The sequence below is a fragment of the Corythoichthys intestinalis genome, chromosome 19 (assembly GCF_030265065.1).
Source record: "Corythoichthys intestinalis isolate RoL2023-P3 chromosome 19, ASM3026506v1, whole genome shotgun sequence".
Classification (NCBI taxonomy): Eukaryota; Metazoa; Chordata; class Actinopteri; order Syngnathiformes; family Syngnathidae; genus Corythoichthys; species Corythoichthys intestinalis.
In genome coordinates this window covers 31,128,685-31,200,773 of record NC_080413.1, presented here as the reverse complement: position 1 = coordinate 31,200,773, position 72,089 = coordinate 31,128,685, and positions in this window count along the sequence as shown.

The window sequence follows — 72,089 nt, the reverse complement described above, 5'->3', positions numbered from 1 at the left end:
GCGCTCTAGAAGTACAATGTATTATTATTATTAATTATTATTATTATTATTATTATCTGAAATTGAGGCTTATAAGTCCCACAGCATGGCAAGTGGGCATTTGTATATTGTTTCAGCACCATTTCTGCTTATATTCTGGGACCTGTGTCTGTCTCATCATCACTCCACTGTCATATGTACTTTGCGTTCCGGCACCTTATGATTTACAAATTAAGCACTGGTCGTAGCCGCAATATTGCAAGGAAAACGGGTAATCATTTCTGCCATTCAGGCAATGGGAGCTCATTTTAGTTCTAAAGTTATGTTGACAAGAGAAGCCTAGTGGGCGAGAGGTGCTTGTCAGAGGAGAGGTGAAGTTGGAAAATGTTTATGTTGGGCTTTTCAAAAGTGGACAAATGTTATACCCAGGGAAAGAGGTAAGTTGTGACTATTTTCACCATGGGACTCACGGTTCTTATTCTAAATAACATCCAGCCATTCATCTTCTGCCACTTATTGGAGGTCAGTTTGTGAGGCCAGCAGCCTTGGAAAGGATGACCAGACTTCCCTTTACCCAGCCTTTTTTGTTCACCTCTTCCGGAGTATCACAAGGTGTTCCCAGGTCTGAAAGCATGTCCTGGGTCATATATAGGACCTTGTCCTGCCGGGACAAGCTCGAAATACCTCACTTGGGAGGCATGCAAAAGACATCCTAATAAGATGCCTGAATCAACTCATCTGGCTCCTCTTGAGTTAAAGGAGCTGCGGCTCTTCTATGATACCCTGCCAGTTCCTCGTTATTGTACTTGAGTATCTGTACTTGAGTACAAATATGAAGTGGTACTTTTTACTTTTAACTTCACCACATTTCAAAGCAGGTATCTGTACTTTTTACTCCACTACTTTTCAGATTGTCGCCTGCGTTACACGTTACATTTTTTTTTTTTTTTTTTTTTCTTATAGTGAATTGATAATTTGATTTCAATGCGTCCGGGGCAATCAATAAGCCCCGTGCAACCATATTATAACTGAGTAAAGCGAGTAGAAGCAAGATTATGGCAGGTGAACAAGATATTTACGAATAAAAAGCACCACACTCTTAAACTGTAGGTGGCGGTATGAACCTGATAGTTGCTTGCAATCCGCCATTAAGCAAAGTTTTGGAGTTTTGAGCTGTTAAGCTTTTGTTTACTGTGCAGTCAATGCTATGTTTTGTTTTTTCCATTCTGCAGTTTTAAACAAAACGAAGCAGTTAATGAATTTTCCGCTTCTTTCGCTGAACATTTACTCAGATCTCTGTATGTACGTACGTATATGACGGAAAACACTCAGGTGACTTGAAGTTCCGCTCTGAGACCCCCAATTTGGCCAAATTTCAAAATTGTCCTATATGCATGGGTGATACATCATTGGAAAGCTTAAAATCTCAATTTTCTGGGGGAGGCAAAACTTTGAACAGGAGGGCATTTTTTTAAAAATATAAAAAATTTTAAACAGCAAAAACCCAACTGGAGGTGAGAGCATGTGAGAGCATAATCAAGGACACCATGATTTTAACGAGATATTATCGCGTACTTACCTCTTTTCGATCAAAAACTCCATAGAGCATGTATCACCCAGAGTCAAGACACAGCTGTGAATGGCCACAGCCGGATTTTTTGGGGATTTTATGGGTGAGACATGGTTATACAACAAGGGTCGTGATGCAGAAATCGCAGACATCAAGGAGTGGTAGAGATTTTCATTTTCGTATATTTACCCTTTTAAACATTTTTTCTTACAACTTTTCTTTGTTTGGATTGATTATTTATCATCTAAAATATTAGGAAAAATGTGACAGTAACAAAAAAAAAAAAAAAAAAAAAAAATACAATTAAGCGATAGTTATGAAGTAGATTATGAAGTAGATATCCGTGACTTATTTACAGACATAATTTTTTTCATTGTGACGTAATTTGTTTTTTTTTAAATATGAGTGAATAATTTTTTACAGTCGTTTTTTTTTTTTTTTTCAACTAAATTTTAGTCATCAATTAATGATTCTAAGCTAAAAATGACAGACTTTTCGAATAATAAATACGATTACTTACCTTTTTTATGGCTAGGTTCGAACAAAAGCGGTTGCGCGACGTCTGTAAATGGGGCTTTCCAGGGTAAAACGGACAAATTAAAAATAGTTTGGGGGCTTAATGCATCTTGAATCTGCTATAATATATAATATAATATAATATAATATAATATAATATAATATAATATAATATAATATAATATAATATAATATAATATAATATAATATAATATAATATAATATGTAATATAATTATATATAATATATAAACATTATGTTCTATCAAACACAACAGTTCTTTTGGCTTAAAATACAGCAGTTTATTTTAAAGAGGGGTAGATGGAAAAGCAGAAACTGCTTTTTCAGTTTTGTCTGTGTTTTTCACCATATATATGTAATATATATACGTATATTACATTTTTGCAACGTGAGAAAGTAATTATCACTTTTTACTTGTAAAGTAAATTTCAAAGCCAGTACTTTTGTACTTTTACCTGAGTAATTGTTTTCTTAAATACTTGTTCTTTTACATAGGTAATTGTTTGCACCTGTATCTGTACTTTTAAGTGAAAAAAAATAAGTAACGTATTTTTCAGACTATACTGTAAGTCGAAGTTTTTTTCATAGTTTGGCTGGGGGTGCGACTTATACTCAGGAGCGACTTAAGTGTGAAATTATTAACACATTATGATATCATTTCACATGTTATTTTGGTGTTTTGGAGTGACACTGAAGGTTTGGTAAACTTGTTAGCATGTTCTTTATGCTATAGTTATCTGAATAACTTAATAGCTATAGCCACGTTCGCGTTCTGCCTTTGGCAATATGTGTTCAATTGTATTATTGACTTTTTTATATTGAAATGCATGTTTTTAGTTTGTGGCGCTTCCACGCCCACGTGCGGGCGCACTTGCACTTGTTTACGTAAAGAAGAGCACTCACACGCCAGAAGAAGACCTACAGCTACGTAGCTCTGACTGAGTGGACGAGTTAGCGAGAGAGAAACACGGCTGCTAACCTACATTCATTGTTTATGCTTGTAAAATATCTCTACAGAGGCAACGCCTGTGTGTATCATCTTTTCTGTTGTTGTTGTGTGTTTTCCACCCGTGATCAGACACTTAGCGCCAGTTGTGTGGTTGTTTGAGCGAAGCGCTAATGCTAGCGAACGCATGCTAACCGTTTGTGTCATGTCATTGCTGTAGAAGCACCTAATTATCATTTATTTACTTCGATGCGAACCTGTTTGGTATCGAGGACGAAATTCATTCAGCACATTATACGGACGTGCAGCATCGTCATTTGGGAGTTTAGCCCACTGAATAGCCAGGACCGAGCCGTAGCGTCCTGGTGAGGACAGTATATTCACATTTCGTTGTTCATGCACTGTACACTGTACACTTATTCAGCATGTTGTTCTCTATTGTATTTTTATATTAAATTGCCTTTCAAGATGACATGTCTGTTCTATGTGTTGGATTTTATCAAGTAAATTTCCCCCCAAAATACGGCTTTTTTATATGTTTTTTTTCTCTTCGTTGGGCATTTTATGGCTGGTGCGACTTATACTCAGGTGCGACTTGTAGTCCGAAAAATACGGTACTTCATCCACCACTGGTCCCTGCTGGATGACCGAGCTTCTTATCCTATTGCTAAAGGTCTGAACACACCAAGCCATCATTGAGCAGTCGATTTCGCATCGGCGAGCGCCATTGTTCAAGTGTATTCAAGCAATTCAGCGTTGAGTTGGCCTTTGGTGAAAACTGATCACACTGATTGTTTGCTAAGTACTGGAGCTCAGAAGTGCAAAAAGATAAGAAATAGAAAGATTAAAACAGAAAAGCTCCACTGACAAAACAAACCTCAAATGATGAACACCCACCTTTTTTTTTTTTTTCAACATAAACAGAGCCTCATATTTTGGTGTTCATTCATTTTCCGAGTCGCTTATCCTCAGAAGGATATATGGAGCTTTCAATTCAAATCTAACTTGTCTGTTTTGTTGCAAAAGGAAAGATTCAAAGAAACACTTGTTTTACTGACATTAAACATATTTATCATGAACCATGTTGGTCTTTGTTGTAGAGCACTTTGAAGACCTTTTGGGCTTTTGTAAAGGGCTATAGAAATAAATTTGTTTGATCGATAGATTGAAAACTTCAGATTTGTCTTTCATAGGAAGAAAATACCATGTCAGTGTAAGCAGTGTAAATTTGGTCAAGTACAAAAATGAAATAATGTTACTTTATGGCAATAAAATTATTATTATTATTTAAAGAGAGATAAATCCAGTATATTTAACCTTAATGGGATGACACCAATATTGTGCTTGCTGGTGGGTAAACAAATAAAGGTTCGTGCAAAGAGAATTGTTGTGTCCCCTGACACCAAAACATCTAATATCCTGGTAGATCTCTGTTGACATCTGGGGATAACTTAATTGACACTTGTTGGAAGGCAGTTATAGGACTTGTAGCAATAAGAAGTTGTTATCTCGTTTCTCTTCACTTCACCTTCACGCGCATCCGTACACATCTACAGAGCACACCAATTTTATTTTCATTCCTTTGGCCTCAAGGCAGTGATAAAGGAAGAATGACACTGATAGTCTATACTTTCTTACTTTGTAGTATAAATGACAGTGATTTGAACATAAGCAAAGACTATGGCTGTGAGGTAACAATCAAATACCCGTTTAGACGAAAGAGGAAATAAAATAAAAAAAATGCTCCCTGACTACTGCATTTTGCCAAAATTCCACTTTTTTAAACTTAAAAACTATCTCATCATATTATGGCAAAAGACAGACTTGCTCCTTAACTGGTTACCAGTCAGTTATAGAAGGTTAGCTAGTTGGGCCTGCATAACGTATGTTTGACACCCCTGATTTAGCTTGCTGAAAAGTAGCTGTGTAATGTTAACTCCTGCTTGCACTATTTTTTTCAAGGTACCCTGGTTTCCTCCCACACCAACAAAACACCTTTCTTAAGTTAACTGAAGCTCCAAATCACCATTTAATGTGAATTTGAGAGTGAATAGTTGTTTAGTCTAATGAGCCCTTTGATTAACGAATCCACAATCTCATGCTCCAAGTCAGCTGGGATAAGCTCTAGTTATCCGTGACCTAAATGAGAGCACGTGGAAATGAATGGAGGGATGTTATCTGTTGCACTATCAATTGTACGATTCAGAACCGCAATTCTAGTTATACCTAAATTGTTTCTGTTCATGCAAAACCACAACATAATCGTGTTTGTTTTTGTGGCACAAGCTACCAACTACCTTTTAGCGTACATCAGGAACCCTGTGATGCACACATAAGCTCACATATATACGGATACGTTGTTGTAATAAATATGCCTCATCTTACATTTCCACTCAGACTAGACAGACTGAATGGCTTGTGGGCCTGTGGCAGAGCAATGCCAGGTGTCAGAAATGAAATTAGGACTATATTCCTGGCAACACAGGCAGTGTTGACTGGCAGTGAGGAAACATCAGTAGGTCAGACTATAACCCTAAACCCTTAGGGATTGTAGGGGTCAAAGACAACAACCTGTCTGGCTCCAGTGAACATCGATGAATGATAAACTCCAAGCCTTCACAAGCCCTTGTTGCAGCTGCACTATTTCAGTAGTTGGTAGAGAACGACACTGCTCATATCAGTGATCTTTATCTTTACTAACAGTCAATTTAGAGCAATCAGCTGATAGTAAAATGGAATGTGATAAAGAGAAAAGCATGTTTTCTGAATGGCCACTACAAATATAGAATTCATAGCAATCTATGACATTGTTATGAAATCTCGACACATATGGTAGATGCATATACTGTAGATATGCATACATATAATAACACAAAACAATATATTTGGCGGGAAACGCACATAAGGCTGAAAAAGCAGTACTGCTCTTCCACCAACCCCTCTTTAAAATAAACTGCTGTTTTTTAAGCCAAAAGAACTGTTGTGTTTGATAGAACAATATGCCTATATGCTGCCATAGCAGATTCATTGCGCATTCAGCCCCCAACCTTTCTAAAAATGTGTCCGTTTTACCCTGGAGAGCCCCGTTTACGGACACTGCTTTTGTTTCAACCCAGCTATAAAAAGAAGGTAACTAACTATGTATTTTGAAATATCTATCATTTTTAGCTTAGAATCATTAATTTATGTCTAATATTTGGTTAAAAAAAAACTTTAAAAATATGCGAGTGAATAATTCTATAAACTTTTAAACAAATTAGGTCCCAATGAAAAAAATACTCACGAAATTGGTCAGGGATATCTACTTCATACGTAACTGTCGCTTAATTGTATTTTTTTTGTTACCGTCACATTTTCCCCGATATTTTAGATGATGATCGGTCCACACAAAGAAAAATTGGAAAAAAAAACATTACAAAGGGTAAATATTTGAAAAAGAAAATCTTAACCACTATCATTCTGCATTACGACCCTTGCTATATTACCGTATTTCACCCATAAAATCCCCCCAAAGTCTGGCTATGGCCATGCGCAGCTGTGTCTTGACACCCGGTGATACATGCTACACGGGTTTTTGGATCGAAACAAAGTAAGTACGCGATAATATCTCGTTAATATCATGTTGTCTTTATTTATGCTCTCTCAAGCTCTCACCTGGAGTCAAGGTTTAGGGGTTTAGATTTTTTTTTTTTCAAATGCCCCCCCTGTTCAATTTTTTTTTCTTCCACCAGAAAATTGAGATTTAAAGCTTTCCAATGATTTATCACCAATGCATATAGGACAATTTTGAAATTTGGCCAAATTGAGGGTTTCAGAGCGGAACTTAAAGTCACCTGAGTGTTTTCCGCCATATGCAAAAGAAACAAAAGATAACTCATATAAACAGTCAGTCAAATTTTTGGGATCTTCACATATCCAGTTTGGAAACAAAATGTTCAAATTTCATTTTCACCCACAAGAAAAACGTGTCACTAGTTGTCAGCATAAGGTGCTATCTGAAGCCAAGTGCGTAGGTTTGGTCCTAATATTGGTAGGGATGATATAACAGAATAACGTGCATGTACACTTTTTGCTGGGGACGGGACATTAATAAGACCAAACATATTTGGTGAATGGGTGTCAGGGCTACATTTCTCACCAATATGAACCTAATTAATATATAGGCTAAATGATTAATGCAAAATAAATCTTGACCTATACGAACTTTCACGCTGCTAATTTATGATATCTTAATCTGATATTTTTTGTTAAATCTAGTCAAATAATTTTCTCCATCTTTTTTTTAGTGTTAAAGGCTAATCACCAGATTAATGCTTGGGCAACTTCCACTTACTTTAAGTAAATATATTAATATTTGTTCGTATTGAGCCCATACATCTAAAATGTGTTCATTTATCACTTAAATCAAGAAAAAAATTCTTTCAAATAATGTTTTGAACAATATTCTTGAATTAAGAACATTTTGACAAACAAGTTTTTTCTTTTAAGATTAACTATTTGCTTAAAATAAGTCTGTAAAGCTTATTTTCAGCTAGCTGTTTTTCTTATTTCAAGATATCTCAGTGAGTGAAATCGACTTGAAGTGCTGTAGCAATAGCGAAATTAGTAGGGTGTTCCCCACCTCCACAACATTGACGTCTTTTTACATTACTTACAGTGGCTGCCGCTGGCAGAAAAAAAAATCTAATACCCCTCGTCTTTGAAGGGGACGGGGGAGGCGGCATGTTGTTTTTCTGTCGGGGTGTAAGTGGGTGTGTGTGTGTGTGTGTGGGGGGGGGGGGGGGGTTCAATTCATCAGCCAATGAAACGTGTGTTTCATGGGAAAAAATGGACTGGCACATTCAGCGAGTGAAAAGTAGTCAGTGTAAGTCTGAACATAATAAAAGTAGTTATTCACTTAATTATGGTAGGATCAATTATATCCTTACAACATATAGGAAGATAGGAGAAAAATGACCTACTATATAACTGAAGTCATTATATAATGCAAATAAGGTTGCTTAAAAGTTGGTGGGGATATTGTGAGCATCGCGAAAAGTTGGTAGTGTTATGTCCCTACCGTTCCTATGCAAACCTACGCCCTTGTCTGAAGCCCACATCAATTTGTCCCAAGGCCAGAAAGTTTGCAGTGTTTCCCTCAATGGTGTCAAAAGACAAAGCACGACAAAGGTAAAGGAGGACAAATAAGCAGGAGGTTAGCTACCTGCTCATTTGTGCTAGAGCTTTTCAAACTGACTTCCAGCTGGTCATTTGGGAGAAATATTCTGTCCAAACTGGCAAAAAAAAAAGAAAAAAATAACAAGAGGAGCCTGAGCTCAATGTTGGTTATTCCAAATAAGGTTCCACTGAAGGTGACAATGATGAACTACAGTAGCGGTGCCCACTACGTCAATTGCATTGCTAGTGTGTGTAGCCCCCCTCCCCGAATATAATTATGTTGTGTGGGCAACATACAACATACGTACATTATAAAAAAAAAAAATTACCCCTCCTCGCAGGATGTTGTCTCCTTGAGAACTAGATCTTAGTGCAAAAAAACAATGAGCACCTCTGAACTACAGAAATGGAAAATTGACAAAAGGGAATGCGGTTGCATAGTAAAATATGAGCAGGCTTTCGAAGGATCACAACACAATATAAAGAATGCCAAAAAGTGAGCCGCACAGACTTATCTGTCAGATCGTTCCTTATACCCAAACAGAAGAGTGAAAGTGAGTCCCTTTGCGACTTTTATCATTAAAGTAGGCTCCTCCTCCTGAAAAAACTTTGCCATCCTGTTTGTTTGTATCATAATGTAATTGGGTCTTGTAATATAGTTGAGAACAGGGATTGAAACGGGATCAGACAACATATTTTGCTCCAGCCATGTGCTAAGCCCCTAAATCCAGAGAAAACAATATTTGTACCATAAGTGTTTATATGAACCTTGCATAGTTAACTATGACACAAAGCCTATTTTTCTCCAATGAAATCCTTAAGTAAGGAAAAACATGGCCCTAGTTGAATGATATACCAAACTTGTGTAAATACACATTAAATACATACAATATTAACATGTTTTTAAGTATAAGCAGGGATGAAAGTGAACCAGAATGGTCAGGAACGCAGTTCCGGTATAAGATTCAGGGCCAGAACGCAGTTCCGGTAAAAGATTCAGGGCCGAATTGCAGTTCCGGTAAAAGATTCAGGGCCGGAATGCAGTTCCGGTAAAAGATTCAGGGCCGGAATGCAGTTCCGGTAAAAGATTCAGGGCCGGAATGCAGTTCCGGTAAAAGATTCAGGGCCGGAACGCAGTTCCGGTAAAAGATTCAGGGCCGAAATGCAGTTCCGGTAAAAGATTCAGGGCCGGAACGCAGTTCCGGTAAAAGACTCAGGGCCGAAATGCAGTTCCGGTAAAAGATTAAGGGCCGGAATGCAGTTCCGGTAAAAAATTCAGGGCCGGAATGCAGTTCCGGTAAAAGATTCAGGGCCGGAATGCAGTTCCGGTAAAAGATTCAGGGCCGGAATGCTGTTCCGGTACACGATGCTTTGACTCCGAAAATATGATGGGAACTGTCAAAACACTATGTAAAAAATATTGCTAAGCTGCCACACATGCATTTCATCTCCAAGAAAAAAACAATCTACCAACATCAGATTTACATACACAAGTGTTAACAACAAGCATAATAAAGTACTTGTTTAGAGTAAGCCGTTTCCACCAATATTTATTATTTATTTTATTCCACAGACGGCAGGGAGGTTTCCCCAGTTGCTGCAGTTATCTGAGTCTGATGATGATGAGTCACGTCAATGTGCGAATGCAAAGCAAAACGCCTGGACCCATTTATCCGTTCAATTGGCTGACATACTGACATGTGATCAGCAGAGATAGTTCGCTCTGATTGGTTCAAATGTGCATGTTTTCTGGAACAGCAAAAAAAAAAAAAAAAAAGGTTGTTTAATTGATGCGACAGAAAAAGAGCAATGCAACATAAAATGGATCAAATTTTTAAGAGCAACGAAAGAGTTGAAGAAGCTCATTTGTCATATTTAATTTTATTTGCTCTGATTTGGAGGTTCAGAACATCTTAGCTGTCAATGTGCCCTTTGGACTTATATTTGTTCATTTATGTTAGGCTACTTATTCATTTCCTAATGATTTAAAAAAGTCAATGATCTTCAAAATATATTCCATTTCACTCTGCATAATATGAGTCATTTGTACTTATTTTTCTGAATTTATGTTATTTATGGCTTTATTATTAAAAAAACAAACAAACAAAAAAGCAAATGTTTACATTAACTTCAATTTAAATATACATTCTATGTTCTTAAGTAGTTAAAATAGAGATTTGGCATTTAGTATGTGAGGAAAGGAGGGAAAATAAAAATTAGGAGATGGTTGTTGTTTTATTTTGCAAATCATTGAAAAAATTTTGAATGAAAATCAGTTTTTGTATGTGTTATAGAAATAACGGTGCTAAAACAGTTTTCTTTGCATTTCAGTAGTTTAAGAGATTTGAACCAACCCCCCAAAAAAAAGAAAAAAAAAAGAAAGAAAAAAAAAAGAAAGAAATAAAATTCTGGTTCCGTGGCGACCTTCACGTCGGGGAGTTCCGGCAAGAAATTCTAGCCACTTTCACCCCTGAGTATAAGGGTAGTTTTTCTGAGGTCTGTTGTTCAGAAAAATAAACATTTACTTCTATGTTCCATATTAGATCCCTAAGATCTGTTTGTCCACTAACTTAGTCGTTCAAAATTAGTAACCAACATATATCCCGTATATTTTGTGTTCAATGTTTGCATGCTTCAAGTCTGTATTATTATTACCTCTTGAGGCAGTTGCATGTGCAATGATGGCTGGCTCAATTTGATCATTTCCAATACATATAGCTACAAACATAACATAAATGGGTTTAGCTGATGTCTAATAATGCAAATGCATTCAGACTTCTTTATATTACTGTTATTAATCTTCTGACATCAGCAATTTGATTATATTTATCTCAGTGCCAGGAGCACTGCGGGCAAAATATTGGTTTTCCTGTCATGACTAGCACGTACGACATTTCTAAATATTTAATATTTCAACTGGGAATACGTTGATTCTTAAAATTCCACTAGGTTTGTCCCCAGCCTCTCGAGAAAGGACTATGATATGCAAATATTCCAATAAATAGATGCCAAGCAGCACAACATTCCCCTGCACAAGCCTAAGAAACACTGCTTTCTCATATTTTCTTAATGAGAACACGTGTTTGATATAAAACGTTGCCAACATTTAAATGAGCTTGTTATGGAGTCTTATCACAAACTATTTTTCTTCTGTACTTGACAGATTATAATAGTTGGAATGTAGATCAATTTACTTGGAGCATACTTTTGCTTGTGCAATCTCTCCTGAACCAACTTCCCTTCCACATACTCCCAGTTTTAATGGATGGGTATTTTTTTTTTTTATATTATGTACATATTTTAACATGTTAATCGAACAGACTAAACATAATGCTGACAAGGCCTTCTCCCCTTATTGCTCTGCCGGCCAAGCCTGATGGTGAGCACGCTTTGCTCTGTCAAACGAAAAACATAAATTAATAAAGCTATTAATTAATTTTAAAGCAGGACTTTGAGGTAGATTGTGTTACACAACTATTTGAATTACAAATCACCAGAAACACTAACAGTCTTCCTCAACTGTCTGGACCATTTGGACTTCAAGCTCATTTGTAATAGGAGGGCAAAATCATGTAATATGTTCACTTCTGCTTCTCTGATCTTCGTGGCTCCCTCAAGAGACTCATTGTTTTGGGCTGAATAAATAAATAACACATTCTTTTTTTCTTCACATGTTTCACTTCCTCCCTGTGAAAATGTTCCATCTGCACCGGCTGTCAGGTAACTGTGCCGACACATCTGCATCTGTTTTGGGAGCAGTGCAGCTGTGACCTCTGTTTTGATGTGCAAAAAGAAAACATTTAATATGGCATTCACCATCTGTTCACGATGAGGAAACACAAGCGATGTATTTGGAAATAAAAATGGCAGTATTTCTCTTTATATAATTATTTTGCTTAACTCTCACTAAAACAGTGTCTTTGTTTCCCAATTTATTCTCTGTGCTGAATAGATACTTAAACAAGATCGACAAAACCCTTCGTGTCATTTGTTGCTATTGAATTTCTGAGCTTCTGTGTGTTTCAGTAATGAACATTGAATTAAATTAAAATGAAAATCATGAAAACAATTGAGTTCATCAGCATTATTTTAGAGTATTGATTTAGATCGAGAGCAGCTGAGTGACTCTAGGCTCTTCCTCTAGCCTAATGAAAAAAAGATTAGGACTTTAAACAGGATCTTTACCATTTTCGAGGATTTGAGAGATGAAATATGTTGGATAGAAGAAAACAACTTTATATTATTATTATAATTACGTGTTTTCCTATAGAGCTGTCGAAATTATCGCTTTAACGGGCAGTAATTCATTTTTTAATTAATCACGTTAAAATACTGGACGCAATTAACGCACATGCCCCGCTCAAACAGATTAAAATGACAGCACAGTGCAATGCCAACTTTTTACTTGTGTTTTTTGGAGTTTTGTCACCCTCTGCTGGCGCTTGGGTGCGACTGATTTTATGGGCTTAAGCACCCATGAGCATTGTGTAATTATTGACATCAACAATGGTGGGCTACTAGTTTATTTTTTGATTGAAAATTTTACAAATTTTATTGTGGCAGTAGGGTCAGATTGTCCACCTGTTGTCAGTTTGTGCTAATCAGCCCAGCATGCCAATCAGCATGTAGAACCCTCCTATATAAGGAGGGAACTATCTTGACCCTATCAATTGCTCTTTGGTGTCGAGGTCTCCCATGTCCTATAGACCCTACTCACCTACGTCACAAAATGACGTGTCGCTGTATTCGGCCGCCATATTGTCCGTCATTTTTAAGCCCTATTCTCAATGGTTTCAATTAGTCGTGCAATTTATAGAGCAATTCATGGAAGCCCCGGTGTTATCTGACACTGTAAACTCATTGGATGTGTTGCATAAAAGGCGTTATGTGGAAAAGCTTCAGTTTATCCATTCACCAGATCCATATTTGATGCCTAAATCGATGTTTTTCGACCCGCTGTCTTCGCCGTCTCTGCTTGACATCTGCTACCCTGATATTTACAACTATCTTGTCCACACAAAATCAGCCTATTCTCACGAAAGTTTGAAAAAATTTAAGAGGTTGGAGGCTTATAAATACTTTGTTGCTGGTTGGGTGAAACAGGTCCTCGTCCACGAAAATTCGGCAGGAATCTATCTTGTGCTCGGGAAGGTGAGTTACGAAATTTTCAATTCAAAATCTTTTGTTCTTGCTAACATCCACTGTCAAGTCTAATGTATTTCATGTCATTTGTCAATGGCGCAAGGGCTTTTAATGTTTATATGGTTTAGCGATAGCACTCTCACTACATACATATATAAAATGTAATAAATATGAAGTGCGATATCACTACTCCAGATTGTCCCTAGTTGAATTTATTTTTTGGCTTTTGACCTCAATAGTGAAATTGTAAATTAATTGTATGACAACTGTCTTATTATCCCCTTATAATTATATATTTTCAGGTAGTTCATTCACAACGTCTGAGTGTATGTTGTCGGCGATTAGCCTAGCAATGATCTTAATTGTGGTTGTCAGTCCAAAACCCCCTAAATATATATTAAATGTATTTTACCAGATATAAAATGACTACTACATAATCTGTGGTAATCGTTTGGAGCCCAGTTTTCTCGTCGAATTGCAGCAGTCCATCTCGCTCTCCTCTCCGGGTCTCTCGGAATACGGTAGAACTTCAAGTCTCTCCGTCTATCTTCTGTTATTGCAACCGACCGCCACACACGCCTTCACCATTTTGATTATTAATGTTAACGGGCAGAAAAACACGCCATAATAGGAGGAATTTGCGTAGCGGTAATGCGTCAACACAACGAGTTGACGGACAATATGGCGCGGGGGCGTGGTTGTGACGTTATGTGAGTAGGGTCTATTGCCTCTCTTATGCTCCTTCAGCTGTCAGCCAGGTAAGAACGTGCATGGCTGTGAACTTTTTAATGTTGCCTAAAATGCACCGATCGCTTTAGTTTTGTGACGACCAGGCGAGAATCTCCTCCTGCTGCCGTTGGTGTAAACGTGTCACACCTGGCGCTATTGATTAGCGTGAGACAAAGTTGGACCCACCTCCTAACTTTGTCATGCGGGATCACTGACTCGGATCGGTATGTATGGCGTCTTTTTAACTATTTTTGGACCAGCTTTGGTTAATGCCATTATTTTTAATTTTCTCTTTTAGCATGGAGTGATTGCGGGCTGGCCATGTTACGTGGTGACCGCTAATAATGAGACACTGCTGCTTTGCTTACGTTAAATGTTCATGTCCAATTCTTCCGTGTTGGGTGGAGCGGATGTCATCGCCATGCTGAGTGGACGTCGTCACCTTGCGGGGCAGTCTGGTTGCGTGCGCGCACGGTTCTGCCAAGTTTAAAGAACTGGTATCGCACCTAACACGTCCCTCGGACATCCGAATACGGATCCAGTTTTAGTCGCTATTTCACTTTTGACTTTTTGTATTTCACCAAATGAGAATGTTGCCAGTTTATCTATGATCCTCATTGTTTCGTTTTACGTTGTTTTAGGGCTTGGGGCTTCCAGTGGTTGGTGGCGTGCGGGTTTTGGCGACCCCTGGTGTGCAGTGACATCTTGTTTTGGTTTTGGGTTTGTTTTGTAGCGTTTTTGGGGTTCGCCCCTCCTACCATTGGTAAGTCCCAGCCCCGTGGGGTTATCCATTTATGTTCGAAGTCTTTTATTTATTTTTATTTATTCACAAAATAAACTATTCGTACCACGCAGAACGGCCTCTTGCTCTCCTTGTAGCACGAACCTCGCAAGTCGGCCGGAAGGGGACAAAATCCTGTGCGTTCACTCCGGTGTTAACCCTTTGTAGTGACTCCATTTTGAACGGTTTAAAGAAGGCTCAACGAAAACAGGTTAACAATTTATTCGTCGACAATGGTCAAAAACAAGGCAAAAACTGCCGACTGAGAGACAATGCTAGATCCAGGGTCGGCAAAACAACGGCTACATAGAAATATTGCTGGGAAGCGACAATTGTTATCTAAATGTTCAGTCTTTTGAAAGCTCTCGCGGGGGCGGACCGTGGGCAGGAAGAAGGGTGAGAAGAAGGAAGAAGAAGGGTGTGTGTGGGATTATTGTCCTTTGTTGATTGGACAGGAAGATTTGGGAGTTAATGTTGTCCGGGCAACGAGGATGTGGATCCTGCACCCTCAGCGTCAGAGGGGGCTCTTGGAGTCTTGTCAGTTGTATTATCCGTTGGATATCGAGCGTTCTCCGACGCTACTTGTTTTAGGACAGAACACCCTGCTTTTTGTCCCGAGTGCCCGGGAGAACTGATTGCGAGAGTTGGTGCGTCAATCTTACTCATCACGCATGTTGGGCCTCTGTGATAAGATGGCTTTGTGTATCTGTTATGCCCTCTATTCTGCTTCTTTTCATTAAACTATTGTATAAGTGCTATTTATTTTATATTAGATGTGTTAGAGTAATACAAACAGTCCTACAGTAAATATGAGAAACAATACTATTCCCTGATTGATTATATAAAGTGTGTTAGAGTAATGCAAACAGTTATATGGTGTGTGCGAGAAAGGTAACCATTCCCTTCACTACGTGCATCCCTAAATGTTCAAATTGAGTACTGCTTGTCATTTTCCCTCCAAAATGTCATTTGGCACGTTACAGTAGTGCTCTCAGCATTGCTGCAGAGATTGAAGAGGTGGGGGGTCGGCCTGTTAGCGCTCAGACCATACGCCACACTCTACATCAAAATTGGTGTGCATGGCTGTCACCCCAGGAGGAAGCCTCTTCTGAAGACGGTACAGAAGAAAGCCGGCAAACAGTTTGCTTAGGACATGTCAACAAAGTCCATAGATTAATGGAACCATGTCCTATGGTCTGTTGAGACGGACGGGCTTTCTTGCTTATGATTTCATTAAGTGTCAACCGGCAAATTTTGTCACTAACTCCATTTATGTCCAGTCCAGATCTTTTACATCTATTCAAAAGTGAGATAATTTGCTGGATGGCACTTAATGACATCTGTCATAAGCATTCATTAATGATCATGACAGTGTCATGTCATAATTATGATGCATAGACTTCATAATGATATTGACCAAATGGAATCACAAAGAGCTTTTTCGTTAAAAATTATTGTGAATAAATGCTTAAATCCCTGAATTCTTTATAGATATGGACGCAAAACAGTCTCGATTCTTCATAAACTCTGAGGATTTTACAGATGAATAGAACTCCATCTGATGCCATATGCTGCCACAAAAATTACAAAAAGAAATTATGGTATATTATTTCAAGCGGTATTGTTTAATTTGAATCATCACATTAAAAGCTCTCAGGTCTCTTAATTACAATCCAGATCTTTAAATTCAATTTCAGCGAAACACATCCAGGTACTTAAGAGAAGCCGTTGATCAGAAGTAACAAAGATTTCTTGTGCAACCAGCACATTTTATTTTGTAACACATGACACTTTACATTTATGAGCATGTAAATAGGGACTACTGAGCAAATCAAGAGTGTTTTATGCACAATATTTTTGTGTGTGGAAAATTTTACTAAACAGTCGTATTTCAATCACTAGATTTGAACCCAACATCACAGCTTTGATCCAATACCTTAATTGAAAGTTTTGGGAGAAAAAAATAAAAAATAAAAAAAATTGAACAGCTTTCAATAAACACGTTATATCCTTTTTATTCTTATATATTCATTTTCTATTGACAGCAGAACACTATTTATAGTCAATTGATGGTTGAACAAAAAATATACTCTACATTAAAGTTGGCAATCTTATTTTTTTAAGAGCCACAATGGAGTTTTTCATTGACCTTGTACAATTTTAAGTTATTATATGATCATGATACACACGGATGCACATGCACTATGAATGCACGAAATGTATATGACACTGCAAGTAGACATGAGGCCGGAGAGTGGTCATTTGTAGCTGTATTAATCCCATGTGCCCCATACATGTTTACATTTAGCCCCTTGAGAGTTTCTCTAGAGGGGGCTGACAAGAAGGTTGATGAAAGTCTGTGGCACTACCTAGTACATAGCAATGGGATTAACCCAACAGCAGAAATGTGTGTGCGCTTTAGATGGGGTGGAGAATTGGAAGTTGAGCTGGGACCAGACACCCTGTGGCGATGGCGTCAGACTGGCACTGAGTTTCAAAGTGCACATACACTTTAACACACGCAATATTAGGTGCAGACGAATACACACCCAAGCCAAGTCATTATCAATCCAGTACTGAATCAGACGGGATGTAATTTAATTTAAATGAAGTGTTGAGAATAAATCAAGATATTTGAGGAATACAGTAAAACCTAATTTGTTTTCGGCCGAGGCTATATAAAAACCTTCCAAATGTCTTTTGCACATGTGCAAAAACAATAATCTGTTAACAACGTATGCATATGTCACTTTGCACTTTTGAAATTAGCTGCAACTATTGCTTTACAATCATTGTGCATAAAAAAAATGGGGGGGGGGGGGGGACGCAAATTATGTTAATACTTTTGTACATGGGTGGGCAGTGGGCACCATATACAGTATAGCACAATTTGGGGGAAAAAATATATATGTATCCCCAATCTGGAAGAAGAAAAGCAGCAATGCATGAGTACATTATTAAGTCTGGCAGGAGTTAGGTCTGTTCGGACATAAAATGGAGCCAGGAAGGTGGCTGATTGAAATTCCACAACTGCCCATTGGAGTAGACAAAAGCAGCTATTGACACTGTGATATTACCTTTAATTTTAAGAGTTTTTAAAAAATGTTAAAATGTTTATGATGTTTTTTTCCTCTTTAAAATACACAAAGATGTACATTTAATATCGACCTGTCATTGTGTGAAAGCATTTTTTTAAGTTAGCTTTGCTTTGTCACTTTTTTAATTTCATGGGTTAAATAGACAAATCAAAATTAAAAAGAAAAAAAAAAAAAACATAAGTGGGCATTGTAGCTAACTGGAAGGATTTGCTCCCCGATACTGTCCAGATTCCCTTGTACAAGGTGTTAAAGTACCTCCGGGATAACTCACTTTTACATCTTCGTATACACTGCTGGCCAAAAGTATTGGCACCCCAGCAAATTTGTCAGATAATACACACATTCTCCCAGAATATGATTGCAATTGTAAATGCTTTGGTAGTAATATCTTCATTTATTTTACTTGCAATGAAAAAACACAAAAGCGAATGGAAAAAAAAAAAAAAAAAATTTACACAAAACTCCAAAAATGGGCCAGACAAAAGTATCGGCTCCCTTTGAAAAATCATGTGATGCTTCTCTAATTTGTGTAATTAACAGCACCTGTTATGTGCCACAGCAAAGTAAGTGGTGGCAATAACTAAATTACACGTGCAGCCAGTTAAAATGGATTTAAGTTGTTTCAACCTCTATCCTGTCTCCTTGTGTGTACCACATTGAGCATGGAGAAAAAGAAGACCAAAGAGCTGTCTGAGGACTTGAGAAGGCTACAAGTCAATCTCCAAAGACCTGAATGTTCCTGTGTCTACCGTGCACATTGTCATCAATAAGTGTAAAGCCCATGGCACTGTGGCTAACCTTCCTAGATGTGGACGGAAAAGACATTTTGACAAGAGATTTCAACGAAAGATTGTGCGGATGGTGGATAATGAACCTCGACTAACATCCAAACAAGTTCAAGCTGTCCCACAGTCCGAGGGTACAACAGTGTCAACCCGTACTATCCGTCGACGTCTGAATGAAAAGGGACTCCATCATTGGATGGCCAGGAAGACCTCACTTCTGACCCAGAGACATAAAAAAGCCAGGCTGGAGTTTGCCAAAACTTACCTGAGAAAGCCAAAAACATTTTGGAAGAATGTTCTCTGGTCAGATGAGACAAAAGTAGAGCTTTCTGGGAAAAGGCATCAACATAGAGTTCACAGGAAAAAAAAGAGGCCTTCAAAGAAAAGAAGACGGTCCCCACAGTCAAACATGGCGGAGGTTCCCTGATGTTTTGGGGTTGCTTTGCTTCCCGCTGGCACTAGACTGCTTGACTGTTTGCATGGCATTATGAAGTCTGTGTGAGAAAGCTGGGTCTCCCTCAGAGGTCATGGGTCTTCCAGCAGGACAATGACCCAACGCACACTTCAAAAAGCACTAGAAAATGGTTTGAGAGAAAGCACTGGAGACTTCTAAAGTTGCCAGCAATGAGTCCAGACCTGACACCTGTGGAGAGATCTGAAAATGGCAATTTGGAGAAGGCACCATTGAAATCTCAGAGACCTGTAGCAGTTGGCCAAAGAAGAATGGTCTAAAATTCCAGCAGAGCATTGTAAGAATCTCATTGTTGGATACCGGAAGCGATTGTTCGCAGTTATTTTGTCTAAAGGTTGTGCTACCAAGTATTAGGCTGAGGGTGCCAATACATTTGTCCTGCCCATTTCTGGAGTTTTGTGTAAAATGATAATGATTTTATTTTATTTTATTTATTTATTTATTTTTTTTTCATTGCGAGCAAAATAAAAGAAGATAACTACCAAAGCATTTGTGATTGCATTTATTTTCTGGGAGAAATTGAGCATTATCTGACAGAATTGCAGGGGTGCCAATACTTTTGGCCAGCAGTGTATTTGTAGGTTTGCATGTGTCTGGTCTGGTTCTCTGTGTACTAAAAACATTCAATATACAGCTACAGAGTGTGAACTAATTTTCCCTCCAAATAATTTAGAATGAAATCTATGTAGCGCTTATCCTCATTATTATCACTTGGTAACAGGAGCCTATTGCAGCTGCGTTTCAGCAGGAGTCAGAGTACTCCCTGAAATGATTGCAAGCTAAGAGCAAGGGACAAATAGACAAACAACCTATTACACTGACAATCACTACTCACAGTTTAGAATGTTCAACGAACCACCTACCATACATGTTTTGGGAAAGTAAGAGAGCTGGTGTACATATAGAAAACTCATGCAAGCAGGGGAACAGCATGCAATCTCCAAACAGGAAGTCTGGGTTTTAAACATTGATCTCAGAACTGGGATGCTGACCCAGTCACCTAATAAAAGATAAAATAAGTTTAATTTAATCACATATTAAAGGCTTATACTATGTATAACTATGCATCAGCTCACCAAGTCAATAAAACCTGATTTTTCTGTAATTCATAAGTGTATTATATTTGTTTTGATCGGTCCCAAGTCCGGATAGAAAATATATGAGCTGAGTCAGCCAGGGTAGAAGCTGTCAAACAAATTACGGGAGTCACTCGCTGTGGCAGCAGTGACGTGCAGTGAGGTTAATGGCTAGTGAGGTGCTGATATTACAGTCAGATATATGAATTTATGTGCCAAATATTGCAACAAGCATTATAACCTGACACTAAAAATGGTTGATTTTTTTTCTCCCTTTTTTTTTTTTTTTCGCACCCTTTCTTAAACAGCATTTTTTTCTAACACAATTTTCATTTGCAGCATTTTTCCCCTTAACCTGTCCTGTTCAGCAGCTTGGATACAAAAAGTGCTGAATCTGAGTTTCTTTAAAGACTGAAACCGTTTTATCCCATTGTAGTTGTTTATATTGAGTTGGTTATTCAGAGAATGTCGCTGGACAGAAAGATCTTTTGGGGTACAGAGACAAAGAAAGAGACAAACATTTCAACTAACAAAGCAGGTCCTGGAACTATTTAAATTTGTATGTAGAGCTAGGCACCACTGTATATACATACAGACTGTATAGTGGGGCAAATAAGTATTTAGTTAACCACTAATTGTGCAAGTTGTCCCAATTGAAAATATTAGAGAGGCCTGTGATTGTCAAACATGGGTAAACTTCAACCATGAGAGATAGAATGTGGAAAAAAAAAAAAACAAACAAACAAACAAAAAAAACAGAAAATCACATTGTTTGATTTTTAAAGAATTTATTTGGAAATCATGGTGGAAAATAAGTATTTGGTCAATACCAAAAGTTCATCTCAATACTTTATTATATACCCTTTGTTGGCAATAGGGGAGGCCAAACATTTTCTGTAACTCTTCACAAGCTTTTCACACACTGTTGCTGGTATTTTGGCCCATTCCTCCATGCAGCTCTCCTCTAGAGCAGTGATGTTTTGGGGCTGTCGTTGGGCAACACGGACTTTCAACTCCCTCCACAGATTTTCTATGGGGTTGAGTCTAGAGACTGGCTAGGCCACTCCAGGACCTTGAAATGCTTCTTACGAAGCCACTCCTTTGTTGCCCTGGTTGTGTGTTTGGGATCATTGTCATGCTGAAAGACCCAGCCATATCTCATCTTCAATGCCCTTGCTGATGGAAGGAGATTTTCACTCAAAATCTCTCGATACATGGCCCCATTCATTCTTTCCTTTACACAGATCAGTCGTCCCGGTCCCTTTGCAGAAAAACAGCCCCAAAGCATGATGTTTCTACCCCAATGCTTCACAGTGGATACGGTGTTCTTCGGATGCAATTCAGTATTCTTTTTCCTCCAAACACGAGAACCTGTGTTTCTACCAAATGTTCTATTTTGGTTTCATCTGACCATAACACATTCTCCCGGTCCTCTTCTGGATCATCCAAATGCTCTCTAGCGAACCGCAGACGGGTCTGGACGTGTACTGGCTTCAGCAGGGGGACACGTCTGGCAAGTCACTTCCTGTTGTTTTTGGGTTAGAGAACAGGAAGTGACCTGTTGTTTTTGAGTTACAGAACAGGAGGTGACCCAGGAATGAATATGCAGTGAGTCAAATGTCAACAGGAAGTGACCTGTAAATGTTGTTTTTGGGTTGTAGAACAGGAAGTGACCCGGTTTTGAATAGGCAGTGAGTCAAAGTCAACAAGAAGTGACCTGTAAATGCCTGAAAATTAGTATACCATATTTTTGGCCCAGATACCGATACCTGGCTGTGCAGTATCGGCAGATACCGATACCATACCGATACCACCCCGTTTATATATTAATTTTATTTTATTTTTTTCCCCCAAAGAGCTACATAATTGGATGCGAAATCATTGCTATCAAGGCTTTGTCAGGCTGTTGCTTACCTTTGCAAAATAGGCTAGTACAATGAGACTAGTACAAAGTATAATACTAGCCCAACAGTAAGAAAGTAAAAATAAGTTAATAATAATAAACTCTGAACTGAGTAAACTTTTTTAAACCTCTCAAAGGCCAAACAGTGCAACTTTCATGAAATTATGGTCACATTCTGCTGCTGGTTAGATTGTGTTTTGTTGCTGGGCTGTTAGTGGGGGCGTTCCTGACGTCGCACCTGAATCCACTGCAGGCTCATCAACGCAGCATTTAAGCACGGGTGAGCTCAGAGAAGGCTGCCGAGATATTTGCTTTGCTGATCGCCATTTGACATCTCGCACTATAGTCTCGCTACATTTGCTTGTCACGCCCCTGCATTGTTTTTTTTTCTATTAGTGTGCTGCACTCGTTTGTAACCTCTACCCTGTGCAGGTATTTGAGGGTTTTTATTTTGGCTCTTTGGCTCGCTGCCTATCGTCTTAGTTAACCCTCGAGTTTGTAGTATTGAGCTCCGTCGACCTGCTGTCACGGACTCCTTTTGTTATTTCTACTATCCCGCGATCGCATGTTATTTTTTTGTTTGCAATCATTAAACCCTTGTACGTATCCCCCGCTTGTTGTCCGCTTCAAGGTCCAACCTTTTTTCCGCATTTGCGGACGCTAACAATTATAAGTAATAATAATTGACCACAGCATCCCGTCTCTCTATTAGCCTCCTTTTTTCGGGAGGGGGGGGGTGGGTCCCTTATTTCTATTTCTGAAAGGTGGCAACCCTACTTTGGAAACAGGTCCCAATGACTGCGGCATTTCTTTCAGTAAAAGACAATAAAAGTAAAGTAGACGTAGTAAACTGACCAGAGATTGTTGCTCCGGTCCTGCGCCCTTCCTCTGGAGAGCAGTTCTGCTCTTGCAGGCTCAAACTCGTTGTGTTCGTTCACTTTTCGTCTTCAAATGTTTTATCAGGTTCGAGCTATTGAAACTGGCCGATTTAACTCCACATCTCGAAACTTTCAGGCCGCAAATCTTGCATGCAGCCATTGATTTTAATTGACGGGATTTCTATTTTGAAATATTTCCGACCGCCGCCATGTCGGCGCCGCCAAGCGGCCTTGTCATTGGTCAGGAGTGGCTATTGGCCCGTTCTCATTGGTCTGGAGCAGGCCAATAGCGATAGCTGCTTGGTGTTCACGTGTCATTACACAACACAGAGACAGAGTGTAGTGAGCGCCAGGAGGAAAAAAAAAGGCTGCGGTCAAATGCTATAATATTGGACAGGTAAGTGGTATCGGCGCCGTCTTTGTTGGTACTCGCCGATACCGATACCACCATTTCAGGTCGGATCAGCGCCCCCTGCCGATACTAGTATCGGTATCGGTGCATCTTTACTGAAAATGAACAGAAAGTGACCTGTAAATGCCCCGAAAATCGGAAAGAGTGTCTGTGAATGCTGTAGTTTCGAATGAACGAACGTTCATTCGCCCTTCCCGGTCTTAATGGATTGGGCGTCAAGTGCTGTCAATGGCAGCCATAGAGTTAATTGAGACATTATAATGGTGGAAGAATTTGGTAGCAACTTGTGGGTTTGTTTTTTGGTTTTTGTTTGTTTTTTAAATGAGACTGTTTTATGTCCGTATCTATAAAGAATTTATATATACTGTATATATATTATATATTTATATAAAGAACTTTTGAGATTTTAACTTATCATGCACTGCAAAGGGAACTGCTCCACAATTCCATTGTACAACTGTATAATGACAGTAAAGGGTTATTCTATTCTATAAAAAGTTGTGATTTTATATAGAATTTAAAGCAATCTATTTATATATTGTAAAATTGATCCTGCATGCTTTTCTCAAGTATTAAGTTTCTGATGTGAAAATCGAGGGATTTATTAGCTGTTGAAAACATGCAGTAAATAAAAGAAAAATAAGTTGTTATTTTGGGCAAAAGCTTGTATGATATGTTAAATATTGCTATTGATCCTGAAAACATAGGTGACTATCTCTGCATTTGGTGATTTTTTTGCATTTAGTGAAAAATTTGAGAATTTTATTGCCATTTTAAGTTTTGTTGTACTTATATGAAAAATAATTAATCGGGATTTTATTAGGGAACAACTTTGAATTATTTGATTCCGCTGCACATGGAGACTCATATATGGCTAAGGTAGGTGCCCGTTTTGGTTTTAGGTCGGTAGCAGCTTTGGTTTTGAAAGTATTAATAATTGAAGTTTTTGAAAATAGGCCCCCTACGGATCGGCCCCGTTTGCCGTGTCATGTCAATAGGTTATGAAGTCTATGCCTAAGATTTCTAAAGCGTCAACAACTACTTAGCTTAAACACGAATAGTGTCAAGATATACTGTATATGAATATATATTTTGTAAATTAATTTTATTGGTGAAGGTCATCAACATGTTTGCGCTCCCCCCCCCCCACAAAAGAGAAACCCCGCCTATGGTACATAGGTAGACACCCATGGTAATCTCAATAGGGACCACACAGGTATTAAATACGTTTAATAACTTTTGAAAATTAAAATTAAAAATAAAACAGACAACATGTAATGATTAAAAGTATGGATTGAATAAGTGTAAGAGGGCTGACATTGGACTGTATTTGAACAGGAAACAAACAAACAAACAAACAGCCAAAACTGAAAATCAAGTAAAACAATGTTTCGTTTTTACTCTAAAAGTACCAAGGCAACTTCTTGGCAAAATGTCAACACATTATAATTTTGTTGATTGAAAGGACTGAAAATTTTTTAAAGCACACAATGAAGGTCTAAGTTGTTTATTTGGCTTGTGCTATTGTACCAGTTGAGCAACACTTTTGACTTTCTATGGGTCTGTGCACTTTTCAGAAATAGAGGACTGTGGCAAACAAATGTTAGACAAGATATTAACATGACCTTACCACCAATCTAGTGAGGTGAATGAACAGGAGTACCAATTTTGTCAAGGGCTTAAAGTGTCTGACAGCAAAAAGCATGTTTATTTCATATTTCATGTGGTATTTTATGCTCCAGAATGAAATAGACCGCTTGGATGTGTGTGGAAGTGATCGATTTATTTATTCAATATTTTGAATCCCGCGCCATGAAAATGAGTGACTTCCTGGATTGAGGAAGAATGCGAATGTGACGTCAACTGGGTAACCATCTCACAACATCACGCCAGCATCACGCCAGCCCAATGTGCTGCATGCTTTTGTTGCTGCACCAGGGAGAGGCGTGTTAGCCATTTTGGGTTTCAAAACGTTCCAGTTAACAACTGAGAATGGCCGAAATAAGTCAGACAACTGTTGGACCATTAGACCGACGAGGAAGTGAGTAAGCTACGTGTTTTGTAATATGTCAAATACTGGGATCATGGCACACGTTTTAATAAGGAAGTGGGTGACAATGCTCCCTGTTTACCAAAAGACCACTCGGCCGACGACCGGCGGCTTGTCACATACCATGTCACTTACACCCCCTTGGTCCTCTTCGTGTGCCCGCCAATAAACAACTATCCTCGGCTTTGGTTCGGGCAGCCACGCACTCCTCCGCGTCAGCCGGTTTGTCCGGCGGTCATTCTCCAGCTGCGTCACCGGCAACGAGCACTCCTGCCACTCTCGCCGCCATGTGTGACATGAGTCAGGGTTGTTTGGTATGATTTTTTTGTTTTCGAATGGAGAAAAAGATTAGAAGAGACGCTCGGCGGTCATTCTCCAGCTGCGTCCCCGGCAACGAGCACTCCTGCTGGGGGCCGCAGCAGGGGAACAATGAGCCCAAACTTGCTTGCTGCCAGGGCCTGGCCGATCGGTGAAGAGACTCAACCTCGCCACTGTGTGTGACACGAGTCGGGGTAGTTTTGTGTAACTTTTGTTTTCGAAAGGCGAGAAAAAGCCGCACAGTTTGGGTTAGCACGTCGGCTAGCTGTCATGCCTCCTGTTTTGTTTAATTGGTAAATTGGTTATTAAACTTGTATAGCGCCTTTCCACCTTTCATGGCCCTCAAAGCGCTTTACACAATCTCGACATCCACCTACTGGTGACGCAGCACCAGGACACTTAGACAAATTCATCAGGGCAGAGAATAAAACCCACAACCTCTAGGTTGGGGGACAACTCCTCTACCACTGAGCCACCCCACGCTCTTTCCTTTGTCTCCGAAGCCGGGGCAGGAAAATGACAAAAGCTGGACTAACTCCGGTGGCATTAAATATCGTTCGGGAGGTTAAGACGTCAGCAGTTTGACCATTATGCAGTAATTTTGCCCTGTCGTACTGAATAAATGCATTTTTAATATTTCATATTCCATTTAGCACAAGACTGTTATTTGTCATTACCATACCATTTATTTAGCAATTGGGGTAAAATAAATTGTTTATCCTGTAAAAATATTGGTGTAGAGAAATTGAGACAATGATGACATTTAGGCGCTCTGTCGTATTTTCCTCGTTCTGAATCTTCCCCCTCAATGGGCTGAATTCTAAATCAGCCGAAATTGTTACCCTGCCGACGTCATCATCCAACTGGGGACGCTAGAGCGATATAATGACAGGCAAGGCTAAACGACAGAAAGACTAATCTCTCATCATCTGCACTTTGCCAAATTGTTTTATATTGTCGAATCGTATCAAAATATGATTTTAATTTACATAATACTGCTATTTAAGATTTTTTAATGCTGTCACAGGCACTTTAAGCAACCATGATATTTTCATTTAGTTTGAACTTCCATGGAGACAGTTTTAGTAGTTCAATTGGAAAGTCAATAAAACACATTTTAAGAGGTATATGACCACAAACTGTTGTATTTAGACAAGGAAAAAAACAATCATTGAAAAGTATGTGACTCACTCACTGTAAGTGTTCACAGAGGGAAAATACATTTAACGGAAATGTGTTCAAACTGTGTATTTTTAGCAACATATTGGCTTTGACACAGTGGTGACATACAGTCTAAGACTTTTGACTCCTTGGTTTTGGATGAAGAATAAAGGGTGCCAATTAAGAGCTAGAAGTTCAGGAACCTAGCAGCCAAAGAAGGATACGCTCTTGGGCGACATGGAGAAAATAAAGAGGTCCTTTCCTTTAACTGCACCACACCGCACACTATTTCATCTACCAGTATAATTGACAATGACAGCCGAACATCTTTCTAAATTGCTGAGGCCATTCTGTGAAATGCATAGAAAAAAGAGGTGATAAGTACATATTTCTACTGTACTACTCATTGGTGAGCAGCTTGTCAGTTTGTTTGTTTAGAGTTTAGACAGCAGGGGTGGGCAAACCGGTCCTCAAGGGCCATAGTGGGTCCTGGTCTTTGGTCCAACTGATCCAGCAAGGACAGTTTAACCAATGAGGTTTCTGCTGAAACAAGAAGCACCTGACTGCGATCAACTGATTGCACTTGCAAGACACCAGTTTGGTAAAAAGGTTTCCTCTTGATGGGTTGGAACAGAAACCTGCACCCACTGCGGCCCTTTGTGGAATAGTTTGCTCACCCTTGGTTTAGAGTCTCATCACAATATCAAAATATCAAAGGCCTAAAATACAGTACTCTTAACCCAAGACACTGCATATGCACACACAAATTTGGAAGGTTTTAAGTAAATTACAGTTGGCGTTTTTGGCTAGGTGTGGGTAATGTGAAATAGGCCAGTTTATACACCTTAAACATGAACATCACTACCCATTCACTGGCAATCAAAATAATTTTCCCTTTAAATGTGGCGCATACACAGACCTATCAATAACTTAAGATCTGTGCATGTCCAGAGCATTGTCATTATTTTCGGCCAGTGTGGTAAAAGACCCAAGACGGCAAGTTAAATATACCAGCGGCCTTCATTTACTGCTACGGGGTGCCCATTATATATATATATATATATATATATATATATATATATATATATATATATATATATATATATTAGGGCTGTCAAACGATTAAAATTTGTAACCGAGTTAATTACAGCTTAAAAATTAATCGTAATTAATCGCAATTAATCGCAATTCAAACCATCTCTAAAATATCCCATATTTTTCTGTAAATTATTGTTGGAATGGAAAGATAAGACACACGACGGATATATACATACAACATACTGTACATAAGTACTGTATTTGTTTATTGTAACAATAAATCCACAAATGCCATTATTAACATTCTTTCTGTTAAAGTGATACACGGATAGAAAGACTTGTAACTATAACAATTATCTTTTAAGAACTACAAGTAATTTTATATTAAAACCCCTCTTCATGTTTTTGTTTTAATAAAATTTGTAAAATTTTCAATCAAGAGTTAATATAATAATAATAAGAATAAAAATAACAATAATAAAAATAGAGTGACCAAAGTCTAAGTTTTACGTGTATTTTGCATAGCTATTTTGATATGGAATGCCAGTTCATTTTGCATTGTTGTTTAACTGTTTGTAAGAATAGGGCCTCTTTACTATAGACTGAAGTGCTTTTCTTTTTGTGAACATTATCTTTTTTTTGGAGAGATAGGAATATTACTTTTGTTGTGCTTTCACTAAACAATACTTATGTTTGTTGTGAAGGAGAAGCTTATGCTTACCGAAATATGTGTGGAGCACAAATAGCAATTTGCATTGCATTGTGAATACAGCATAAACGTCTCACAACTACTAATTCTCCCACGTTTAGAAGAAATAACATGAGTATGGAACGGCGCTGCCCCCAAGTGGCCGGTGGCATTCTCTTCACTCTTAATGTCCATAAACGGCCTCATTGTAATCTGTTTGAGGCAATGTGCGAGCGGGTCATTTAGTGCATGCGTTAATTGCGTCAAATATTTTAACGCGATTAATTTAAAAAAAATAATGAACGCCCGTTAACGCGATCATTTTGACAGCCCTAATATTATATATATATAAATAATATAAATACAAGAGATACATTTTTACAAATGCACAATTTATTATGATGTGTTGGCAATGGCGCTCACACAACATTATTAATTATTTACATAAAAAAAATATACTTTTTTTTTTTGGGGAGCCGAGCCCCCGTTGTTAAGGTAGCTCGTGGGAAGTCTCCTTGAAAAGAAGATCTTAGAGTAAAAAACAATGAGTTCCCCTCATGTACTGTATTCCCACAACTAATTATTCTTGTATGTGTGAAATTTACAAGATGCCTATTTCACCAATTTATCATGAAATCTGGACCGGCTGTGGCTCATAATTTTTCTTTATGTATATGAATAACATTGGGACTAGTTAATCTTTTGAAATAATTGGTCAATGGCATGGTATTTTAGATACACCCCAAATTTCATGCAGAGCAAATCGTTTCTGAGGTCAATATTATTATTATTGTTTTGTAATTGTTTTTTTTTCTGTAGCTGGAGATCGGACCGACTTTGGCTGCTGCCCAATTCCCTACGCACCAGACCCTCTTGGGCCCTTACAGGTGGTGAGCCCATGGGAAGGGGGACCCACGTTGCCTTTTCGGACTGTGTCCGGCCGGGTCCCATGGATGGCGTGTCCTCTCCAGGTCGGGGATTAGATCCTGTTCCAAGTGGAGGAGTTCAAATATCTTGGGGCCTTGTTTACGAGTGAGGGAGCGGGAGATCGACAGGCTGATCGGTGCAGCGTCTGCAGTGATGCAGACTCTTCACCGGTGCAGTGGTGAAGAAGGTGGTCTTTACCAATCGATCTACGTTCCTACCCTCACCTATGGTCACGAGAAATGGGTTGTGACCGAAAGAACATGATGGTGGATACAAGCGGCTGAAATGAGTTTCCTCGGCAGAGTGTCCGGGCTCTCCCTTAGAGATAGGGTGAGAAGCTTGGTCATCCGGGAGGGACACTGTGTCGAGCCGCTACTCCTCAGCGGTGAGAGGAGCCAGTTGAGGTGGCTCTGGCATCTGGTTCGGATGCCTCTTGGACACCTCCCTGGAGAGGTTTTCCGGGCATGTCCCACCAGCGGAGACCCTGGGTACAACCCAGGACACACTGGAGAGACTATGTCTCTCGGCTGGTCTGGGAACGGCTTGGGATTAAGCAGCAAATGATGGATGGATGTATTGTTGTTTTTTTCCCCCCAACTTTAAGATTAACCCTTTAAGGTCTGGGCATATTTTGTCTGATTTTGCATGCCTTTGAAGTTGCCTTTATATTTCAAAGAAAGAATTGTTTACGATGGCCTGGTTTGGTCCCTTTTTTTGTGACACCTTGAACTTCATGTCCAAACTGTTGTTTCCTTCACTGACCAATTATAAATCATCATTTTGGGCCCAAAAAGACCAAAAATTCCAAAATCCTTTTGTCAAAATGTTTAATATTGATGTCCAATTGACAACCAAACATGCGTAACGAACCGTTTTGAAACTTTGTAATATTTATTCAACATGTTAGGATGAACATTCAACCAAAAAAATTTAGAATAAATAGCCTTATATTTGACAATTCAACATAAACAACAGGTATAGCCATAGGCGTTTTTTGCCTTTATACATGCTCTAGTCAAAACAGGTTATATACAGCAGACCAAACAGTGAAGAACAGTGAAAAAATATATAACATCTAACACAAAAAGTGTTTAGAGGACATCTCTTTATGAGTTTAGGTATTGCGGCCCTTCACCTGATGAAAACTACGCACACACAATCAAGCTACTGGAACACACATGTATATACACAAATTGAGAAGACTGATTGTGGGAAAAAAAATATATATATACAGTGATACCTCAGCTCACGAACATAATTGGTTCCCAGAAAGTGTGCGTGAGGCGAAAAGTTCGTCTTCCGAACATTTATTTCCCATAAGAAACCATTAAAATGAGAATAATCCGTTCCCAGGTCCCCATAAAACATAATTTTCTACTAAATAAGCCTTAAAACTACACAAAAATATACCTTATTTTATGTATAATAAGTGTGCTATTGTATTATAATTAAAGAAATAAACTGTACTGTATAATAAAGTTGTTTTATTTACCTTTGCGATGGTATGGGAGTGGGAGGAGTGGGAGGAGGAGGGAGGGAGTTACTGTTTGGAAGGAGAGTGTTACCGGCAAAGTGCGCAGTTAGCGTAGACTCCACTGCTGTGCCCCCCGCATGCTTTTGGTTGTTAATAAAAGTGCCCACAAAAAGCCATCCGACACCTCTGGGTGTTTGTATGCAAGCCGCCATCGGGCGCACCGAAGACAACCGACGACAACGAGCCAACGTGACTCGCCGGTCCACTTCTCACGACGGTGGGAAGCTGAAAGCACCGCCAATTACCAGTCGAGGGCGAATTGGTAACACGAGTCACCTTCCATAAGGACTGTATGTAACTCTTTTTCGGTCCCATAATAGCAAAAGTACACTCAATATGGTCCAAAATGTCTATCAAACACAAACCACGTCCGCACTCAACGAAAGGGAGGGGACGAACTGGGACGCCGTGAGCGTGCGTCAGCTTCTCGTGGCGCTGTCCGACCGCGTGGCTTGGTTCGTCCGCCGAAAACTAGTTCGCCAGCAGAGACTATATGCTCGCGAATTTAATGTTCTTGAGGCGAAAAGTTCGTGAGCTTAAGCGTTCGTGAGCCGAGGTATCACTGTATATATAACATTGGAAAAAAAAAGTATTTTCAAAAATATTTACAATAAACAAGTTAAATTTTTTTCAGGCATGCCACTCCGAAAAGCAGTTTCGTCCTGGAATTAGACACAGGGCTACATCACACAGACCACACTTCCATGGGGTGTCGGTCCTCTTTCCACCCTTCCATTTTCATTTCACTTTACTTTCATTGTCACTATAAATGTACATGAAAAAACGTTAGTATTTATGAAAATAATAAAGTATAAAATAAAAATATATACAGCAATAAATAATAATGGAAATCTATATGTATGACAATAGAAAGAATACCATAGCTGAATATGTGCTACATCCCTAATCTTCATATAGAAAGAAGAACACCACAAATTATAAATTTCGGCCTGGGATACACACAGTGCACTTACGACTTTGATCTGATATGCACATTATTATTTTCACAAACACACACTTATATTGCATCAAAATCAACTTTGTCTTGCAATATCAAAAGAAACTTTCAAAAGAAACTTTTTCAGCATAAAAAAAACAAGTGAGTTGGCTTACCTCTGCTCGTCGATGGCGTCACTCACGTGTTCAAATCCGTCACTATCTTCACTCGAGGACTCTTCCGAAGAAGACGATGATGACGAATTTGGACCATCCTCTTCCTCAAGTTGATCAAAAAGCACAATTGCTTGCGCTACATTTAGTTTTCCGTTCATTCTCAAAGTCACACAAAGTCGCTGAGCGATCCAAACGGCCGTCGCTCGCCACCTCGCTGCTTCAGAACACTCCTCCCTCTCGTTCGGTGGAACCTCGCACGGCAGTTATATTTATAAAAAAAAAAAGACTCATTTTGTGCTTCCACTGTGACTTCGAAAGGGTTCGTTTGATTTGTGTTTTTTTCATGGAGCTTCCGTTTTGAAAAAGGACAAGAAATGATGGAAATATAGACATACACAAATGATCCATGCAGCGTTTTAATGTTTTTTTGAGAGGACAATAAAACTATTAAACTTAAATGACAATATCTCACGTTTTAGTTGGTAGATTGACTTCAAATAATAACGAGAGTAAACCACAACTTCCACACTTTAAAACAAGACCAACCAACGGCATGTGGGTGACGTAATTAAAACGTGAGGGTGCTTCAAAGACGACGTGCGCTGAGGATGCGCCGGCGCGTCCTTCGACTCTCAAGGGTTAATAAAATTGAAAATAAACATAATTTTGCAGGGGGAGACCATGAGCATTTTTTTTATACTCAAGAGCAGTGGTGGAATGTAATGAAGTAAAAGTACTTCGTTACTGTACTTCAGTGCTTTTTACTTTTACTTCACTACATTTTAGAGCAGTTAACTGTACTCTTTACTCCACTACTTTTCAAATTTTTTCCCGCGATATAGGTTACTTTTGTTTGTTTTCTCTTTTTTCCTCAAAGTGAATTAATAATTCAATTTACAAGCCTGCGATGCAATCAATAATCCCCGTGCAACTATACCGTAACTGAACACTAGAGGCAGCATCAAGAGTACAAGTAAAATAAGAATAGCAGTTGTGAACAAGATACTGACCAATAAAAACCACCACACTCTTATACAGTAGGTGGCGGTATGCACCTGATAGTTGCTTTGAATCTGCCATTAAGCTAAGTTTTTGATCTTGTTAGGTTTCCTTTTACAGTGCAGTCAACTTTATTGCTTGCTTTTTCGATTCTGCACAGTTTTAAATAAAACTGAGCAGTCAATGAAGGTTATTTCTTTGAATAATACCTCAGATGTCTGTATAAAGTATATATGTATATTACATTTTTGCATCGGTAGAAAACAATTTTACTGATTACTTGTAAAAAAAAACAAACAAACAAACAAACAAAAAAAAAAAAATGTACATTTTAAAGCAGAAAAGTACTTTTGTACTTTTTTCAATTTGAGTTAATTTTTTGTACTTTTACTCAAGTAATTTTTTTCCACCTGTATCTGCACTTTTACCTAAGTAAAAAAAGTGAGTACTTTATCCACCATTGCTCAAGAATAATAAATGTATGCAAGAGGATTGTGGCCAGTGATTAAAAAAATAACATAGGTCAGAATTCTCACTTTATAATGCGTGAAATTTAAAGTTAAGTACATACAGTATTGAATGAGCTCAGTGAAAACGGACCACAGGAAAGGAAACGAGTGTGCCGCGAGGACTAAATACTTTCAACGGCAATTCGACCCTTTATCCTTTTACAAGACCATTGTTCCACGTCCATCATCTGCAGACACACAATAGCCGATAAATCCCAGACAAGCTTTTACTGCTGTCTGACATACAGTCAGTGCAGAAAGTAAGATGTTTTACACTCAACCCACAACCATGTAAAGAATTCCTATGGGGTAAGTGCTGGAACAATGCTGTCTCTTTGCCCTATGTGGGACATGGAAACACATCTTTAGAGTCCGGCCATCATACACACATTTAGAGGGTAGCGTTCAGGCGTGATAACCTCTAATAGCTCTCAGGGGCCCAGGTTGGGTCCAGATGTGTTAGCTTTCAGTTTGACTTCATGTCTTTAAATGTTAGCACTGGTATTGTTCAAAGTGTAAGATAATTAAAGATTATCAGTAAAAAAAATCATAAAGTTTGATTATTTGTTTTTCACAATCTGTATATCACAGTTAACTAAATTAATCTTAGAGGAATCTGGAATACTTAAACACTTCATTTGGATCAGAGGTTAAGACAGCTGACCTGTGACCTGTGCGTTGTTAATGTACTCCACAGGAAGCTGGACTTGGCAGCCTTCTCGCAACTGCAGGTCAGTGACCACACATTTTTCCTAAACACTCAGTAACAAGGGAGGAATAAAATAAGGAGAGAAAGATGGAAATACAACCATTTGGGAAGCTGATGGTTTTGAGGACGGCAAAGAAAAAAAGATAAAAATATGTGGAGGAAGTGAGTGATTTAGGGATTTGTCTTGGCAGCTAAAGCCTCTGAGAGTAGAAAAAAAGAGTGCAAAGAGGAAGTGATGGCCGAGCATGTGGCAGCATTGTTTCATCTCGGATAACATGCGGCTGCTTGGCCCTCGAACACCTCCCGGTTGACGAGAAGAAAAGAGGGAAGGAGACACTGGGGAGGTAGAGGTCAGGGTGTGGGAGTCAGCGCTGACTCAGACGCTCAAAAGGTCGTACTATGAACTCGTTTGTTAACCTCTACATTCTGGGTTGGGTGCGGGGGGACTGGAGCATGGGAATAGTTTTTCAAGAGGAGCTCTTATCCAGCCATAACTTAAGAGAAGACAGCAAAGTGTAGTGTATGAAATAGCTCTGGCCGCACATCTTTTACTCACTAGTCTTTCTCAAGCAGGTATTTTTCCTCCTTGCTGATTTCACTGCACCAGTCAATATATAATCCTCAGCCTAAATATTCTTTTTCATGTGTGATGTTTGACAACATCCTCATGGCAGTGTGTTTTGATGAGGGGAACCTGGACTGATGTTGATTGGCAGCAGCAGGACACATGTCAGAATCCCTTGGTGTCGAGACGGTGCGAGTTGTCAGGGTTATAACTAGTTACAATGCTAACAAGCGTATCCAAGCTCAATGGTAAGGGTTCAAGTATGCTTCTTTTCAGAATCATGTTAACTCATGCCTTTATTAATACCGTTGCTACCCTTTAACACATGGGCCTATTTTGTCTGTATTTGCATGCCTTTGATGTTTCCTCTATATTTCAAAGAAAAAAAATGTTCACACTTGCATGGTTGGCTCCCTTTTTATCAGGACACCATAACCCTCATGTCTAATCCAATTATAGTCAACATTTTGGACCCAAAAAGACAAATAAAAAAATCCCAATTTTTTTTAATCAAAATTTGTAATATTGACATTCCATTGACAAGTAAACATGCTCAACGAAACGTTTTGAAACTTGATAATATTTACTGAACTTGTTAGGATAAACATTCAACAGAGAAAAATGAGACTGAATAGTTCTATATTTGATAATTCAACAAAAAAAAAACAGCAGGTATGCTCATTTGTGTTTTTGTTCTTTCTACATACTATGGTCAAAACAGATAATATATAGTAGACCAACAGTGTTAAAAAATCATCCAAAACAAAAAGGAGGTCAGGTCTTTGTGAGGTTAGGTATTGCACCCATCACCTTATCAAAGTATACACATACAATAAGCTTAAGCTTCTATATCACAAATCTATATACAAATTGAAAAGATTGATAGAGAAAACAAATCGAATATAACATTGGAAAAAAGTATTTACAAAAATATTCATAATAAACTAGTTCACTTTAATTTTTCAGGCATGCCACTAGTGTTGTCACGGATTATTTTAAAAAGTAATTTAATTACTGATTACTGATTACACCTAAAAAGTAATCTAGTTACATTACTGATTACTTTATTATCAAAGTAACTAAGTTTCTTTAAAAGTAACTTATCAGTTATTTTTTACCATTTTTTCCCCTTTTGCTGCCTCAACATAAAAATAACTGAAAAATGTCATCGCGTGTAAATGAGTTTTTCACATAAGGCTTCATCTTTGAGTTAGCGGGGATTTAATTAGTCGACCAGCCATTGACTCGCCCTAGCTTAGCCATTCCGGAGCCCTAAAACTAACAAATAACTGACAAATTGCACAAAATTTGTTTAAATCAACTCCAACGACTAATTAAACCCCCGCTAACTCCAAGATTAAGCCTAATGTAAAAAAATCTTCCCCTTTGAAAGACCTAAGACCTAGCCGTTAAAATGTTGTCTCCAAAAGTTGTAAAGCAATAAAACAAACAATAAAAATTAATGAAATGAACAAAAATCCTACAACGTAAAGTTTTCATAATGGGTCAAAATCATTTTTCGAACAGATCATAAGACTAGCACCTCGGAGACTATCCTTTGCTTTGCTAAGCCAAAACTACACCAGAGGAGGCAAGATGGATATTTAGAATTTCTTTAAACCTAAGCTTTCAAACGCTGCCAACAACAACTTGAACAGTTGATTGAACTTGAACAGTGTCAAGATGTGTATATACATATATATACAGTATTGGCCAAAAGTTTGGAGACTCCTCAGAGGTGGATACTTTGAAGAATGTAGAACACAAAACCTGTTTTCAGTTATTTCACTTTTTTTCGCCATTCCACATGTTCGTTCATTGTTTTGATGTCTTCAATGAGAATATACAATAGTAGTGAAAATATATAAAACGCAAAAATGATGAAGTGTGTCCAAACTTTTGACTTTCGTTTCAGTCTTCAACATGCTTCTCCCCCCAGTCCCACAAATGTAAAACTCCGCCTATGATTACAAACTATAAAATGTACATAATTACACATATTATAAAGGCTGGTTACAAACTGTAGAAGTGCTGGCTGTCTCATTACCTGTCGGCTTTGATTCGAGTTTTTTCGCGTTGTGCTGTAATTCCAAGTGTTTCCTTGTTGAATTGGATGTCGAGTTTTTAGCCGTCGACAGTCTTTCTGTGCCTGCGTAGAATTTGCAATGCACTGAAATATTTTTGTCATCTTTACTGGGCGGATACGTGAAGTAATGGCTGTATCTCCAGTGAGCAAATGCAGCCGTTTGTTGTATCTCTCCGGCTCCTTTACTGTTAGCATCCTGATAGGTAGCCACTAGCCAGGCTATTTTGTTGACCGCCGTGGCGCACAGGCAGGATGGTAATACACTTGACCCGTTTTTTTCCCCCCGATGAAAAAACGTGAGATGTGATGTCACTCCCAAACTCAAGCACAGTATTTTCTTTTCAAATGCTCTTCGTACATGACTACAATATTCTTCATTCTACATACAGTATGAGGCAACAACAAAATAGTAACGCACAGGCACCGAGGAAACTAACTTTAATCAGATTACTGGCTTGGAAAAATGAACGCGTTAGATTGCTCGTTACTGAAAGAAAGTCATCCGATTACAAAACACTGCATGCCACTCAGTTTCATCTTGAACAGGACACAGGGCTACGTCACACACTATATCACACAGCCCACTCTTTCGCTGTTTGCGCACTGCTGTCACTTCTTACTCACTGACTCATCCGAAGAAAACGACGACAAATTTGTCCCATCCTCTTCCTCGAATTGATGAAATAATGCATTAGCTTGCACTAAATTTAGTTTGATTCATTCCGCATGTTTCAAAGTCGCTTGATACCTTGCCTCCCTGTCCTTCGGTGGCGCCTCGCTCGGCAATTTATCAAAAATGATTACATTACGTCCAACCTTCGTGACCTCACAATGACTCCTAGGATATTTAGTTTTTCGTGGTGCAGGACAAGAAATGATGGAAATATGGACATAAACAGATGGTCCATGCAGCTTTTTAATGTTTATTTATGAGGGCAATAAAACTATAAAACTCAAATGACTTTATGTCCTGTTTTACTTGGTTGATTGACGTCAGATAAAAACCGGCGCGGACCTCAACTTCCGCACTTTCAAATGAAACCAACAGCAGCGCATGGGTGACGTAATTACTGCGTGACAAAGCTTCAAAGATGATATACGTAAATGTGTCGCCGCCGACACGTCCTGTGTTTTAAGCTGTAAATGAATGGTAAATGGTGTTATACTTATATAGCGCTTAGATGTAACTAGGGTTGCCAACTGTCCCTTGAAAAACGTAATCGTCAAGTATTCAGAAACAAAAGTATTCATCCCTGATTGATCTTTCAAGGGACGCGCTTTGTTTATCATGCACTTTCATTATCATTAAACTCGAAAATAGTGTCTTATTTGTAGAACGAACGAAAACTGGTATGGTACTTTACAACAATATGCAGGGAAACAAATTCCCCCGCCTATAGTGCCTTTAACCCTTTAACACCTAAGCCTATTTTGGCCGAATTTGCATGCATTTGATGTTGCCTTTATATTTCAAAGAAAAAAATGTTTACAATGGCCAAGTTGGGTCCCTTTTTTCAGGACACCTTGAACTTCATGTCCAAACTGTTGTTTTCTTCACTGACCAATTATAATCCACATTTTGGACCCAAAAAGACAAAAAAATCCCAACATCTTTTTTCAAAATTTGCAATGTTGATGTCCCATTGACAACCAAACATGCTCGACCAACCGTTTTGAAGCTTGATAATATTTATTCAATTTGTTAGGATAAACATTCAATAGAAAAAAATAAGATTGAATAGTTTTATGTTTGACAATTCAACACAAACAGCAGGTATGGTCATAGGCGTTTTTGGTTTTACACATACTATGATCAAAACAGGTTATATACAGTGCAAAATAGTGAGAAAAAAGATTATATACAGTGCTGCTCAAAAGTTTGTGAACCCCCTCAACATTTTGGAATTTTCTATTATTTCAACCTGATTTCCTAATCAATCAATTCAGTAGTTTTTTTTTGTTTTTTTAACAGTTGTGTTGTCGAGACTAAATTAAAAAGAGTTTTCATCAACTGATGTAGGTGCAAAATTGAACTGTTTGGTCACAACCAAAACCGCCATGTCTGGCGAAAAGTCAACACTGCATACCACCAAAAGAACCTTCTCCCAACAGTGAAGCATGGAGGTGGGAATGTCAAGATCTGGGCTTGCTTTTCATCCTCAGGACCTGGACAAATCCACATAGTCCAGGGAATCATGAATTCTGAGGAATATTGTCAAATCCTAGAACATAACCTGACGCCATCTGTTTTGAAGTTAAAGCTTGGCAGAAGGTGGATCATGCAACATGATAATGATCCAAAGCATTCCAGCAATACAACCAAGGAATGGCTGAAAAAGAAGAAGATTCGTGTTCTGGACTGGCCCAGTCAAAGTCCTGACCTAAATCCCATTGAAATGCTGTGGCGGGACCTGAAGCGAGCAGTTCATGCCAGAAGCCCATCAAACCTCTCTCAACTGACTGCGTTCTGCAAGGAAGAATGGGCAAAAATCCCCCAAAGTAGATGTGAGAGGCTGATTAGTCACTACAGAAACCGTTTGGTTGAGGTAATCTCTGCAAAAGGAGGCGCAATATCCTATTAACTGAAGGGGTTCACATACTTTTGCACACATGATATCTGAGTTTTTCTTAAATCAACCACTTTTGTTAAATAAAGAATGACAATATAACTATTTCTTTTGTTTCAGTCCATTATTTGGAATGTCAGTATTGTGGATTTGGGTATAACTTAACATTTAATAAGGTTATTTTAGTTTTTTTTACAAAAAATCTGACCATCGCTGTGGGGTTCACAAACTTTCGAGCAGCACTGTACATCATCTAACACAAAAAGGGTTTGGAGGATATCTCTTTGTGAAGTTAGGTTTAGTACACATTACCTTATCAAAAGTATATACGTTCATGCGATCAAGCTTCTCGAACACACATCTACATAAAATTGAAAAGATTATAGTGAAGAAAAAATATATATAACATCGTAAAAAGTATTTTAAAAAATATTGACAAGTAGTTCAGTTCAATTAAAATTTTTCAAGGGATGCGACCCAATAAAGTATTTTTTTTTTTTTTTGCGCACTCAATAAAGCTTCTTCTTGAACAGGTCACGGAGCTGCGTCTGCGTCACACACAACGTCTCACAACCTACTCTTTCGCCGTTTGCGCGCTACTGTCACTTCTATTTGCCGAGACGGCGACTCATCCAGAGAAAACGACGACAAATACGGCTCATCTTCTTCCTTGACTTAATGAAATAATGTATTAGCTTGCGCTAAATGTAGTTTTAGATTCATTCTGCACGTTTCAAAGTCGCTCGCTCAAACCAACCGGCCGTTGCTTGCTTGGCATGCCTCCCTTTCATTAGTTGGTGCCTCGCTCGGAAATTTATTAAAAATGATCACATTCGGTTCGTTCTTCTTGACATCACAACACCTCTTGGGATATGTAGTCTTTTGTGCTGCATTCGGTTTTGAAAAAGGACAAGAAATGATGGAAATATGGGGATAGATACATGGTTCATGCAGCGTTTTCATGCATATTTATGAGTGCGATAAAAATATAAAATTCAAATGACGTTATCTCCCGTTTTTCTTGGTCGATTGACTTCAAATAAAAACTGGTGTGGACATCAACTTCCGCACTTTCAAATGAGACCAACCAGCGGCACGTGGGTGACGTAATTACAGCGTGACGAAGCTTCAAAGACGATATGCGTAAACGCGTCGCTGCCGACACGTTCGGTTTTAAAGGGTTAACCAATGAGCTGACGGAACAATGACAATTCAAAATCCCACTCATCTAATTGGTCGAGGTACTGTCACTAACGGAAGACAACATAGAAGTGTGGGAGATAAGATGTTTGAGTGAAGCGAGAGTAAAACGCATGTTCAAAATGATAATCTTTTTTTTTTTTTTTTTTTTCTGTGTATTCCATTTTCACTTATCGTATCATATTTATTGTGTTCTATCAAATTCATTATATTTGGAGTGATCATTTGCGAAAATGTTATTGCTGAGGGGACTTTGAAAACACTAAAAAAACTTAACCTGAGAGTGTTTGCACTTTTAGAAAATTTAAAAGTAACGGCACAAAACAACACACACGCACACTCCTAACGGCTCAGGACCTTAATTGTTAAATTATAAAAATTTCAAATTTAGCAGGACAGATTTCATATTAGTATATTTTGTATTAAAAATACATTGCGGATAATTATGTATGCACACAGAGAAACAATAACTCAAATACAGTGTATCACAAAAGCCCCTCCCATTTCTGCATATATTTTTAATTATATCTTTTCATGGGACAACACTGACAAAATGACACTTTGACACAATGAAAAGTAGTCTGTGTGCAGCATATATAATACAGCTAATTTAATTTCCCAGCATTGCTGCAGAGATTGAAGAGGTGGGGGGGGGGGCAAACTGTTAGTGCTCAGACCATACGCCGTACTCTACATCAAATTGGTGCGCATGGCTGTCACCCCAGGAGGAAGCCTTTTCTAAAGACAAGAAAGCCCGCAAACAGTTTGCTGAAGACAAGTCAACAAAACACATGATGGAACCATGTGCTATGGTCTGATGAGACAAAGACTAATTTTTTTGGTTCCGATGGTCTCAAACATTTGTGGCGGCGACCAGGTGAAAGATAAGTGTGTCATGCCTACAGTCAAGCATGGTGGTGGGAATGACCCCCCCGCCCCCACCACCTCTTCAATCTCTGCAGCTGACAACACCCCTGTAACGAGTCACATGACATTTTGGAGGGAAAATGACAAGCAATACTCAATTTGGACATTTAGGGATGTACTGTATGTACTTCCCATGTGGTGTACTCACTATTGTTGCCAGGGGTTTAGTTATTAATGGATATATTTTGAGTTATTTTGAGGGGAAAATAAATTAACTCTATTATATAAGCGGCACACATACTACTTTTCGTTGTGTCAAAGTGTCATTTTTTCAGTGTTGTCCCATGAAAAGATATACTTAAATATCTGCAGAAATGCGAGGGGTATACTCACTTTTGTGAAACACTGTATGTACCTAATTATTTAAGTTGGTTTAAGCTGTGAATGGGGTACGTTGCAGTGATGGCGTTTGCTGTAGCCATCAGAGTTAGTACACTTTACCTCCTAACCTATTCCATTTTTTGTTTTATTAGCATTTTCTCATTATGCACTAAAACTATTTATGGGTAACAACAGGGAGAATAAAAAAAGCACTAATTACACAGGTGGTAGGTCCTCACCCCAGTTGTCTCTCTCCAAGTAGTGGGCTGGGTGGCAGCTGTGGCTGCCCTCTCCCCTACTCCTGGGTTTTACGGGCTACCTGACTGCGGAAAAGGCTTCTTATGGTTTGTGCTAGGATTCCAATAGTTCATCTTTTTTCCCCCCTACTGAACAAAGACATTACCCAACCTTTACTGATGTTTACTTAAAAAACGGAAACAGGTCAAATAAAAATAAAAGTTTTTATTTTATTTTATTTTTTTTCCAAATACAATGGTACCTCTACCTACGAAATTAATTGGTTCTGGAAGTAGTTTTGGGGACTGAAAATTCCCTAAGTAATAACGCGTTTTGCATGTAAATGCCTTAATCCGTTCCAAGCTGCCCAAAATTCAAACAGAAATCTTTGGTTAAGCATAACAATGAATCAAAACATGTGACCAATACATGTTAAAATTAGATTATTGCACAATAACCATAAAATGAGAGTTGTGCATGATGTAAAAAACATAGAATGGAGTAAAGAATAAAAGCTAATACACTCACGTAAAGCTTTCGGAACACCTCATTGTGTGAGGGGCGAATGAAGAACACGCTGGGAAACACATACATATACTGTACAGTAGAGGTGTTTCTAAGCCAATTGGATGCCAGAAAGATGCTAGGAAATAGCCAATGCCAGAGCAGCTATAAATATGTTACATTTCATAAACTCTGTAAGCTGCGAGTAGCATCCTATACTGTATTTTTGCCTTTCGTCTCCTGACATTTCTATTGTAACGAGAGGCAACATTTTTCCAGTATTTGACATAATACAAAATACGATGTTTACTAACTTCCTCGTAAGTCCAATGGTCCCACAGTTGTCGGACTTGTTTTGGCTATTCTCCGAGGGTGAACGGGAACTTTTTGAAACCCAAAAAGGCTCACATGCCTTTCCCTGGTGCAGCAACAAATCCCTGCAGCACATTTGGCTGGCGTGATGTGAAAAATAAACAAATTTATCCGCAAAATCAGCTGAAGCCGCAGTCCATCTGCATTATATAAAAGCAATGCTGTATTGTGAGATGCTGACCCGGGTGACGTCACATTAGCATTCGATCCCAACCCGAGACTGGAGCCGGAAGTCACTCATTTTCATGGTGCGGGATTCAAAAATTGAATAAATAAAACAATCGCCTTCACACACATCCAAGCAGTCCATTTTATTCAGGAGCATAAAATACTGCGTGAAATATGATATAAACATGCATTTTGGTATCATAAGCACTTTGTAAATACAGACATTGGGTAACGAGAAAATGAGACACAGGTGGTTGATACAAGAGGCAGCGGATTGGTCAAGACACATGGACTAGGCCACAACAGGTGAAATCAATGAGTAATCACAGTGACCAGACACACTAAGGCAAAATCTTAACAAAACTCAATTCAAGGCATGAGAATTACTGTGTTCATCTGCTATATATTTAAAAGAATTATTTTTGTTCCAAACACAAAGCAAAATTTTAAAAATTATCTGGGGTGCCCAAACTTTTGCATACCACAACAAATGTGTTTTCACTCTCTGAATTTGAGCTGAACTGCCTAACTTGAGGGCGAGAAAGGACAAACTACTAAATATTCCGACACTTGCAGTCAAAAATTGGGAGACACTTTTTCATCCTCGTGAATGGTGAAGTGTCTCGAAAACTTTGTACAAGCTGTTGTTATTTCATAATCCTGACAGTAACTTATCTCTAAATTATGATATTTAAACAGCATTTAATAATCGTTCCAGACATTTGTTTGCCCTGACTGGGTTGAATTTTAAAGCATGTTTATAGTATTTGCTGATAGTGCTTGGCATGTTTGCTTTGACTGGGTTGAGTTTAAAGGTGGCTTGATACTTTTTTGCAAAGATATCCATTTGCCTCATCCCTATCAGAAGAGGGAGAAAGTCATAAATTTTCAGTCTTGATATCTGAGAGGTTTCAAAGGGGAAAAGTGCTCGGTAAATCCGGGCCCCCTCTTATTTATATTTGCGTGTCAGAGGTCCTTTCATGGACTCTGGCGGTTGTCCTATGTTTCACTTCGGTTTAGGTCAAGCATCCATTACCAAGAGACGCTGTTTTTAAGCTCTGAATGTATTTATAGCCATACCAAACTTATCACTTATGTCTGGAATCTTTAAAAACCTTGTGCAGACGAGCTTTCATTTGGAGATTTTCTGCTATAGCTCAAACTATATTGTTAATTACGAACTTTGTAATGTTAAGATATGGGCAACTCAATATATTCCATCAAGATAATAAAGGCACACATTTTCTGATATTCACTCAGGAACCATTAGTGCAGACAGACATGCCGGGCTTCAAGAGTTCAATGGATGCCTGGACTCGGCTGATTCTGATTTGTTGTGATGGGAAGACATTTGCAAACACATGTTCAAGCTTAACTCCATTTAATGCTCTCCCTTATGGTATAAAGACCAGAGGTAGCCCATCTAGGATGTATTTTGATGGCTAACATTTCCCGTAAGCGCTGCAACAATTGCCTGCATGGCTTGGCATCTATGAGAAAAGAAATTAAAACTCCAGAGTTCATTGAGAGGTTCTTGGGGGAGGAAACATTTTAGTGCTCTTCATATGAAGTACATGCTTTTAGTTGAAAAATATTTTTGAATTGGAGGCTATGACCCTCCAAAGTATATTAAAGCCCTCTGCAGAAACTACTTGGTTAGTTCTTAAAATTCAATGTTTATGGACGACATACGGAACCAATTTTTCTATTGTGTTCTTTACAATAGATGTGACAGCAGAACTGCTTCTGACACCACAAATCAATTCAGCTCCTTTTGTCAGTAGTTCAACAAAGAAAAGGAAAATGTGTTTTCATAACCAGTAGTTTTGAAGAGATTTGTAATAAATGGAACTGACATTTCTCTCTAATGTGCCAACATCGCTCTCAGCTAGTGGGATACAAATCATGTTTAAGGCAATGTGATTACTTGCCAATACGAAATGTCACAGAAAGCTTTAATTAAGTTGAGAATTATAATTAAAAAGGGAGGAGCATGCTATATTAGCATTAGTACGCCTGTCTGCTATTGTGACAGAAGGTTACGCCAATAAAAGGACTTGATCAATGTTCAGCATTTTATATTACGTTAGAGAAAAATGCCATTCTCAATATAATGTGGACATAATTGCATGTGTATTGTAAATCTTTTGTCATCAAGGAAGGTAGAAATGTAATTAAAAGTGTCTATTTTTGAAGAGTTAAAACAAAATGGCAACCTTTGGAGTGTTTTGAATTCAAACAAGTGGAAAATTACTTTGCAATCCTTTTGCTTTTCATGAGAAATGCTCTGCCATAGTTGGGAAGAAAGAATAATAAAATGCATAACATTCCATATGGTCTGATGAGTTATTTTTTTCTTTCTTCCCTATCAAATTGCCCAAAACTAGGTACCGTATTTTGCTGTTTATAAGTCACACCTGAGTATAAGTCGCACCAGCCATAAAATGCCCAACAAAAAGGAAAAAAAAACATATATAGGTCGTACCAGAGTATAAGTCGAATTTTGGGGGGAAATTTACTTGATGAAATCCAACACATAGAACAGATATGTTATCTTGAAAGGTAATTCAAAATAAAAATACAATAGAGAACAACATGCTGAATAAGTTTACATTATGATAATGTTACATGATGCATGAACAACGAAATATGAACGTGGACGGTATGTTAACGTAACATAGCTATTAACTCATTCACTCCCAGCCATTTTCACCAGTGCAACCCCCTTCGCTCCCGGCCGTTTTACTGGATTTTGACTGATTTTGCAAGGCCCACAGAAAATTCTGTTTTATTGCTACATAAACATGGAACCCACCAAAAGAAAGATTAGACTCCCTTCTTTCAACATGAAAAAAGATTCATTAATATATTTTTCCATTCTTTAGAAATCAGCATTAGAAAATACCTTAGTTGGAGCAATTTTCCAATTTCTGATGATAAAACAGAGAAATTGAGCTTTTTGTAAAAGCATACATTTCAAACATAACTTTGACTTTAACACTGCTATTATTTGCTTTTCTGACATCCCAAACATCTGATTAAAGTTTTCCTTCTACAAAATAACATAAACAACAAGACAAATAGAGCTTTTGATAGCAAAGTAACAATTTATTTACACTAAATTATTGAAGTGAGAGATGACGCTGTTGTGGCCGCGGCTGTCTCGCCAGACGGGGTAAACTTTTCCCTCATCACCACCTGTCTGTTTCATCAAGATGGATTTTTTTGTAGTCTTTCTTCTGTGGTGACCACTGCCTCGTGGCGAAGTTTGCCTGGGGAACTTGTGTGGGGCATGTTGTTTTCCTGGGGGGAACTGGTTTGGACGTGCGCGTTTCTGACTGAGTCACGGGACACTGGAGGGTCGCGGGGGACACGAGCGGCCGAGCATGGTGGTGCAGACTCTGCTCGGCGAGCAGCACGGACTCAACGGCATCGTCCGCTGCACTGGTAGTCCCGGTCGTTCTGCTCGATCGTCCAGCGCCTGGCATCCTGGGCGTCCTCCCGGTTGTTCTGCTCGGTCGTCCTCCGCCTGGCATCCTGGACGTTCTCCTGGTCGTCCATTTGGTCGTCTTCCGCCGACGCCCCGGCCGTGCAGCCCGGCCATTTGTTCCGTTGAATCAGGTTGCGGGTCTTACCAAATGCGCTACTGCCCTCCAGTGGCCAGTTTTATTGCTTTTAAATGGATTTTCAGCATCGTGCTTTGGAGCGAAGTTTCATCAGAACCTGGAGATGTCTCTTGTGAAAAAAAAAACGTAAAAGATGCATAAATACGTTTATGGGACACTGAAACAATTAAAAATAGAACGTATTTATACATTTTTGGGAGCAAATGAGTTAAGAGTTATTCAGATGACTGTAGCATAAAGAACATGCTAACAAGTTTACCAAACCATTAGTGTCACTCCAAAACACCAAAATAACATGTGAAATGATATAATAATGTGTTAATAATTTCACACATAAGTCGCTCCAGAGTATAAGTCGCACCCCCAGCCAAACAATGAAAAAAAAACTGCGACTTATAGTCCAAAAAATACGGTAATTGTCTTTTCATCCGGGGACCTGAAATGGGAACAACTCTCTCTCACAATTACGTTATGTTTCCTTACTTCCAGTTGGATAAAAGAATGACATTTCAAGAAGCATCGCTCTTTGCTCTTAAATTAAGTAATATGAGGACTCCCACTTCAACAGGCAGAGACAGCCAGCTAAATTTGTTTACAGTATGTGTAAATGGTGTTATACTTATATAGCGCTTTTCCACCTAACAAGGCGCTCAAAGCGCTTTACACTATCTCACTATTCACCTACTGGTGACGCAGCACCAGGAGCAACATGGGGTTCAGTATCTTGCTCAAGGATACTTAGGCGAGTTCATCAGGGCGAAGAATCAAACCCACAACCTCTGGGTTGGGGGACAACTACTCTACCACTGAGCCACGCCACCCCATAGGTGTAAAGGGCGGGATTCCTTCATCATGCAGATCTATATATCAAGTGCGCTCTAAAGTGGTCACACCCGTGAACAAACATAAAAAACACATAAAATGATGTCTTTGCCTCTAAATTAGTTCAAATGAATTTAAAATTAGGTTCAAAATCACAATGTGCGCTCACTTGCAGCCAACAACGATGGGCTCTATAGACGCAAAACATTTCTTGGGCACTGACTGATTACAAAACTATACAAACTAAGACTTCAAAATCGTAGCGCACACACTTGAGGCCAAAAACGAGGTGCTTTACAGTGGTCGCGCTAATGAAAAAAAATGTAAAAGACGTAAAAACACATCTCTGGCACTGAATGAGTTGAAAAGTATGTAAAATCGGGCTTCAAAATCATAACATGCGCACACTTGCAGCCAATAACAAGGCGCGCAAGAGAAGTCATACCTGTGAGAAAACATAAAAAACACAATTATGTTTTACCCTAGATTAGTTAAAATATAGCCTATGTGAAATTGGGCCTCAACATGCACACACTTGCACCAAACCACAAAATACAAATGACGGAAAAACTAATCTTGGAACTTGATGAGTTAAAAAGTACGCAAAATCTGATTTTAAAATAATCATGTACGCACACTTGCAGCCAAAAATGAGGGACTCTATAGTGGTCACGCCAGCTTTTATTGTATTCTATTTTTAATGTGTCTAAAATACCCAGTCTTCGTCACATTTCTCTTCTACCAGATTAAGATCCAAATGTCCAAACAACATATACCGACAAAAAAAAATAAAACTTTTATCAGACAAGTCCAAGTGATGAAACGAAATATGTCTTTGGTTGGAGTGATTGGAATTGAACTCTTTGAAAAATATTTCACACAGCTGTCAACAGCTACATTCTATGAATTTCATTTTGTGTGGCTTTGGCAATTTAGATTTTTACAATCTCAGCAGGCACAGTATGTGTAAAAGAAAAGTATCTGAAGATGTATTGCCTTTCACTGGTGTTGTTAATTGAGCCATCATCATCATCATCATCATCATCATCATCAGTATAGGATACTCCCATGTGATGCATTAAAACTCTTCAGCCCAATAGGACATTCAGATTCCAATTCTCTGTGTTAAGTAGCTGAACAGGACAGGTTGGGACCTCAGGTGGCTGAAAATTCCAATTCCGAAACCACAGACTTTTGTGCAGTGTTGGCATGGGTATGCGTCACTGGGAATGGAATGTGGTGTGGCCTCATGGGTGGTAGTTTGTCTCTCCTTTTTGTGCCGTCTTTTGTCTGTGGCAGCCCGGCAGAGATTAAATTGGTGGAGTGTGCCTCACTTACATACAGTGTATCATAAAAAGTGAGTACACCCCTCACATTTCTGCAGATATTTAAGTATATCTTTTCATGGGACAACACTGACAAAAAGACATTTTGACACAATGAAAAGTTGTCTGTGTGCAGCTTATATAATAGATTTCATTTATTTTCCCCTCAAAATAACTCAAAATATTGCCATTGATATCGAAACCCCTGGCAACAAAAGTGAGTACACCGCATGAGAACTACGTACATCCCTAAATGGCCAAATTGAGTAATGCTTGTCATTTTCCCTCCAAAATGTCATGCAACTCGTTACAGGAGTGCTCTCAGCATTGCTGCAGAGATTGAAGAGGTGGGGGGTCAGCCAGTTAGTGCTCAGAGCATACGCCGTACTCTACATCACATTGGTGTGAATGGCTGTCACCCCAGGAAGAAGCCTCTTCTGAAGACGGTACACAAGAAAGCCTGCAAATAGTTTGCTGAAGACATGTCAACAAATCACATGGATTACTGGAACCATGTCTTATGGTCTAATGAGAAGAAGATTAATTTGTTTGGTTCCGATGGTCTCAAGCATGTGTGGCGGCGACCAGGTGAGGAGTACAAAGATAAGAGTGTCATGCCTACAGTCAAGCATGGTGGTGGGAATGACCCCCCCCACCACCTCTACAATCTCTGCAGCAATGCTGACAGCACTCCTGTAACGAGTCACCTGACATTTTGGAGGGAAAATGACAAGCAGTACTCAATTTGGACATTTAGGGATGTACGTAGTTCTCATGCGGTGTACTCACTTTTGTTGCCAGAGGTTTAGATATTAATGGCTATATTTTGAGTTATTTTGAGGGGGAAATAAATTAACTCGATCATATAAGCTGCACACAGACTACTTTTCATTGTGTCAAAATGTCATTTTGTCAGTGTTGTCCCATGAAAAGATATACTTAAATATCTGCATAAATGCGAGGGGTGTACTCACTTTTGTGATACACTGTAGACTGTCTCTCCATGCAAACCTATTTTGGGCAAGGTCTTCCCAGCAAGCGCTGTTGATGTTGAACTTCTTGTGGCCATTTAATATGTTGTCCTTGTAGAGCTTCTTCTGATTATTCTCATACCGACACCGGTAAGTGTGCTGGTTGTTACAGCTATTAACTGATTTAAGGAGAGCGGCTAGCCTAGCTTGTTTAATAGGTAAGATTGGGCATTCAGCTAATTTAGTAAGTGCCACAGAGACAATGGCTACTTTATGAGACAAATAGTTAAGCAACTGAGGTTTAGGAGGGCACAGACACATTACTTCTTACATCTGTGTAAGGGCTGCAGGCAGGGGCGAGCAGAGGGCGTGGATGGAAGCTATTGCACTGTGCTGCAGCGTGTTTTCACATTTGGAGGATAGAGGGTGCTGTCACAGCGATTATGGGTGTGGCGCTTGGGGGGCACACACATTACTAACATAATAATGATCATGACTTAACCTTGATAAGGGCCCCGGCATCTATGTGAGCACACCAGTGTCAAAAGGAGTATCTTAAAAGTCTTTCAGATAGGGCAATAAATTGTTAAAATAACAGGCCTTCAGGTAGCCTTGCAAGCAAGACGTACTTCCTGATTCATCATGTAGTACCATCTTGCAAAAACCTCAACTGTCAAACAACTGCCCAGGTCATCTGATGTTCAAGCCAATCAGGAGATAGAGGTGGGAGCTGCAGACGTGACCAGGAAGCAACTATGATTTCACCAAAATTGGACATAAGAGCTATGCGTATGTATTCTCACTACACTAATCTAGCAACCCTCCTTGGCTTACAATATTTTGATGTTATAATCTAATTTATTCATAGCAAATCAATTTAAAATACTATACCAGTCCATTCTCATCACATCATTATCAAAGGTTGTAGCAAGAATTGAACAGCATTCATTCTGTATGTCAAACACTCATATTTTCTAAAAAGAAAAAAAATAATAAAATAAAACAATTAAAGTTATAGGATGTTGAGTTCACACAGCAAGTATACCTTGGAGAATTATTCAAAAGCGCTGCTTCGACTCCAGTGGGTGTTTTAAAACCACTTACTTACTGTAAAAAAGAAAAAAAAAAAAAAACATGAACAAGTTCAAATATCAGCAGGAATACGTTTAAAAACAAACTAACAATAAAGGCCAGTGGAGCATTTATCCTGTGGAAACTTGCGTTCAACCGTGACACGCACACAAGATAATACTAGAGAACTGGCAAGTCAAGTTCTCCTTGGATATGGAAGAAAACATTTTGGCCAACATAAGAGACACCCCAAATCAAATTATTCTGCATACAACAAATCATCTTGTGATAAGCACAAGCTTGTCCAAGCAGTTATTCTGAACAGATAAAAATATGACTGTTCAGCCGTCTGTGTATGCCAAAGTTTAAACTGAAAACTTCAGTCTTGCATTTTATATTTGCTATCTTGCAACTCCTATTTCAGTATAAACTGGTTCAAAAGTCAGATAGCTAATAGAAACATGTGCCAACACACTTGGAAAATCAAAAGCACGATTAGCTATTTAGGGACTTTTGGGTCAACGTACTGTATGTAAGTCAAATTATAACTGTTTAGCTAGATTTCTATCAATCCATCGTTTTTGTTTGTTTTTTTACTGCTTATCTTGTTCAGGCTCGCATTGAAGCTGGGTTGCATTCCCTCTGAGTGTGGGTGATAGGCAGACTGCATTCTGGATAAGTTGTCAATCAATCACCAGGCACATGGAGCCAGGCAAAGATTGGCATTCAGTCACACCTACACTCACTGAGCGGAAATCCATGCAGTGTCAATTAAAAAAATGATAATAATAAAATAAAACAAACAAACAAAAAAACAGCATATGCTGGTCTATTCATATTCTCAGGATTGTGCTTCACCGAGTTAAATGAATTAAAGTTTATGAACGCAATAAAACTTTACAATAATATTATAATTGGGCTAATTTAATGCTCTGAGACATAAAAATAAAGTATTACTAAGAATTGCCATTAGCCTCTGCCGTGTAGACTTTTTTTTTTTACCTAGTGGAGAAAACATTGTCCATGACTTTGGACTCTGGCTGCCTCTTCATAACTAATTGTGTTTTTTTCCATACCAATACAGTGATACCTCGACACACGATCGCTTCGACACATGATCTTTTCAACATCCGACGTAAAATTTGACCCGCCATTTGTTTCTACATCCGACAAAATGCTCGAAATACAATGACTTATGACAGCAGCGTAATTTCATTGTTTTCCTACAAGACGCACACACGGGGGATTTTCTTGTGAGGAAAATCAACATGGGTTCCAAGAATGTTAAAGCAGGTGGTGAAAAAAGAAAAAAATGTGATGCTTATCAATGGAAAAATATGAGCGGGTGCGCGTCCGTGAACTGCTTGACAATTACTCCTCCGACCTCCGTTTGCTAGTCTTTATAAGTATGGGTGACAACCATCGCCAAAGAGATCGCCAGCTTCGTCAGATTTTTAATCATTTATTTCAGAACTTGTGCAAAAAAAACACGGCAACAGCCCGCAACAATAGGACGTTAAAAGTGAAAGGAATATCTCAACTGCACTCTCTCAGTCTGCCGTCAGCCCCGCGGTGCGTTCAGGTACACCCCACAAAATACGACTGCCGCAGTAGAACCCGATTTGTTACATTATTACCGGTATTATTATTATTTTTATTATTATTATATTAATATTCCTATTTTTATTCATAATGCATTTGTTTTTGCTCTTTGTAATTACTATTTGCAATTGTAACAGCAGTATTTATTACGGATTTAGTGTAGGTTTTCGGGCTGTGGAACGAATTAATGGAATTATAATGTATTCTAATGGGGAAATCCTGCTCGACATACGACCATTTCGACTTACAAACAAGGTCCTGGAACGACTTAACTTTGTATGTAGAGGTACCACTGTATTATAAAATTTTGCCATGATGGCTCGTCTTATAGTTTTTTTGTTTGTTTCTGAAGCAAACAATTTAGGAAATATTGTAGCTTTAAATGTTTTGTAAGTTCAGTCTTAAACTTCCACATGGTGTCCCCTGGTAAATATAGTAAGCTAGCACCATTATGTTTATGACCAAACGTCCTCTTTTGCCCGGACGAGTCCTCTTTACACATCCTCTCCGTAGTGTCCAGCCGCATTTGATAAATTCTTTAAAATGTCCGGTTTTCATGATTTTTCACGGGATCAATTTGAAGAGAATCCGTCCAGCCGCTGGGTGGCCGCACCTGCCTGCGCTGACGTGGCTCGTACTAGTAGGGGGAGAAGGAGTAGTTCCTCTTCTACTGGGTTGATGGTTACTACAGACTAAAATAAGGAGTAGTTCTAAGAGACGTATATGCTGTTGTATTGTGTTCATAATGCTCCATACACCTTTCTGTAAGTTTATCTCCTGTTAATGTCGATCATGTGTCTTCTGTTGTATATTGGGTTATATGTGTACACAGAGATGCAGTATATTGTATAAGTCTTGTATTAGTTGTTCTGCTTTCGTGTATTTGGTTGAATGTTAGTATTATATTCTAAGTAGCTTCTTTGACCTCAGGGTTTCGTCATCTATGTTAATAAAAGGAAATTCCAAATTGACACGGAGGCGTATTTCTTCACAATTAGTGCGTGTTGAAATTGACACTTTGCACAGAGTACTGTGCTGCCTGTGACGTGTTCCCAGAGCGCCTGCCCAGTTGTTAAGAGTTTTTTTTATGATAAATACGTATATAATGGCAACTTTTTTTCTGTCGGAGCTTCTTACTGGCGTTATCAGTAAAATCCTATTTGGTGTCGCATCGTTGCGCTGCCGACGATTGTAAATTTAAATAGCAAAGTTTGATTTTGTCTCGGCTCCCGGTACTCGCTAGCAGGGTCGCTATCAGTGAACTAAGCCACGCTAGGCATCATGGGAAATGTTGTTTTGAAGTGCTGCGTATTGAAACCTGCTGGTTGAATAGTTTGTCAGTTTATTTCGGATTTTTTGCGTGCAATCTACAACATTGAATGAGAATAACATTTGAGTGGGAATAACAATTTGTTAGCCTACTGTGTATGTATTGACTGGACTACATTTCCATGGGTCTGCATTACATTATGTATTTTTATAATTTTTAGTTTTTTTTTTATTTTTAATTAATTTTAATAAAACTGAATTTTTCTATCCAGACGGCGGAGACACACTTTAAATATATTAAAGTTATAGAGGCATCTTTGAGTGAAGTTTGAGTAAAATTCAAGTATCTCAAGGGTGTCCTCCTTTTTGGAAATCAAAATATGGTCACCCTAAGCATTGGTTCTTTATTATTATTATTTTTCTACTTTTTTAAAAATAGTGATCTGGATAAAAAGTCAATATTTAGTTGTTTTTTTTTTTCTTTAAAAAGCAAGATATGCTCCCTTTAAATTCTGCAAAGCCAATGCGAATAACTAGATTTTTTGAAAAGCATAACGAAATGACCAATTTGACTCAAGGATAAGTCATAAATAATGCAGGTTAGGATACTAATAGTTGCTTATCTGAAAATAGTGGGTTCTGTCGATGTGGCTAAAATATAACAATATTCTACAGCGTTGATGTTCGCTGAACTATCCATTTATGATGTTATTGAAGGACTGCCCCCCCCCCCCCCCCAATGCTCCTTTACTGTTGGGGAGGATTGTTTGAGGCAAATATTTATGGAGCACAAAAGAGGGTCTGCCTCCATTTCAGCAGTCAGACCTTTGTTGACAGAAACATAGTTATCAAAACACTTTTTGGCCAACTGTAGTTTACAATCTTAAATAATCCATTGATTGACAATGAATTGCCTTCATTTGTTTGTTCTCTTTATTGGAGGACATGAGTATTTAGTACAGTATAAATAAAGTTTCAACAAGTACCGTAAATCAAAAAAATTACAACAGCAACAGAGCACAGGGTTTTGCCTTCTTGCCAAGGAGTATATTTGCAACACAACGTCCTCAAGGGAATTCTGATTAGTCATGGTACATACACTGAATTTCAATCCTAGTTAGTATGACAACCGAAGGATGTCAACATGATTATACTTTTTAAAATGACACTTTTTTATGTTTACTTCAACACCACTGTTGTAGCATGCAATTCACATAATTGGTGTTTTAATGTTGTCATTTGTTCATGAAGCTTTTGCAAAATAATTCACACTGTTGCTTTGTCGTTGACCCAAGTGAATCTCTAGCATCTTAATATATGTCTGTTTCCATTTAGATCACAGTCTCAGAAAAATCCGATCGACCCTCTTTGCAATCACTCAAATGAATAACGGAGCAGCAGTTTGATTTCACAGACTGTGGGAACTGCCATTATCTATTAACTTTGATCCTGTGATGATTTATGTTGTATTCGTGCCGCTACAAGACCCTGACTCTCCACACACACTTTCTCTTTCCTTCATGTTTTGACCTCTCCTTCTTTCTCCACATGCTAATATCTCATCACTCCAGCAGAAGAGGCCCCTGACCTAGAGTCGACTACAGCAGATGTCTGGACGAACTAAGCGAGCGGAAGGCCTGCTTCATATGATATGAAGATGAAAACTAAGATGGTGTTTGATTGCCCTCACTATGCCACTGAAATGAACACGACAGCAGAGAATACAGGTCTTTCCTCCAAGGATTTGAGCTCAATGAAAATAATTTCACATGGTATCATTGCATATGTAGTTACATGCAATATGGCGGGGGGCCCCCTGTGGTTTTGCTTCTTAATATTACACATATTGCAGCAACAGCATACTGTTTACCAGGGCCTCGGGGAAAGTGGCAGGCCATAATAAATCATTTTCAGTGGTGTAATTAAAGTATTAGAGTGCATTATGCCAAAAACAACACTTTGGTATTATAATAGTCATTATACATAAATTAAAGTAATGTGTGTTAGCATTAGCCAACAGCGACGTTCAGAATTAGCTATTTATACTTAGTATCACTTTTTGGTGAGGAAAGGATAGCTGTTGAAAGGCTGGCAGCTGAATTTTGTGAAACGCTTTGACATACTCAAAACATCTAGTAGCCACAAGACCTTCCTTCCTGCCTCTCCCTAAAGGCAACCCAGCATGTTGCGCTGTTCCAGTAATTGAGTGAGTAATGGACTTATTCCGCTGAGTGGTTCTCTGGGTGTACTCAATACAGAGAATGTAAATCCTGTGGCAAATGGCAGATTAGAAGGCAGAAAAAACATCAGCGGAAAAAAATGCATCCAAAAAAAGAAATACACAAAAAATACAAACTCGTACAACAAATTCATTTGAGACCGCAGCCTGAGCCGTTTCAACTTAGTCCTCTGCTTGAGCACTCTGAAGACTTCACTGCAGTTTGTTGTTGGACAGCCAGACTTCCTGTTGCTTCTGTGCACGTCGTGTGTGTCATACTTGCTGTCTGTATTACAGAACACTGGGGTCATGCCTTACATTTCATCAACAGGGCACACTGATCGGACTAATCCTTTCCCTTTTAAATTACCTATGCAACCAAGGTTTTTTAAAGCAACCCTCGACGTTAAATATATGTAGGGTCTAATAAACCACAATTGTTCTGTTGTACTACAATATGTTGTTAGAAACACATAAAATGTTAAATCAATGGCAATATTTTATAATATTTAGTACATATTTTGACCAATAGTTGGCGCCATGTTATGCGGGCTCGGAGTGATGATGTAAATGGGATGTTTCCAAATGTGTAGCGTGTACAACAATTGCGTATTGCTGCCAAAACTCATGAAGTAAAATGCCACGATGTTCTGCTTTTGGATGCAATTTCCAGTCAAATGGAACCAAGGAGTGATGTGAGTCTCCACAGATTTCCTGTTGACATAAGAGGAGAAAGGTTTTGTAAAATGCCGGCAGACTAGCAAAACTTCCCAAGGACCCAAGGCTTTGTTTTCACCATTATCTCCTACCACGTTCGAGGCTTTTCGTCGACGACAACTTATACTCAGCCGCTCCAATGAGCTCTTTCATAAGCGCAGACTAAAACCAAATGCTGTTCCAACTATTTGCCCTCACAAGAAGCCTCAATGTACCTTGGATACCTAGTGAAATGCACGCAATAAAGCGCCAAAGACAAGACACGTTGGCTGCTCAAGCTGCGCCTGTCGCTACAGCGGTAAGCGAATCTTGAGGCGTGCCGCTAGTCACAGAGGAAGCTAATCATTCACTTCTACTGTCAGTTTATCAGGCAAGCATATCGGTTCAGTATTCACCTAATATGAGTGATGCTGCTACTCAAACTGATCCAAACACATCCGATGCAATGGTACAGGGGCAAGCTGATGTGCGACGAGCACTTAATATGGACCACCCTAACGTAGTTAAACCTGAGTTGGATGTACAAGGCATGGAGGACACTCCATCCAGATGACGAATTTAATGAGGGGACAGCCACGACATGACTCCGATCCTGACTATCACACCTGTGCGTTTATAGTTTTATTATCTTCAGTGAGAGTTTGTCAATAGTCATGAAAATAAAAATGCACGAATGACAAGGTGTTTTCAAACTTTTGGCCTGTACTGTATGTAAAGCACACGGCAGCTCTGGATACTAAAAATCTACATGATTATAGTGGGATAAGTTTGATCACGCAATAGCTTACCTTTAACATCTGTTAACAAAACCGTAGTTCTCAACAGCATACACTCTCTCGCTCAGTTGTCATTGAGACGCACTTGCCGTGAGTACATCACCAGTTTTACCCAACTCTTGTCTTATCAGGTATTTCCTGCTCTGCATTTTGCCTTTGCTGCTCGTCTTGTGAACGACCGACAGTGCTGTCCTGCTCTTCACTTTTCCGATCTGGTTCAAATTGGAAGGGCAGAACCGACGACATGTTGGGGTAGCTAACGAATGACACGCTGGAAGTTCGGCAACGGGCCCGGTGACGTCCACAAGAATGGTGACCTATGACATAAAAAAATTCTACAAATTTTATTAAAACGAAAACATTAAGAGGGGTTTTAATATCAAATTATTAAAACTTATACTTAAATGTATCTTTTAAGAATTAGTTCTCTAAAAGATCGAGGATCACTTTAAAAGTTCATTTGTACAATAAAATCTATTATCCTGTTATTTTGTTTTGCCTTCAATGGTTTTCCATTATGGCACATCCAAATAAAAACTCCCACATATATGAACCATTTTTAAGTAGGCCACACAGCTTTGTTCACTTAATTATGTTAGGGTGACGTCCTTTTTCCCGGATACAGCATGTCCATGCACTTTTTACATCCTGTCCGGGGCGTCCAGCGGGGTTTTATAAATTCATGAAAATGTGGGGTAGGCATGTGCCGGTATGAGATTCTGACGATATGATAACCTTAAAGTGCCTATGACAGCAAAAACCATGTTTATTTCATATTTCACACAGTATTTTATGCTCCTGAATGAAATGGACTGCTTGGATGTGTGTGGAAGCGATCGATATATTTATTCAATATTTTGAATCCCGCGCCATGAAAATGAGTGACTTCCTGAATTGAAGAAGAATGCGAATGTGACGTCAGCGGGATAATCATCATCAGTATACAGCCAATACTACAGTATGCAGAACGACTGTGGATTCAGACTATTTTGCGGATTATTTTGTTTATTTTTCGCATTGCAGTCGCTGGGCCACTCCGGAACCTTGATAAGCTTTTTATGCAGCCACTCCTTGGTTAGATTGGCTGTGTGCTTCGGATCATTGTCATGTAGGATGAAGACTCATATTAATTTCTCTGACTGAGGGAAGGAGGTTGTGGCTCAAAATTGGAAGATATATTTCACCATTGACCCTCTGCATTGTACAGTACAGTCGTCCCGTCCCCTTTGCCGAAAAGCAACCCAAAAGCATGAGGTTTCCAACCCCATACTTCACAGTGGGGATGGTGTTCTTGGGATTGAACTCATCCTTCTTTTTCATCCACACACGACGAGTAAAGTTTGCACCAAAAAGTTCTATTTTGGTCTGAACTGACCACATGACTTTCTCCCATGACCCCTCTGCATCATTCCAATGGTCCCTGACAAATTTCAGATGCGCCTTCACATGTACTGGCTTCAACAGAGAAACGATTTGAGCAATGTATGATTTTGAACCATTGCACTGCAGTGTTCTGCTGACAGTAGCCTTTGAAACTGTGCATCAAACTCTCTTCAGGTCACTGACCAGCTCCTGCCATGTAGTTCTAGGCTGAGCCCTCACTTTTCTCATCACGAGTGACGAGGAGAGATTTTACATGGAGTCCCAACCCGAGGTAAATTATTAGACATGTTTAGCCTTTTCCACTTTCTAACAATTGCTGACAACTTGATTTATTCTCAAATAGCTGCTTTCCAATTTTCCCATAGCTTTTTCCAGCTTTGTGGAGCTCAACAATTTTTTTCTCTGGTGTCTTTCGAAAGCTCTCTGGTCTTGCCCATGGTAGCACTGACTGTGGGGTGCACAGGTAACAATAATGAGCTCAATCGAGTGGTGGGTGGGTGGTTACTCATGGGGTAAAGATGGACTTTTTGAGGGTAGACTGACAACTCGTTAAGTGTTATAATTATAGCTGATTCTCAGGGGCACAATTACAGTGGGGCAAATAAGTATTTAGTCAACACTAATTGTGCAAGTTCTCCCACTTGAAAATATTAGAGAGGCCTGTAATTGTCAACATGGGTCAACCTCAACCATGAGAGACAGAAGGTGGAAAAAAAAAAAACAGAAAATCACATTGTTTGATTTTTAAATAATTTATTTGCAAATCATGGAGGAAAATAAGTATTTGGTCAATACCAAAAGTTCATCTCAATACTTTGTTATGTACCCTTTGTTGGCAAAAACGGAGACCAAACATTTTCTGTAACTCTTCACAAGCTTTTCATACACTGTTTCTGGTATTTTAGCCCATTCCTCCATGCAGATCATCTCCAGAGCAGTGATGTTTTGGGGCTGTCGTTGGGCAACACGGACTTTCAACTCCCTCCCCAGATTTTCTATGGGGTTGAGATCTGGAGACTGGCTAGGCCACTCCAGGACCTTGAAATGCTTCTTAACCACTCCTTTGTTGCCCTGGCTGTGTGTTTGGGATCATTTTCATGCTGAAGACCCAGCCACGTCTCATCTTCAATGCCCTTGCTGATGGAAGGAGATTTTCACTCAAAATCTCTCGATACATGGCCCCATTCATTCTTTCCTTTACACAGATCAGTCGTCCTGGTCCCTTTGCAGAAAAACAGCCCCAAAGCATGATGTTTCCACCTCATGCTTCACAGTGGGTATGGTGTTCTTCGGATGCAATTCAGTATTCTTTCTCCTCCAAACACGAGAACCTGTGTTTCAACCAAAAAGTTCTATTTTGGTTTCATCTGACCACAACACATTCTCCCAGTCCTCTTCTGGATCATCCAAATGCTCTCTAGCGAACCGCAGACAGGCCTGGACGTATACTGGCTTCAGCAGGGGGACACGTCTGGCAGTGCAAGATTTGAGTCCCTGGCGGCGCATTGTGTTACTGACAGTAACCTTTGTTACTGTGGTCCCAGCTCTCTGTAGGTCATTCACTAGGTCCCCCTGTGTGGTTCTGGGATTTTTGCTCACGTTTCTTGTTGTCATTTTGATGCCACGGAGAGAGATCTTGCATGGAGCCCCAGATCGAGGGAGATTATCAGTGGTCTTGTATGTCTTCCATTTTCTAATAATTGTTCCCACAGTTGATTTATTTACACCAAGCGAAGAGTGAAGAGTTACAGAAAACGCTTGGCCTCTGTTATTGCCAACAAAGGGTACATAACAAAGTATTGAGCTGAACTTCTGGTATTGACCAAATACTTATTTTCCACCATGATTTACACATAAATTCTTTAAAAATCAAACAATTGGATTTTCTGTTTTTTTTTTTTTTTTCACCACATTCTGTCTCTCTTGGTTGAGGTTTACCCATATTGACAATTACAGGTCTCTCTAATCTTTTCAAGTAGGAGAACTTGCACAATTGGTGGTTGACTAAATACTTATTTGCCCCACTGTACTTACGTATGATCCTCTGTAAATATAAAATAAAATTAGTCTAAAAAAACATACAATGTGATTGGATTTTTTTGTCTCTATGAGTGTAAATGCATCTATGATTGAAATTTCAGACCTCCACCTATTTTCTAAGTGGGTGAACTTGCAAAATCATAAGGAGTACAAATACAGTGCCTTGCAAAAGTATTCGGCCCCCTTGAATCTTGCAACCTTTCGCCATATTTCAGGCTTCAAACATAAAGATATGAAATGTAATTTTTTTCTCAAGAATCAACAACAAGTGGGACACAATCGTGAAGTGGAACAACATTTATTGGATAATTTAAATTTTTTTTAACAAATAAAAAACTGAAAAGTGGGGCGTGCAATATTATTCGGCCCCCTTGCGTTAATACTTTGTAGCGCCACCTTTTGCTCCAATTACAGCTGCAAGTCGCTTGGGGTATGTTTCTATCAGTTTTGCACATCGAGAGACTGACATTCTTGCCCATTCTTCCTTGCAAAACAGCTCGAGCTCAGTGAGGTTGGATGGAGAGTGTTTGTGAACAGCAGTCTTCAGCTCTTTCCACAGATTCTCGATTGGATTCAGGTCTGGACTTTGACTTGGCCATTCTAACACCTGGATATGTTTATTTTTGAACCATTCCATTGTAGATTTGGCTTTATGTTTTGGATCATTGTCCTGTTGGAAGATAAATCTCTGTTCCAATCTCAGGTCTTGTGCAGATACCAACAGGTTTTCTTCCAGAATGTTCCTGTATTTGGCTGCATCCATCTTCCCGTCAATTTTAACCATCTTCCCTGTCCCTGCTGAAGAAAAGCAGGCCCAAACCATGATGCTGCCACCACCATGTTTGACAGTGGGGATGGTGTGTTCAGGGTGATGAGCTGTGTTGCTTTTACGCCAAACATATCGTTTTGCATTGTGGCCAAAAAGTTCAATTTTGGTTTCATCTGACCAGAGCACCTTCTTCCACATGTTTGGTGTGTCTCCCAGGTGGCTTGTGGCAAACTTTAAACGAGACTTTTTATGGATATCTTTGAGAAATGGCTTTCTTCTTGCCACTCTTCCATAAAGGCCAGATTTGTGCATTGTACGACTGATTGTTGTCCTATGGACAGACTCTCCCACCTCAGCTGTACTGTAGATCTCTGCAGTTCATCCAGAGTGATCATGGGCCTCTTGGCTGCATCTCTGATCAGTTTTCTCCTTGTTTGAGAAGAAAGTTTGGAAGGACGGCCGGGTCTTGGTAGATTTGCAGTGGTCTGATGCTCCTTCCATTTCAATATGATGGCTTGCACAGTGCTCCTTGAGATGTTTAAAGCTTGGGAAATCTTTTTGTATCCAAATCCGGCTTTAAACTTCTCCACAACAGTATCTCGGACCTGCATGGTGTGTTCCTTGGTTTTCATAATGCTCTCTGCACTTTAAACAGAACCCTGAGACTATCACAGAGCAGGTGCATTTATACGGAGACTTGATTACACACAGGTGGATCTTATTTATCATAATCGGTCATTTAGAACAACATTGGATCATTCAGAGATCCTCACTGAACTTCTGGAGTGAGTTTGCTGCACTGAAAGTAAAGGGGCCGAATAATATTGCACGCCCCACTTTTCAGTTTTTTATTTGTTAAAAAAGTTTAAATTATCCAATAAATGTTGTTCCACTTCACGATTGTGTCCCACTTGTTGTTGATTCTTGACAAAAAAATTAAATTTCATATCTTTATGTTTGAAGCCTGAAATGTGGCGAAAGGTTGCAAAATTCAAGGGGGCCGAATACTTTTGCAAGGCACTGTACTTCTGCTCCTCACTGTATATAATACCCTGTTTTTCCTCTGTGCTTCAGTTTCAGATGTGTGGGCCAGTTGACCACACACTTCACTGGACAAATTGACTAATTTGAAATAATGCCTCCCTTCAAAAGAAACATTCCGTCCAGACCGGCTCACAATTAGCTGTCCGCAGCCAGATAGCCTAGAGAGAAAATAAGCCATCTCAAGTCAAACCAAATAAAAGCAGGAGCAAAAATCTTTTGCAAGCCGCCAAATGAAATATTTTCGGGAAGTCTTGTCATACTGAGGTTACAAAGAGATGGTAGCAGTGATCTCATCTGCTAAATATTGTTTTTGTCATGTAGTCTGCTGTATGGGATCTCCCCCCTTGTTCTACATACACAAATATGGCGTATTCCTTAGCCATGGCCATAAATTAGGGTTTTTGTGGGAGCTCTTTGCTAGGTGCTAGAAGGGAGCATGGCGGTGGACATGTCACATGAGCCAATTAAAATACAGATGTCTGACTGTCGCCATAATTCCATTCAGCCATGATTTACATTTAGAACAGTCACCCACAGCCTGCCACTCAGCACTTGCTAAGGAAATCGAAGCTGACTCCAACCTAATGAGAAAAGTGAACCTGCCGAACTTTTTCTACACCACGTAGGTTTCCCCACATTATGAAAACCCTTTTTGCTACCTGTAATCACATTGTCATTTACATTGTGGTCTAGTAGGCTTTTAACAATGGCTTTAAAATTCTGCACAAAATTAATATCCCTTAAGGAAAAATCCCTATTTTACCTCTTTGAGAGTATCTGATCAAGACTTGCTTTTATTATTTATTTTAAAACCGGTGTTACAATGGGAATTTAACGTTTCATTGCATTTGTTTCTACAACTGACAGTGATCAACAAGAAATATTACTTAGCCAAAGTTCTTGTCTTCCCAAGTTGCAAAGCTACACTTTTATGACACACCATGTGCACGAAATATGTCATCAACTATAGGAAAATGCTGAGAGAGCCAACTAAGCAGCGTAAGCACCCAAATTCAAACCATTACCATATTATTGACCTCTGTAATAAGTCGTATAAGACAATTTTTTGAGTCACTATGATCCGAGTAAGTCCTGCGTAGTACCTCTTGTGGCCGAGTCGAGTCACGAGGTTATGTCGAGTCGAGTCATAAGGTTATGTTAAGTACAGTCTCAAGGTCATGTCGAGTCGAGCTGAGTCACAAGGTTGTAAAGACGAGTCGTGTCGAGTCGAATCACAGGTTAGTCAAGGCCTTCATCATTTTTCTCCGGCCCACACAGAAAGCACTCAGGTTTATCTTTGAGGGAAACCTTATTGTCAATGTAAGTCAATGTAAAAAAAAAAAAAAAAAAACGCTATGGAGTAACCTACAGGGAATTTGATTGATTTTCGATTATATTGGCATGATGCGGGTGTGGCTAGACCGACCACGGAGATCACTGGCAGGTGATAACCAATCTACGATCCAAGTTTTTCCAAGTCAGTGTCTCATGAGTCAAGTTGAGTCGAGTCTCGAGTTTATTGCCTCACAAGTCAAGTTGATTCTCGGAACCTCCCACCTCAAGCAAGTCAAGTCAGAGTGAGGTTTTTTTTTTTCTTCAAGTCCGAGTCGCGTTGCATATCATCAAATTTGCGACTCGAGTCGACTCGAGTTCCAATTCCTGTGACTCGAGTCCAATTGCCTGTGTACTATGTCATCAGTAATATGGCAATGGTTTGAACCTTTGAGTTTGAGTTCAATAGGCTAATCTGTTACCAAATCATCACAAAAGTCATTTTCTGACCTCCAGTATGTGGCCTTTAAGCTCAATCAAGGGTGTAGGTTTGCATAGGGACGGTAGGGACATAACACTACCAACTTTTCAGGATGCTCAAATTGTCCCCAACAACTTTTAAGCAAGCTTATTTGCATTAAATAATGACTTCAATTATATTGGTAATACAGATTGCCTTCCCATATGTTGTAAGGATAGAATTGACTCGACCATTATTAAGTGAATTACAGTAGTTTCATTATGTTCAGACTTACATTGACCCCTTTTCACTTGCTGGATTTGCCAGTCATTTTTTTTTTTCTCTCAAACGAACATTTGATTGGCTGATGACTTAAACCCCCCCCCACACACACACAACACACATACAAACATTGACCCCCCACTCCCCTTTCGCCCCCCGACAATAATACTTGCAGTACAACATGCCGCCTCCCCCACCCCCTTTGAAGACGAGGGATATTAGTTTTTTTTCCGCCAGCAACAGCCACTGTAAGTAATGTAAAAATGTCACTGTTGTGTAAGACACCACTAATTTTGCTACTGAAAGTCAGACCTGCATCAGAGTTAGCATAACATTAATATGTGTGAATTTCTCGAACTCCAGGAGGAAGCTGCTTTGAGAGAAATATATACCTTGATGTTTTCTACTGTACATTAATTAAACTGTGAGAAATGTAATGAGCCAAGTTTTACCCCCTACTCCCCAGTTTTTAATTTTATTTTATTTTATTTATGTGGTCATACAGCAGCCCAAAGGAGCTTTCATTTTTTGTTGAGTTTGGCTGTGCTTGTGGAAAAAAAAACAGTTGTGTTTTACCTGAAGTAAGGCTTTTTATTTATTTTTGTTATATACGTTTTTTTTTTTGTTATATTTAACTTATTTAGACAGATAATTTTGAGTGGCATTTAGACGAATGTTTATTTTATTGCATTCCTGGATACTTAAGAGATGATTAACAAGTTAGTATTTCTTGTGTATGTTAATATAATTTGTGTCCAAATACTGCACTTTAAATTTGCTAATAAAATCCAGACAATTTGAAAATGTTTCTTTAGTAGTTTTTGACTAGCCTGGTACTCCAGACTCACCGCTGTTCCAGCTATTGAGTCTGGCCACCATTAAGCGGATAACATTTCCAGGGCGGAGCAAGCCACAGCAAACAGACAGCGGAGTGGACCAATCAGCGACGGGCGGGACGAGGGACTTGCACGCGGAAGTAAACATACGAGGAGAGCTGAGTTTATTCAACATGGCTAGAGCCAGACAGACTGTTGTCAATGACTTGTGTCGATGTGTTTTTGGTAATTTAAAACCGATTTTTACCGTGGATTGGAACATATTCTCGGCTCTCCTGTTCGCCATCTGTGTTGTTGTGGAGACGACTTCCGACGCGGAAGAGTGACGTTTCTCGTTAAGAACACGTCACGCAAATAAATGAATCTGATTTGGCGATTGATTTTGTACTTGCTCGAGAGGCCGTTAATGGGCTGGGTCCCACACTATACTCTCAATGTTTGAAAAACACAGGGAGAACAGTCTGGCCGTGCCAGGCAAGTTTTTGACAACAAAGGTTTGAACCAATATATATGCACTGCAAAAATCCGCCTCCTTAAAACTGGGGAAGAAAGAAAAAACTTAAATTCCCTGGTTTCAAGTGTAAATCTACACAAAAAGTTTGTATATTTAATCTTAAAAAAATATTTTGTCAGAAATGTTCTTAATTTAAGAATAGATATTGTTCAAAACATCATTTGAAATTATTTTTTTCTTGATTTAGGTGAAAAATGACTGACTTTTAGATGTATGGGATTAATAAGAACAAATAGTAATATGTACTCAAAGTAAGTGGAAAAATCTGACTCATTAATCTGTTAGTTTGCCTTGAACAGTCAAAACAAGATGGAGAAAATTATTCCACTAGATTTAAGAAAAATTATCATATTAAGACGTTATAGATTTGCAGTGTGAAAGTTAGTATAAGTCTATGATTCATTTTGCATTAATCATTTAGCCTATCAATTAATTAGGTTCTTATTGATGAGAAATGTAGCCCTGACCCCTGTTCCCCCATCTATTTGGTCTTAATAACGTCCCATCCCCGGCAAAAAGTGTACATGGACATTATGCTGTTATATCGTCCCTACCAATGTTGAGACCAAACCTACGCCCTTGAGCACAATACCTCAACATTTAATCGCTTTTTCTGTTTAATATTACTAAAATATCTTTCAAGTTTTATCATCATCCTTTTATTCATTCCTGAATTATTTTTAACATAATTATACAGAACCAAACACATAACCTAAGGCTTCTGAAGGTTTCACTTTCTGGCAAAGGTAAAAATGGATATATGATTGTATGTTGAGTGGAAACTACAGTGGCTCTAAAACAAAGTTTGGTAGCATAAAGTTATAGCATTGATTCAGTCTTTACAAGGCTGCATAGTCAAGTGGGAACATAATAAACGTAACATGCTTGTCCATTCATCTTATATACTAGTACAACTATGTTCACAATTGCGTGTGCTGGGGCTTATCTCAGATGATTGTTTTTTTTTTTCTAGCTATCTTGATGGAATCCCCAACCCTGCACCATGCCAGAATAATAATTTAAAGTGTTTTATTAATAAAAGAAAACATTCTCCATCCAAAACAGTAACTCATAATTCCCTTTACCATCATCTGCCTTACATCAGTAAAGTGAAAAAGAAAAATAAGACCAAAAAAAAAAAAAAAAAATCTAAAATACCAGCTAACATCCTGTGAACATCAGCTCTTATGAGTTCCATTTTGCAAAGAAAGGTCAGTGCTGCAGTAATATATAATTCATTCTGCTGTAAATTCTGTCAAGTAATCCATCAACAAAATGAAGAACTTCATGTAAAATATGCCTCCCGAAGAGTGTGTTAGTGGGCACATAATGTATCATGGTGTATTTTTTTTCCCCACCCGTATTGACAGGGAAACATAACTGAACCAAAACATAACAAAAAATAGTGTACCTAAATGGTCTCCTAACATTTCATTTCCAGTACAGACTTTGTCCTCAGAAGACCTCCGTAAAATGGAAATGGAAAGCCGTTGCTGTTTCCATAACAATGAGAGTGTTTTGTGCATGTCTGCCATGAAATGCTAGACATTATAAATTAATTGAGATATTTGCTGTACACAGTGCAAAGGCAATGTAGACTTATCTATTCTACTACTCTACATCACTGTTGTAAATTTTTTCCCTCAATGCTTGCAAACTTCTTTAGATAATGGTTACATGGAAACATGTTCAATATTAACTAAGTGCTCCTTCATCTAGCTATTGCTCCTATTGGGAATAAAACTATCAAGAAATATAGTTTGCAAATTTTAAAGGTTCCATTTGTACAAGTTTGTGGAGTATGTAATTGGAAATTGTGGCAGGTGATGGGAGGTGGGTCTTAAAATAAATGGAAACAAGGGGGCTGTGCTTAATCCAGTACATTATTCAACTGTAAACCCAGTTTAGTAATATGAGAATAGAGATGAGTAAACTGTGGATGCAGATTACCTATGAAAAATATATATTTGTTGGTACAAATGAATATCTGTAGGAATCTAAACAAACCCTAAAAACAATTTAATATGACTAGCGTAATTTATGGACTATAAACCGCTACTTTTTTTCCCTCATTTTGAATCTGAAGGGGTTTATAGTCCAGTGTGTCTTATTTGTTGATTTATTTGACTTATTAGGTAAAACTTTATTTGACAGGGGCTTCATAAAATTGCCATAAGACCATCATAGTTATGACATAACACTATCATGGGCATTAATGAATGCTAATGACAGATGTCATTAAGTGTCATCTGGAAATTTATGTCACTAACTCCATATATGTCCAGTTCGGATCTTTTAAATACATTCAAAAGTGAGACGATTTGCCGGATGACACAAATTGATGTCTCATAGGCATACATTAGGGGTGTAACGGTACACAAAAATCTCGGTTCGGTACGTACCTCGGTTTTGAGGTCACGGTTCGGTTCATTTTCGGTACAATAAGAAAATAAAATGCAAAATTAGATAAACAAACTGATGATTTCCTTCTTTTCTTTTTTCTTTTCTCTTTCTTTCCTTATGATTTTGATTTTGATGATGATGATGACAATGACAATAAATTCAATTCAATTCAATTCAATTCAAAATATAAATGCGCTGCTTGTTTATTACACACTTTTGTGCTTTCAACAATAGGAACATTAGCCTATACAAAGCTAGAATTCTGCTCAAAAAGTAGTGGGTATTTAAAGATAATAATCCAACAACAATTTGCCTTTCAGACCCTGCGTATTGGTCAGCTTTCTTTCTGAAAGAAAGGAGAAAAAAGAAGTCCTGTGCTAAAGAGAAAAACAATCCCAATGACAAAGATTTTAACATGTATTTTACAAATGAAATGCCTCAATGAATCCTTTTTTTTTTTGTTCTTATGAACGGTTTTCAAAAGCTTTACTGGTGAATTTTCTCAGGTTAAAGCGCCACACAGAAATTAATAGATTTAATTGTGTAAGCAGGATCTGTGTATTATTCTTATTATTTAATTACAGGTGCTTTAGCTCATTTCAATTTATTTTATTTAAATGGGCTATTATTTATTTTGTGTTTATATTTTACAAATGTGATGTAGTATTCATTTATATTGTATATTTTATGTTGGATAACTTTAGTTCCTATGTGAATATTAGTTCCTAATTGATTTGTTGTGGTAGGAGGGTTTTGTATTGAACATGGGGCCGTGTTGGTTATTATTATAGCAAAGAAGACAGCAGTAAATCAACAAAGACGAGTCAACTGTGCCCCGATCTACCACTCAAGAGATCTGATGGACTCAAAAAGTAGGTTACGATTGCATATTAGTTTGAAAATCGACCGGATCCACTGTATTTTTACACGAGTGACTTCCGGTCTGCTCAATCCTAGCTAGTAGTGTTGACGCAGGAGGGCCGCGTCTCGTGTCAAATAATAAACTCTGCCGTTCTTTTCGCGTGCGTCGCGTTGAGCCGCTTCTGGGATGCTTCTGGGACGCGTCTAACACGCAGCCCCACTGCGACTGGTGTGCATTGGCTGATTGACTTTAACGCCCGCGTTTCACTGCGTTCTCGCGCCGGCCACGTTTCCTGGTTATATACTGTCCTACTGTGTTGGTCCTCATTATAGTAGAGAAGACTGAGTAAATATAATCTACACAAAGAAACTGTAACCCGATCGACTCACAGCCTCGAAAAGTAAGGGTTACATTACGTCAGAAACTCGTTCGGTACGCCTCTGTTCCGAACCAAGTACCCCGTACCAAAACGGTTCAATACAAATACATGTACCGTTACACCCTTAGCATTCATTAATGCTCATTACATTGTCATGTCAAAATTATGGTTGTCTTATGACAGTCTTATGGCGCCACTGTCAAATTAAGTGTTACCAAATACTACAACTAGCAATTCATGAACCAACTGGAACAGTAACTGAAGATATAATTAGCGCAGAACATGAATTTTGACTGTCACATATGTAGCACTGCAATGCATGCTAGGAGGCACGTTGGACGACAACAATGTTGACACAAGGTGGCAGCAGAGACTGACTGTCTCCCCCAAGGGAGTAGTGATGGCCAAATAAAGCTTCTTGAAGCAATGAAGCTTTGCAGCAATTGGTTCGAAGCTTCAAGGTGGTTCATTTGGTCTTATGACAGTCTTATGATGCCGCTATCAAATAAAGTTTTACCGGTTGATATCTTTGGTTGTAAATATCCTATAATACAGTGAGGACCGCTGCAGTTTATAGGCCAATGCGGCTTATCTATGAACAAATGCCATTTTCGTGTCAAATTTGGTGGGTGGCAGTTTTTAAAGCCAGGTGCGCCTTATAGCCCAAAAACTACGGTAGAAAAAAAAAGTCATAAAAATATGAGCTTTGATTCTATTTTTTAAGTTCAAGGTTCAAGTGTGTCTCATGGAGGGAAATTACTGATGCTTGCACGTGTCCCTGGATATCCTGCATTCTCTTGAAAATGACAGCAACAAACAGAGGAAGGTTGTCTCTTCCTTATCAGCCCCAAAATTCCCACATTCAATGCATGTCATCACAATGTAGTTGCCATCCATTCTTCTGTGGCTCATCCAGGTTGGATAAACAGGATAGGTATTCATAGACAAAGCAGCCAGGAAGCAGACTCTTGTCCATTTTTTCTCTAAGGAGTTCATCTGGGCCACAAAGCACTTTCTACTGTCCGTCATCAGAATATGTGAGTGATGCTGAAACACAAAGGAAATGCATAATGCAGTTGGAATTCAAAGCTCCCCTACATACAATTCCCCTGCCCTAACCCCTGGTGTAAATCATCTGAGGCTTCCACATGAAAACGAGGGGAGACTCAAGAGCTGTTTCTTCTCCATGTGGGGATAGCCCTTATTTAACATTCCACCAACAGTTACCCACAGAAAACTTTTGCCGAGTTGCTCCGTTTCTTTTCCATTTGACTCCACGGGTCTCCGCAGACATGCCAAAATTATATATTGTAAATTTTCTTTGTGTCGAATTCCTTAATGTGAATAGTTTGTTGGATTCACATCAGCGACCGACTTTGTGGATCAAGAGAACAGCTTCATTGCACTAACCATGAAGGATGAATATAATTTGACCCTTCATATGAAGAATAAAGGCCAGTATTGGCATTATCTGTTGGTAGCTGGACATTTTCCTTCTCTGGTCTCCTTGCTGCTTGCGTCACGTGGAGCAGTGGTTAAAGCAACTGTGGTTGAAAAAAAAAAAAAAAAAGATTGAAAGGAGAGGGGGTAAACTTCTTTGACTTGCTGTGTTAAGAATAAAACTGTGATCAAATATGTTCATTGCCAAGGAAAGAAAATATTGTTCTTTGGAAAGCCAGAATGGGGTGAAGAAGGAGGGGAAGACCTTGTTAGGTGCCAATTTAGCCCTCCAATACAAATTCTCTGATCTTCTTTCAGGGATCGTTGTGTAAAATTGGAAACAAATGTGCAGCTTTTGATGCTCCTCCCTTCATGATATTTTAGTTTTTTTTAACTGCTCTTTTTTATGAGTTAATTCAAACTGCTCACAAAGATGGAAACTCGCATTCCTCACCCCACCAGATGTAACAAGGCCATTCCAAAGCATACATTTATCTACAACAAGTACACACAAACCTTCAGTCATCATGTCGGATGGGGTGAGCCAAAA